Raw genomic sequence first — 72,089 nt, 5'->3', positions numbered from 1 at the left:
ACTTCTTAAGGGGCCCCACATTTTTGCATAGCATTGCAACGATATGAAAAATACATCTATTTTTTTAAAAAAATACAAAATTATGACTTATTAATTGGAAAAAAAAACTTCTTTAAAGGGGAATTTTTAATCACTCTGCCAGTAACGAATTTACTTAGTCACGATTATGAGGGGGCCCAAAGAGGATTCATAAATGCACATAAGTGATTTATACATAGTTGTGTGATTAGACAAAGAGGCCTCCAAAAGTGCATTCGTACTTTAAAAATGTAAATCAAACATTGCATAGTCTTCAGGGGGTCTCCAAATTAATGTGGGCCTAGGGCCACACTTTTAGTTAGTCGGGCCCAGGGGCTGCCAATATGTTTTTAGTGGTGTGATAAAAAATAAATGAATAAATTTAAAAAAAAAAAAAAAACAGGGAAACCTTAGCTGTCGTAAAAGGTTAAAATACTTTTGGTCTCTTTGACGCTTTTATTTATAAATGACAATCACAATTGCTATAAAATGCAACTTACAACAAGGGCCGACGTGAGGTCATGTCAGCTTAGTTGGAGAATAGGGGCCCGGCTCGGAATTGAACACGCGCAGAGGGTAAAATATCCTAATTGTGAAAGGTGTAGAAGGGGGCCTGTGAAAAAATTGACCTACGTCATTTTTTTCCTGGATCCGCTTTTGCTCTCGGCGACCCTGTTTATAACAATTAGAATAAAAGTGACAAAATATTTTTCCCGTAAAACTATTTTAAAAAATGCAATCTTAAAATACCATTGAGGAGCTTGAAAGACTTACATTATTAAGATTATCAAATCAAAGGTCAAAGACCGCCGAAATGCGAGTTTCAAACATTTTTGAGGAAACATAAAGTATTCTGTACTTTGTACAAACTCACGGTTTCAGTCCCCTCAGCTTAAAAAGAAAATAAGTTGATAAAAACCAATGTCGGAAGAATTCTGGTGGTCCCCAGAACCTCTCCCCCTCCTAATGTCATCGAAGATAGTGTAAAATTAAAATTTTGGGGCTTCAATTTTGAATAACTTCATAAGAGAACAGCCGAATCCACTCCCGCCATAACATGAAATTCCAGCTTCGAAAATTTGCTGGAGGAAAGTACTCGAACCTCTCCCATTTTTTTAACATTCCCAAAGATGGTCTAAAACTGTGTTTTTAAATTAAATACCAAAAATTTTCTGGGAAAGTGCCCCGTCCCCTCCTCTCTTTCGGCATCATCAATGAAGAACGTTTTAAATCTCGTTTTTAGTGCTTCAATTTCGAAAATTTTCCGGGGTGAGCCTCCTGAAAGCTCTTTCTTCTAACATCACTGTAGGTCAGCAAAAATTTCGTTTTTGGAACTTAACTTTCGAGTAACTGCCGGTGCCCTAGTCTTTACCAAAAAAGGCTTTTAAGATTTCAATTTGAAAATTTTCTGGTGGATGGCCTCGAAATCTATCTTGACTTAAAATCACCAAAGATCTTCTTAAACGGCGTTTTCAGAGCTAATATATTTTTTTAAATTTCAGAGGAGAGCCGCCGGAACCGCTCTTCATGCCATATACTCGAAGATAATTTAAAATTCTGTTTTTGGATTTCCACTTCCGAAAAATTGCAGCAGGAGAAACCCTGAACCTACGCTCCCCTAACATCACCAAATATCGTCTAAAATTGAGTTTTTAAGACTATAGTTTCGAAAATTTTCCGGAGGAGAGGCCCCCCGGACCCCCCTATTTCAGACTCAATGTTAATCTTCCCATTAAGTTTGTATTGCAAATACTTTAATGATTCTCAGAAGCCATAAAGCTAATTCCTCTCTCTCTCTTTGTATTGATACATGCGTTTGAAAAAAAATTAAGGGGCTGCCGAACTCGTACCCGACACCTCCCACCAGGTTTTTGACCTCGCATCGAGTCTAGGGGTCGTCAGGCAATGGCAGTATAAAAAAGGGAATGTTTTTGACAGGGCCCAGTAATGTATGTTTGAGTCGAGGGACCCATTACGTTCTAAGACGGTCCTAGTCTTTCACTCATGAACATCGCTAGATTAGTTTCATATAACAGGGCAATTAAGTTACTTGTTATGACTGCAGAAAAGGACATACTAGCCAAGCAGTGTTATCATTACGGAAATATTCAATCAAGTTCCGGGCATTATAAAAATACTCAAATGGACAATTACAATCACAATTTCCCCCCAAAATAAGGTTTAGCTAATAGTGTATCAATCTGTTCACCATTAAAGCGCAGAAGTGTTCCTATCTGTTAAATTTTGTTAAAATAAAACATATTTAGTTGTTAAGCATAATTTCCTCATATTTAAGTGATATCCTAATCGTTAGGTAAAATTTAATATCTATAAGAACTACGAGGCCGCTACATCTCCTAATGCCAGGGCCGATTTTGTCAACCAATCCGCCACTGATTGCAGTCCCGCACCAAATCTAAACTGAAACTCGAAATCAATGCACACACATGACTATTTCTCTTTCGTACTTATTCTATTCGATTTTTTTTTCATTGTTTCATTGAAATATGCTAAATGTAGTAATATTTATCCACAATTCAATATTTCAACGCAACTGGAAAAATAGAAGTCAATTAAGCATAATTGGAAATTTTCTAAAACAGACAGGAAAGAAGCTATTGTGCTAGTGAGAGACAAACACTACAGTGCACTGTAAAAACGATTCAGAAACGTTCCTGGAAAATGATGGGTAGCTGATGTGCCAAATTTCTTTCAGTAACATATCTTATAAAAAAACAGGAACGTTTTCCGCTAAAATTCAGTAACCTTCCTGAAATATTCCCGTTTAAAACCAGTCGTGTCTTTGGAACTTTAGAGTAACCTTACGTAGGTATGATATCTTGGCACCTTCCTGCGTTTCCCGGAAAGCTCCAACCGCGGTCAAAAATAAGACAGAAGAGCAAGTGAGTATAGCGAATCTCATTCGCCGGCAGTTCTTGCACAGCTACGTTGTCCATAGACTGATTTGCGCCCTTAGGACGCCTTATCAGTTTGGACTAACTTCGATCAATTTGAAGCCGATGCACTTTATAAATACGCTCAGTTAATCTTTAAACTGGGAGCCAAAATTATTTTTTCGTCAGTGAGAAGTCTGCATTCGTGGGACTTAAAGCAATTCAGGAAACTTTTTGACAAGAAAACTTGATTTTTCCAGGAAGTGAATAAAAACCATTATAATCACGAAATGCTACACCAAAATACGCAGTAGCGTTTAGGATTTTTTTTTTTTTTTTTAGTGTTGATCAGATCGAATCACTAAATCGAAAGTGTTCCTAGTTTGGTGTCATCTTTGTAAACTTTATTTACCGGATATAGTAATTAAAAACCAAATTAGCACTTTTCGCAATTTTGGTGGTAAAGTTTACCCGTACGGCTTTTTTTTTTTTTTTGAGCAATCACGATTGCTTATTGCTTTCATTTGACTGTTTTTCGCATCCTATCATTTTATTTTCCCACCGCCACCCTCCACACCATCACCGTCGACCGGCTCCTCACGATGCTGCTCCTATAACGAAAACCGTCTCCAGGTTGCATCCATGTCCTACACACACGCGCATACATACACAACTACACACACGCACGCACGCACACATACACACACACACAAACACATACACACACATACACATACACACACGCATACATACAGACACCTACACATATACACACACAAAACTACCCACACATTTATGCCTGCACACAGACACAAACGCATATGCCTACACACACATACACATATCCCCCACACACACATTTATACACACAACTACCAGCACACAGACACACATATCAACACACATATACACATACTCCCTACACACAAAGACACATACTCCTCACACACGAACACACACGCCTACATACACACACTCGTGATTGCGAAAAACATAATTTGAATTCAAGATGTCAAAATTCAATTTAATTTATCTTTCTTTTCTTTTTCTTTTTTTTTTTTGAATTTAATATTTGTTCGGAACTTCCAAGTTAAATATAGAAGGAGTTATAATCATTTAAAGCAAATTCAAAATACTATTCTAAGCCTTTATACACGCGATTGGTAACGAGACTAAATGCTCTGTTTACCGTTTGTAAAGATGTGTGATTTCGTCGGTAGGGGCGAGTCAAGAGGAATGGATCACCTTTGCCTTTATGTCGAAATAAAATGCGGAAAGTTATTCACAACCAGTTCAGCACCAGCTTTAGATTCTTGCTCCTCATCCTAAACCTAGCAAGAAAGATAGAATTTTTTTTTTTCACCTATTATTAAAGCATAAATGAAGCGCTGTCCCATTCCGTCCAAGTCTCCTTATATCTTAGCGGAGGCTTCATTTTAGGTTGAGCTTAATTATGCTTTCGCTGCAGATGAAATGTTTTAAGAAATGATGTTTTTACCCAAACGGGAATACCTTCCGTGAAAAACTTTACACTTGAATAGGAATTGAATTGGGTAAAAAATTGAAGGTCCTTATCCATATCCGTATTTGGGGATCCAGACATTAATAATCCGGTGCCGTAGATCTACATTTTTTACGATCCAGCACATCACCAATATAAATAGAAAAATAAACGACGATAGAACGTTTTGGAACATCGATATCTTACTTTTGAACATCGATGCGTTTCACTGGATAGTTATCTTCTATCCACGTTTTTCAATCATACGCTTTCATCTCGATCTTTACACCAATAGGTTTTTCAGTTTTTGTCTCTCCAGCAAACATACAAGAGATATTTAATACACTCCTGTTTGTGAAAATTGCAGCACTACGAAGGACTTACGCGTGTAAGCTGAAAATTACAGGAAATGTAAAGTAGGGCATGATATGCAAATGATTAGAATTGCAGACCGATAGCGCATGCGCATGCTGAGCAGCGCCCTCTGAACGGCGGATCGAACCGAATATAAATAGACGGCGATAGCGAGGCGTGTATGATTATCGGTAATTATATGCTAGAGTAAACGTTAACTGAATCCTTACTATACCTCTTCGACGAAAGAAAGCGAAATTTGAGCAAATTTCGGAGTTTGAACGGGGCAGAATTGTCTTATCGTGTAGCAGCTGCTCGTGTGCAGCGTAACAGCAGCACAATCATGCGTGTTTGGAAGCAGCGGACAGATGAGGGTCGGACAGCTCGGAAATCCGGGAGTGGACCCCGAAATGTGACGTCAGCTCGCAGACACCTGGCGCGTATGGTGCTGATGGATGGCACAGCTTCTTTTAGACAATTGGCAACGCAGTGGTCAACAGCTACAGGTGTATCATTGTGTGCTTCATCAATTCGAAGACATCTGCTGCAGCGTGGGCTAGGCGCAAGGATTCCTTTATACAGGATTCCTCTCACGCAAAACCATCGCCGCCTGCGGCTACAATGGACCGATATGCATAAGAGCTGGCGTGCTGATTGGTAGCAAGTCGTCTTTTCTGATGAATCCCGCGTCAGTTTGCGGCACCATGATGGCCGAATTCGTGTCAGGCGCTATGCCGTTGAACGGCACATTCCGGAGTGCATTATTGAACGCCACAGTCGACGAACACCCGGAGTTATGGTCTGGGGTGTCATAGCATATCATGAACGATCACAATTGCTACAAATTGTGGGCAATTTAAACAGTACCCGATACATAAACGAAGTTTTACAGCCCCAAACTATCTCCTTTTTTGTAAGGATTGGCAGGGGCTGTATTCCAGCAGGATAATGCCGTCCACATGTCGCAAGGACTGTCAAATTATGCCTTGATTCGCAGCAGGTACAGCTTCTTCCTTTGCCTGCATATTCCCCGGATATGTCACCGATTGAACATGTGTGGTATTTTGTTGGGCGGCGTCTCGCTCGTGATTCTCGTCCTGTTTCTTCGACAAACGAACTTTGGTTGCGCATGCAAACAATATGGAATACTCTTCCGCGGGCAGATATTCAAACTTTGTTTCACTCTATGCCGAGTCGTGTAGCAGCTCTTATTGCGGCGCGTGGTGGCAACACACAATACTAATTTCTATCTCTTTTTATTGTTTGTTTGGTTTGAAAATGTAATCATGTTTTTGCAGCATTACTACTCAACTGTGTAGTATTAAATTTTATTTAACTATGATGCTTCCTTCATGGTGTTGCACTTTTTACAGCCACGAATGTATATTACGTGAGGTTACGATGCGTTGTTCCGAGATTCATATTTATTTTATATCGTACATATTACTGGTGGAAAGTACAATACTGTTGTGGGAGGGCAAAGGGCAGCGTCTGCAGTAGTTAATTTCTGAGTTATTTAAAGAAACGCGCTTTGGACTCCATACTAACACCGGAAAAAATGTTGGAGTTTTATGTTTTTACTGGATGGTCATCTTCTTTCCGTGTTTTCCAATCATATGTACCTCATCTTGACTTTCATCCCAATAGGTGTTTCAATGTCTGTCTCTCTCGCTAACATGCAGGAGAGGCGTCATGGATTACGTTAAGAGTGTGATGAAAATGTCATTCCAGATACAGATCAGATACAGATCATAAATATATTGAGTCAGAGCGAAGCTCTTTTACTCTGTATGAAGGATAAGATGTGATGGAGTTGACATTAGTTAGGTCATGAGGGGAGGGGGGGAGGAGGAAAAATAAGAAAAAAAAAAAAAAGGAATCGTTTCAGGGCCACACTATATACATATTTACATATTTACAACATGAGATGAGACAGTGTAATAGAAGAATAATGAAAATCCGGATAAATAGGAAATACTAGGATAAATAATAACATAACATTGAGAATAAGTATGAAGTATATACAAATTTACATGAACGAAGTCATGAGTTGGAGAAAAGCAAACTGCCAGACCATACCTGGCAGTTTGCAGCAACTCCCACGAGGGGGAGCAAGTGAACAATGTCACTAGCTATACTAGGGTTGCTAGCCCTGGTATAGGAGACTAATAGAGAGTATAATGAATAAACATTGCGTCAGACGGGAGATTTTTCCCGCCAGAGTTAAAGGTATATAATACCTGTTCATGAATAAGGGGGTTGGTGTGATTTTCAAGATTAGTGAAGAAGTGAGTAGAGGTGTCAATGATGAAGTCAGTAATGTGATTGATTCCAGAGTCATTGTGTAGGGTAGCGTTGGAAACGTACCAAGGGGCTTTAAATATTTTCCTAAGAATCTTATTTTGAATTGTTTGGATTTTTGCAATGTTAGATTTGGCAGCATACCCCCATGCGGGTATACTGTAGACAAGGGCTGGTCTGATGATTTTAGTATACAGTAAGAGACGGTTTTTTGTGCTAAGGGAATTTGTTTTGTTAAGTAAACCATAGAGATAGCCAATCTTAGTGTTAGCTTTTTTTTATAACGTTATCAATGTGAGGTTTGAATGTGAGGCTTTTGTCGAGGTGGACTCCGAGGTATTTGACAGTATTGGAGTAAGGGATAATATCATCGCCAACTTGGATGGGCTTAGGATATTTTTTGATGTCGTTATTGTAAAAGCAAATAGCTTGCGTTTTACTGGCATTTATGGCGATCCTCCATTTGTTAAGGTATTCTAGAATGACATTAACATACTTTTGTAGTCGATGTCTGGCAAAGCCACGGCAATGGTCGCTGGTGAGAATGCTGGTATCATCAGCAAAGAGACAAGTTAGATGAGAGTTGTGAGTGGGGAAGTCATAAGTGTAAATGTTGTAGAGGGTCGGTCCTATCGCCGATCCCTGGGGCACTCCAGCCATGATATTATGTTTACTTGATAAGTAGTTCTGAATTTTAACTTGAAAGGTACGTTTGTGGAGATAGCTATGTATGAGGTGAATGATGTAGTTGGGGAACTTAAGTAGAATGAGCTTGTGTATTAGTCCGGCATGCCAGACTCTATCAAATGCTTTAGCAATATCGAAGAAGACACCAATAGTGTATTTTTCTTTGTTGCAGTTATCTTGAATAAAATTTATCATTCGAACAAGTTGATGGGTGGTAGAGTGATTCTCTTTAAAGCCAAATTGGAAGTCAGGAATTAGGTTATGTGTGTGAATATGTTCTTTAATTCTGGTGAGGAGGATTTTCTCGATTAGTTTGGATAGAGAAGAGAGGAGGCTAATGGGTCTGTAATTTTGTGGGAAGGAATGATCGGAGTTGGGCTTAGGGATGGGAATGACAACAGCATTCTTCCAAGAGCTGGGGAAGTAGCCAAGTGTGAAATGTCATTCCGATATTCCTTTAGTTATATATTTACGTTAGATCGTACATATTACTGGTAGAAAGCACAATTCTGTCGGGGAAGGTAAAGGGATATGTCTGCAGCAATTAATTTCTGAGTTATCTGAAGAAAAGCGCTTTAGACTCCATATTAACAATAGAGGAACTGTTGGAATTTTATGTTTTCACTGGTTGATCATCTCCTTTCCTCGTCCAATCGTATGCACCTCATCTCGATTTTGACTCCAATAGATGTTTCACTTCCGTCTCTCTCGCGAATATGCAGAAGAGACGTTATAGACTTTGCAAAGAAGGCGCCTCAATTAGATGTCATCCTGAGGTTCATTTATTTATATATTTACGTTAGATCGTACATATTACTGGTAGAAAATACAATTCTGTCGTGGGAGGGTAAAGGGCAGCGTCTGCAGCAATTAATTTCTGAGTTATTTGAAGAAACGTGTTTTAAACTCCATACTAACAATGGAGGAAATGTTGGAGTTTTATGGTTTTTTCGTACTTTTTATTTTCAACGGAAACCAAACAAGCAAACTTGTACAGTCATAGGGGGAAAAAAATCACTCTTAATGATTGGGCTGTTATACGTACTAAGAATGAGAGAAAGGTGTCACCCGAAATGGGTTAAAATCTTCTTTTAAAATACGTGAATTAAATTATGATAAGGAGCCATATACAAAGTGAAATGAACACAAACTCTGAATTTTCAAACTGCAACTCTTTTTTTTTTACTGAGACCAAAAGCAGTTGGGGTACAAATTTTCGTTACATTCTAAAGAGTAGACACGTTCTGGGTTTTTTTTCTTCTATGACTGCATAATAAAGCTAAAATAGATAGAGGAGTAGAGGAAACAGTAAGGCGCAAAAATTGTGTTTCATTTTTTATCATTTGAAACAGAGAATTAAACATCTTTCAAATGCTACACAATATTAGTAGATCTAGAAAAAAACTGCAAATTCACACACACAAATAATAATAATAATAATAATAATAATAATAATAATAAATCAATTTTCTCTCACTGTTGCTCCAGTTTGTGGAAACAGTGAAACACGTGGTGTTTTGAAAAAAGAGAAAAACTCAAATTTATCCGAAAATATATTGTTACAAATTCTGTAAATAGTAATTATTTTTGTGATTAATTTGTCGTAATCTAGCTAAATTTGGCGTTTATTAAATTATCTTTCATCTAGAATTTTTGTAGTAACGTAACTTGTAAATAGTTTCTCGTAATGAATATACAGCCCCCGTACATTCGGCTGAAGTATACGGTCCCCTCATTTCTGAATGATAAAATTTGTGAATGGAAAGAAATAAGAAAGTGTAGAACGGTGTAGGATTTTCTGGAATAGTTGAGAGGTCTCTTTCGATGTCTATAAATAGCCGTGCCGCATGATAAAAAGTCAGTCTCGAGTTAGTTTTTGCTTGTGAATCGTTGCAGCGGTACGCTGGAGAGCATTTATTGCTCTGTTTTGTGAAGCCTTTTGAGCTGTATTTTTGCTTATTTGGATGTAAATACGTGGGTAACCGTTGAGTTTACGGTGTTGATTGATATTTGCTTAATTGCTGATGATTAATTTAGCAGTTGTTAACGATCTTTCCTGTACATCGTGTAAATAAATCTCCTGTGTTTTCTCAAGAACTGTGTCGTCATTTCAAGAAAGTTGGAAGTCGCACCTTATCCGTAACAATATCAATCACTGTTGCCGTTTGGTTTTGGTATGAGTTATTGCTTTTGGTGCAGTAAATTTAATCCCAACAAAACATAAAAGTTAAAAAGGAGCCATGATTGTTCAAAATGATGTACGAGGTAGACGGTGTCTCCGACAAAAAAGTTTAAATCTAACGGGTACCAAGTTCCATATCAATTCTTCATAGATGTTGGCTTGTCCCATGTATTTTAATTCATTAAACAAAAACATTTTTTTTTTACTTTCAATAATACCAGGTTTTAAACTAGCGCAAGGTTTTGTTGTCAATGAACTATTTTCAAAATAGCTGAATACTCCAAATGTAAAGTTTTAAATCCAGTATCAAAGAAAGTAAAAAATCGTTTTTAAATGAGTTGAAGCACGTGGGACAATCGAACATCTATGAAGAAATTAGGACTCGACCGATGCATCGGCCTGGCCGATGCATCGGCGCCGATTGTTCAACAATTTATCCATCGGCATCGGCATCGGCGGCCGATGCTAAATTGCAGGAAACATCGGCCCATCGGCCTTAAAAACATCGAAAAACCGATGGAACTGGCCGATGTTTTTGAAAAAAAAAAGGACCTTTGATGTTTTACTTTTTAATACAAAGTAAAGGTTGTTTTCATATAAAATTGTTTACTAAATTTCAGTATGAATTTCTAGTTTAGTCACCCCTGAAAGAGTTTTTAATACTGCATTCAAGTACCAAACAAGTTTATTATTGCGCTGTTCCTTGCTGCTGGATGTACGTATGTACCTCTCATAAGTCATAACTCAAAAATCGTAAGCTGTAGAAGGATAATTTTCGCATGTGGGGTGTGCACTTCCAGTTGTGCACTTCCCTTTTTGTTTTCGATCGGGTGTTCTGAAAAGCCTGTTTACTCATTTTTTGTGGATATTAATTACTTATTTCAATGCAAAACTAATATAGCGTCTCAGACTGACGATCATTTGGCAATATATTGCCGAATTGGACACCTTGGAAACAAATATGAGATGGCAAAACCGGTTTTTGTGTCATTTTGTTAGATTCCGGTTGAGCCGACGGTAATTCTTAATTTTTCGATATCTATATACATAAATGGCTACTTGTGTGGGGATGTCCGGGGTAAACTTCAAAACTACTGGACAGGTTTTAACCATTTTTTCACCATTAGATAGCTACATCATCAGGGAGCATTTTAGGCTATAATTTATTCCTTAAAAACTTAGTTTTAAAAAGTTATGGTGGAAAACATTAAATTTCATGTAATTTCCCCATGTTATAATTAAATATAAAACCCATTGTTAGGAAAATTCGTTGCCTAACAACAGCAATATTAAAAGTAATCACAATGAAAATTTTGAATCAAGGCTTCTCCGGAGCAAGCATGACATTTATTGCTTTGTTAGGAGTTGTATCCTCATCTTTATACATAAACTAGCTGTACCCGACGCGCGTTGCTACGCCAACAAAAAAATACATCATTATACTGATTTTCATGACAATCGGTTGAACGGGGCAGAAGTTGCTACTCTGCAGTGCCACCTGGTGGTGAGTGGCTTCAATGAGCATATTATGCACCTTCTCCGTGGAAAAATACAAATATATAGCAATTTTCATAATAATCGGTCCAGGTATCAAGTGAAGCCGTGACTATACTCAAATTTTGTACTCACGCAGTTTGCAAGATCAATCAATCGCTAAAAATATCAAATAGAAAAAGTTTTAAATCCCCCCGTTGCATGAAAAGCCATAAAACAATAAAGAAAGAATTTATTTCTTCAAACTCAAGAAAAATGGCAACAGTTAACTTCTTATCAATGAGATCTTTCACGCGAATTAATTTCTGCAGCCGATAATTAATTTTATTCGTATTTATCCAATGGATTGTGACTTAAATTGGAATAAAAGAGGAACTATCGATCGGATTTTCTTCGAACTGGTCTATAAACATTCCCAGTTCCAAAAATAACAAACGGTGAAAGTTTCAGCCAAATCTGCCGGGTAGTTTTTGAGTTCATGGATGACATACAGACAAACATTCATTTATATATATATATATATATATATATATATATATATATATGGCTGCTTCTGTGGGGTTGTCCGGGGTAAACTTCAAAAGTACTTTACGGATTTTAATAATTTTTTCACCATATATAGCTATATTATCCGGGAGCAACTTAGGCTACAATTTATTCCTTATAAACTTAGTTTTAAAAAGTTATGGTGGAAAACAGTAAATTTCATATAATTTCCCCATTAAATGATTAAATTCGCAACTCCAATAAACTATAGGGGGCGCAGCAGCCACTGTCTAATGGTGGATGAAAAAGGTAAAACAAAAAAATACAGTAAAACTTGCTTTGACGCGTAGTGAATGACAGTAATTTTTCATCGTGTTTGTGAGAAGCTTTCTTTTCTATTCTTCTGAAATTACATTACACCACAAACTGCTAGAAGCCTGTAGTTTACCCCAAAGAAAACACGTGGAATGGAATGTTTTACCTTTTTCTTTAGCATTGGTTTTTCACCGCAAGGTAGCGTATTCGAGCTCTGGAGTCGCGAATATAAAACCCATTGTTACAAAAATTCGTTGCCTAACAACAGAAATATTAAAAGTAATCATAATGAAAATTTTGAATCAAGGCTTCTCCGGAGCAAACATGAGTTCAAAGTCATTTAAACTTTTGGAAACTCTACTTTTTTCACCCTTAAAGAAACCTAGTAGAGAGCTTTTTTTTGTGTGTGTGTACTATTTAATTAAATAAAGCGCACGGTTTTTTTTAGTGATCTTTGTTTTTGTTAGTTCGTATTTTGGAAATTCTTCAAATTTTTATATGCTTAAATTCGTGCTTTCGTTTCTAAATTAATATTCGTTCGTTCTTTATACTTATTGCTATTTTACTTTTATGGGTAAGAAAGAAGCTCGATTTTTTATCACGTCAAAGCGATATGTTTTGAGTTCTTTCAGTTAAAACAGAAAACGAAAGAAAGTAGCGATTGTTTCTCGCAATTGTGACTGACCCAGGCAACGCCGGGTATTTTTGATAATTTGTAATATAAATCACAGTAATGCAGTCTTTTCTGTATCACTTCGGCGGAGTTACAAGTTTGGGGCCCGTCGAAATACATATTGGGGCCCTATTTCCCTATCACAGAAGTTGTAAAACATTTATCACAAGCATTTTTCTAACTCCTACGGTGCCACTATGGTTATGGTGCCTCTCGCGCAATTGCAACATTTGCTATATTTTAAATCCGCCACTGCACATCAAAACAAACTCGGGTGCAAGTTTTGAAAGGGTTTTTCTGCTCAATGTTTATGATTATTTTGAACTCTATTTTTTACGACTATTTTTTGAATTTCCAAGAACACTTGCGCGTCCCTCCTCTCACTCCCTCAATTTTTGAAATTAAACTCTAGTTGTACTTTTGAGTTGTTTAAAACTAACACCATTCATAAAATTAGAGATTTTTTTCAAAAACTTTATCTATTGTTTAGAAAGAATTTAGAACATTAATGTTAGAAATTGATTAAAGACGTTTTGAATGGTGACATTATTCGGAAATCGAAGAGACTTTTGAATTTTTTTCTTCGGAAGTGCTGAAATAGATTCAGAAACTCTTCCAATGCGTTGGTTTTAGCGGTTCTGTACTGAAAAAGATTAGGCCGAGGTTGGGGCCGAAGTGTGAGTTACTGCAAAATCAGAGGGTGACCCCCCCCCCCCCATTTTGTAATGCGCCATCTTTTTTGCGATCGATTTTTTTTCTGTCGTAAGTAACTATTTTAATGTATTTATATAAAATCAATGAATAACTTTTTTCGTTTCTTATGGAAAAGTTTCAAAGATTTTCTATTATGTAATTTTTTAAATTTCAGAAAATTATTGTTATATTGAACAATTTAATTTGAACATGTTTGTAAAGCTTCATAAAAGATTAAACAATCAAATTGTTTAATATTATGTGTGCAAACAACAGATCAAGTAGTATATGTATTCAGTTATTAACTTGGTGTAAATATTGAGTTTGTTTATTGTAGCTGCGTTTTAAGAACCTCGCTCTTTTCATGGCTTTTTCTTTTTCAGCAAAATTTATGTCACTGTTTGAGTTTTCTGAAAAATGCAAAATTTTCTATTCATAAATTTTAAATAAGTATAAAAATATTCCTATTATGATTTAATATTGTAATTTATCTGTTACCTTTTTTGTTTAATTTGATGACTAAAAAATATCTACATGCAATCTTTCCACTTTAATTGCGTAATTTGTTGAAGGTTTCATTGTTTTATTATTATTTTTTTTTGGGAGGGGGGGAATGATTAAACAACATAGTTTAATGTTTTTTAACTATGTTTAGTGTTCCTAAATCCATACATCATTACAATCTTTTTCTGAAATCTTAGTTATATGTTCAATTTGTATATATATAGGTGACTACTTTGTAGATCGATGTGCTTCGGTAATGTGAACTATTCAGGGTAAGGTTTTATACAACTTGTCCTCTAACTTTTAGATCATAATACGTACATATGAGTTTTCAACTTACTATTTCATAAAGTTTTTGAGTGACGCAAGTTTACGCGCATGAAGACATCACTATAGAATTTGCGATCATTAACTGAGGAGAAGTTCAAAATGGATATTTCGGTCATCTATATGTTCTTAGGTACATATGCATGTACAGCAGATGTGCCGAAAAAACTTGTGAAGTTTAAATTGGGTGATCTAAAATAGAAATTTAGGTCAAAATCTGATTTTTTTTTTTTTTTTGTGATTACAATTCCTTATTCGTAGAACGGAAGTAAAGTGAAATGAATCAACGATATTTTAAATCCCTGACAATTTTATCAATTTATTTCTGTTTGATTTTTTTTTTTTTTGCCATCGGCCAACGGCATCGGCCATCGGCCATCGGCAATCGGCCATTTGGAGGAAAACAATCGGCCATCGGCCATCGGCCATCTTTGAACAATCGGCCAACAATCGGCATCGGCCCATCGGCCAAAAAATGCCATCGGTCGAGCCCTAGAAGAAATGCTAGGGAACTTGGTACCCGTTAGACCTGAACTCCTTCTTTCTGCCACACCGCCTACCCCAAACTTCATTACGACCGAACTAGGCTCGTTTTTCTCATTTAGGCTTTGTTAAGAATTACTAATTTTAAAAAAGTTAAATCAAAGGTTATGTTCTTATTTAGGTAAGTAAATATAGCAACAAGTACAAATTCATGACTTCCTTTTTTTTCTCGCCTTTGCGGTGTCTGGTTTCTTTTTAATAGTAATTTTGAAGAAATTTCCATAACTGAGGGCTTGGCGCGATAGCTAATTTTTTGCAATGATCGTTTGCTTCTGTTACTATCAGCAGGGCCGAAGTATCAGCTCTTGGTCTATGGCGTTCACAAATTTGGCGACAATTGAGAAAATTGCAAGTACTCCCAGATCTCCAAACCTTCGCGCGATTTCTGTATTGTGCGGGGGAGTTATTGCATCGTAGATCGTGAAATTTCCTCAGAATGCAGGCAATAGACCCAACAAGAACTGCTCTCATATCACTTGGACCCCTGATGGCAAGAGGAAGCGCGGGCTTCCAAAACTAACCTGGCATCAGATGGCCAAACAGGAAAGAAATGCCTTTGGTTGGCCAAGCTGTAGATGGAATGCCAAGCTAGTGACCTTGCGCCACTAGGCGTTAATAGAATCAAGTCAAGGTAAGTCAAGTCAAGATCGTAAAAGAAGCAGAAATGGAGAAAACATTTCACCATCGCTGAAATTACTGTTGCCATTTTTGCTTTTCAAGCTGTATTTTTGTGTTTTAATTAAACTCTAAAGTTTTTAAATGGCATGATATATTTATTGGCCTTTTATTGGCGTTACATTGTAAAAAACATCCGAAACGTGTTGGTTATTTCCGTGGAACGTTTCAGGATTTTACAGGTTTTCTTCTATTTCCCCGTAAAATCAAGTATCTCTGCAAAAAGGATTCCTGAATTACAAGTTGCACAAATGCAGCCTTTTCACTGCTGTGAAAAATACTTTTAAGTACCAATTTAAAGATTGACTTAGTATGTTTAATAAAGTGTGCTCCGTTCAGTCACGGATCGACGTGAGCCGCCGTCATACCGGTTGCGCTTCAGGATAGCTGCAGAATCACAGGTGGGAGAGAAGCGTGTAGGCCTGTCTTAGCTCTGCCTCCGGGTGCTGAAATGTTTCGGGAGCTTACTTGGTAAATCAGGAAGGTTCTAATAAAATACATTACACGTACCGCAAATTTCTTGCAGGTTACTGAGACGTAATTGCCTTTAACCGGGGGGGACTTCCCAAGCCTTCTGAAAGTTTCAAGGTACTTTCAGAAAGGTTAATGACTTTTTAGCGGAAAACGTTTCTGGTCTTTGCAAGATATGTTACTGGCAGAAACTTGGTACTTCAGCTGCCTATTATTTTCCAGGAACTTTCTGAAACTACGTTCCAGTAACTTAACTGTTTTACTGGTAAGACTGTGTCATTTCAGGGGATTGAAAAAAGGAAAAAGGGGTCAACATTGAACGCTATCTACTGCAGTTTAGGGTTAACCCACTGGAGTAAGGGTTAAAATTTCAACTATCAAAATACACTATATCGTCGTCTCACCAGGAAACATCACGATCAAGGAAATTCAAAAAAATTCCAAATTGGTGGCATTCGAAAGAGCATTGGAAAACATGTTTATGGCACTGAAACTACGTGCCCTTTTGACCACGTTATCGAAATATGATGTCTTAAAAATTGCCGAAATTTTTAGTAAAGTCGCCAAATTTAGCGAGTTTTGTTCAGAAATGGAAGGTACGGCGCGAATTCAACATCTGCATCTGACAAGACATTTCACTTCCATATTTGGTCACCACCAAAGCGCGTGAGAAATATCGCATTAATTCTTTACTCGGGGTGACTACCATATCGCGGGGTGTCGTGGCACAGACTGCGGCATTGAAATTTTTAGGGGCTTGTGTTCCGGGATATTAACGTGCAACTGTATAGGGGAAAACGCCACAGCCCGAAATATTTGTTTTATTTTATTGTAAAAACAATGGAATTTTTTGTTATTCTTAAGACTGTCTGTTAAAAAACTGATGTTTAAAACTTTTATGCTTCTGCGGGGGAAATATTTCCACTGAAGGAGTTTATTCGATGATGAAACTGTTTTGAAAAAAATATGATAACCGTAGAAAAACGGTAAACACACTTTAAAGTCTTTTTTTTTTTTTTGAAAAGTCGTAAATCTGAAGTCTTCAACAGTATCTAAATACGAAGAAAACGACATTTTTAAAGATTTCAAACCATGTTCTCAAATTAAAAAAAAAAAAAAAAACATTTCTGTCAGTTATTTCCAGTGTGTTTTTCGTTATGTGTATCGTTTTCAAGTTATGTGTAAACCCTCTAACAAGTCAAATAAAAAAAAAACTTTATTAATTTTTATTTTGCTCGTATTTGAATTCCCTTTTAACGTGAAACATAATTGGTAAAAGTGACTTCAGTATTTTTAAAAATGACTAAATAACATGCAATATGATGTGTATTTACGTTATAGCGACTTTCAGTTGCAGTGACAGACTTTTTCGAACTACAGGGGTTGTTGTAATGAACGTCGACTATAAAATTTTTGATAAGAATCTGTTATGAAGTAATTTCCGACATCGTTAGTTTTGCTGTGCAAATTTTTGACATTTACTATCCGTTGTTTTCTTTTTTTTAATTATTATTTTTTTCGATTTTAAATTAAAAATTAAACATTTTCGCTAGCAGTGGTCAGACAATAAAATTTCATGAATGAAAATAACTTTTGAAAAAATAAATAAGAGCTGGGATACTACAATCCATGATCATGTTCTTTCAACATCAAAAACTATCCATTTTATTTTCAATATATAAGCTTTAATAAGCATGTTTTTTTTTACTTATTCATATTAATTCTCGTACATAATTATTAATTACTTACAACACATTTCATTACAAAAGTACAAACTTAAATTAGTTAAGTAAAACACACTTGAAATGCACTTAAATTCTGAAATGCATTATTATCACGATTACAGAGTTAAATCCTACGTTCAATTTCGTTATAAAGTTGTAGCTCCTCTGGATAAAGCTCTCTAGTTTCCATTTCACATGCTTCATAGTTACTTTTTAATTTTACCCACACAAGTAAAGGGTTAATTCGAAACATCGTTTACGCGCTTTGCAGATGACCAGAAATGGAAATAAGAGTCTTGCTAGACGCAGGCGATGAAATCACGTGGTATTTTCCATTTCTTGTCAAGTCTTTAAATTTGGCGAATTTTCGTAAGATTTCGACAGACTTTGACCCCCCATATCTCAAAAACAAAAGGACGAGGGCACACAATATTTGGGTCAAATTTTTTTCTAAAGATACTCTTTCGAATGCGACCATTTTTAACTTTTTTCATGATTACTGAACTCGTGATGTTTCCTGGTCAGAGCAACAGTAAACTATCTAATCCCAGAAATAATACTAAGATATCTTACTGTTGCTCTGAGGCGACGATATGACCAAACGAATTGGGACATTTTCAAAAATTCACATTTTTATGGATTTCTCAAGAAATAAAAGTCATATAAAAAATATACTCCAGCTGTCATTTTCCTATAAAAAATTAAGTCTATATATATATATATATATATATATATATATATATATATATATATATATATATATATATATATATATATATATATATATATATTTATATTTATATTTATATTAGCAGTACTCGCACAGCGATGCCCGTGCTAAAAATTTAATGGAAGTCCGTTGAATAAAACGAATTTACGCCCCCTCCGCCTCTGATGTGAAATGATCGTTTTTCTTTGTATAAAATGCGTACACTCCTTTTGAAAAAAAAAAAATTAAGTTGCTTTGGAGTTTAAAACTTTTCGTCAAATCATTAAATTAGATTTACAGTTGTTTTAAAACTCTATTTAGCGAGTGAAGCGCTTTTTACTGCAATTTAAAATATTTCGCCAAATAAACAAAAAAAAAAAAAAAAAAAAAAAAAACACATCAAATAATATCGTTCAAATGTAAAAATAATTCCGCAGCTCTATTGTTTATCGTCAAACTTGCCCAGCAACCACGCTATCATAATCCATCCGTCTAACGAAAAGCAAAAAAAAACATCCCGTGGAACATTCAAAAATCATCGTCAGAAAAAAAGAAAAAAATGTCGTTCATTTCACTCGGATAAAAACAAATCAAAAGTTTATTTTCCTTCAAAACAAATCGCCAAAACAATGAATTACATTAACGGTTGCTTTAAAACAATAAGCCTAGACTGAACTGCTCAACGCCAAACGTGCCAAGCGACAATGCTACCGGAACACAGCCCTTTTGCGAGTGAAGCGGATGTTTTTTCTTTGGCAATAATAAATGTTTCGTCAAACAAACAAAAAGGCATAAAATCACATTAACAGTAGCTTTCAAACTTTCATATATTAAGAGCTGCGCTGCCCGGTTTTGCCCAGTTTACCTTGAGAACAAAAATTGTGTCAAGTGACATATATTCCACAATTAATTAAAAGAATAAATTAATAATTTAAAGAATAACTTAAATAAAAGAAAAAAAAACACCATGCAAAATTACTCTTCCAAACAATGACGACAGATGTTAAAATACTTTTAAGAAATTAAAATGCGAAAGATGGATTTTAAAAGCGTAACCATGGAAACATGAAATAAAATAATTGACAACCTGAATCAAAATGACATATTTCGAAATTGATTTAAAAACGCTTGTAGCTTTTTTTCCTTTGAAGATAGAAGCTATTTTTTTCGACCAAAGGTCGAGAGAAATCTGGAGTAAAAAATCTCGCTTTTTCCAATGCTGTCAAAAAGAAAACTGGGACAATTTCTTCACTTTTTATTGATCGATTTAATGAAGAAAGTATTGCCTAAATTTCAGCTAAGCCTAAAAAAGTTTGAGCTAAAAACGCAAATTACTCCCGCCGTAATTAAGTTAGAGCATTGAAATAAATTGTTCAGAACGCAAAAAATTCTGCCCTTTTTAACGATATATAATATTAATATGTGCAAGTAATTTTTCACCCCTTTAATAGTCAATAATAGGCAATTTACGTGAAATTTGGGCCTCAATTGGAATAAAAAAAGAACTATTAATCGGATTTTTTTCGAATTATAGCCTATGTTACTCAGTAAGAAAGCACCTTTCATATAGTGAAGGAATTTTTCAAATAGGTGCAGTAGTTCCGGAGATTAACTCGAACATATAAACACACAAAAATCCGCCCTCTCTCTTTATAATATTAGTAAAGATATATATATATATAATATACATTAATTAGGGTGGTCCTTATTTTTGAAGTTGCAGATATTTTACGCGACGCCACCTCTGTTTGTTCCACTGTACAAATAAATGATCCGAGCAAAATTTTAAGTCAATCTTTGAATATTAACACGTGCCCCTAGGGACCCCTTCTTTGAGTTTCGAAGAAAAAGATGCGTATTTTCTCATTTTTATGTAAAAATATTCTAACGTTTTATATTGAAAGTAATTTTGAACCTCAATAGGTGCTGCTACTTCCAGGCCGACCATTCTCTCACTTTCATTCTGTAAAATTTAACATGTTACAGAGAATAAAATGTACACCAATGGCCTTGGGTCAAGCGTACCGCTCTTCTGAGCGTGTTCCAACCAAGCGGCAGGGGAACGTTTCTTCCCATCAAGATGGACGCAAGGAATTCTCTAGGCCATTAATGAATGGCCTAGGCCATTAATGAACGATCTTTAACAACAACAATTGCCTCCTCCAGGTTTTGGGGGTGTTGATTTACAAATTTCCCTGTGTATGTAATAGGTGTGTCAAATAGAGTCGCAAGATTTCAATGCTATAAATATAAGTAATTGCAATCATATTTTAATTCGCTGTTCTTTAGTTATAAACATACCTAAATGCTTATGCAATTTTTAATTTTTAAAATATAAATTTCGAAAAATCCTCGATCACTCCTAACATAAAAATATACCGTATTTTCCACAGTTAAAATATAAATTTAAAAAGAATATCCAGATCAGAACAATGTAGAAGTCTATACTTTAAATTAATTTTCTTCTATTTTAGTACATAGTCTTTTATTATCATCAAATTCTTGCGATTCACAAGATTTAGAAACCGGAATGGGTATCTATCCTAACCTGTTGAACTTTTGTTTTCTACAGCTGGTGTACCACAATGCAAAAAAGCTTGACATTTATTGATATTTGCTCGCCTTTTATCACTGTTCGACAAATGCCATATTAGGAATAAAGATGTTGTTCATTTATTTACAGCCTATGTAGATGCAGTAAATTTAAATCCAAATGACTTAGTGATCACTCGTACATTCCTTAAGAGAGCAAAAGAAAATCTTTGAGAGGTAAAATTAAATTTCATGAATTTAAATTTAGATTTTGTAGTTACACACTGGGATACAAAGCTACACCCAGATGTAACTGGAAAAAGACCGCCAACAGGATTAGCGTGATAGCTTCAGGTCCTAATATTGAACAGCTACTCGGAATTCCTGAGATATTTCTCTAGTTGTATATGAAATTTTAGATGATAGCTCTTTATTGCTATCTGTTCTAGCTGTATAGTGTTTGATACAACTACTTGCAATACCAACCGTATAAATTCTGCATGCAATTTTTTAGAGCAAAAACTGAACGGTGATATATTACATTTGGATTGCCATCATCATGCACTTGAAATCGTACTTCAGAGTGTGTCCTTAAAGAAGTTCTTGCCTTTCTTAGTTCTAGATCAGATGTTCAATTATTTAAGCGCTTCAAAATTTTGTGAAAATATTTCCATCATTCAGAACTTATAACATTTCAATCAAGTACACAAACCACTTAAATTCTAAAAGACGAAGTTGATGACATATTATTGTTCGTAAAAAGCGGAATTGAGAAAGATTACAGAGAACTCTTATAACTTGTAATAATATTTCCTGATGAATTTCCTCTTACAGGGATATGTTTTCGGCAACTTGGAGCTTATCTTTGAGCCACATGGGTGGTAAAAGGAATTTTTGTTTGAAAATTTTTATATTTGGGAAACAATTTAAATTGACCTTACATGAAAAGAAATCCCTTCAATGCTGTTTTACAAAGCTGTTTTACAATTAAATGCTGTATGAAGATATGGTTTTTCGCAGCAACCCAATCGAGGCTCCTTTGAATAATATAATATGTCTGAAAAACTAGCAGCGTACAAAATGACGACAAACATGCAGCAGAAGCAGTGATTGGGAAATTCATAAATCACTTATGGTATTTAGGAGAACTATATAGTAGCTTTGTCCGTATTGGATGAAGGAATTAACTTTGAAGACTAGTCCAAAAATGCTTGTGATAAGGAAGACGAGTCTGATGACTGTTTAACAAATTCCAGATAAAAATAGATGATTTGGAATACTTTCTTAGTAAAGATCTTCCTTTTTATAGAATCAATTACGAGTTAATAAAACTGTTTGGATAAGTTACAATACAAATACTAAAAGATTTTTTCCTATTTGATCCTGATTCACGGCAAAATGAAGGAAGCTATTTAAAGGGAAGAAAGATCGTTAAAATACTGAAAATTGTGAATGATACAACTGAAAGAGGATCACAATATTAATGGAAGAATTTCACAACTAATTTAGCAAATATGAGTCACAAAGCAATTTATTTTACAGACCGTCCAAGACTATCGGAAAAAAATACACACCATCGAGATACATTGAGAAAAGCGTACGATTAAGGAAAGTTTCTAAAGCATTATTTCATTCTTATTCAACGTAAAATTTTTAGATGATATAAAGTAATTAAAAAGATTAGTTCTAGTGCTACCTCACTATATAAATATTTTCCAAATCTAGGAGAAACGATGTACTGGATCTGAAGTAGAAACTCGAAGATTTGTGAGAAAATTATCAAAAGTGTTAAAGTTCAACGGCCTAGGGGCACGTGTCATTATTGACCGATCGAGTTCAAATTTTGCACACGTTACTTTTTATTATAGTGTCACAAAACTAGGGGGCGTCACTTGGTGAATTCCGAAAAAATACTTTTCCCATATAAATAAGGACCACCAAAAATTAACAGTATCTATCTGCTTCTATAGTAAACTTTAAATAATAGGCCAATGTAACATTTATAACACCAGTCTGAAAAAGCTTTTCTAAGCCTTGAAAGTATCAACAAACAAGGCAGACATTTTAGTTTGATGAATTCGAATTATGATGACAGTGCTTTTTCGTTCACCAGATTTTAAAGCAGTTTTTCTATTATACAACTAGAAAGTCACTCATCAAGGTATAAAGGATAAAAATTGCTTCTCTTCTTCTACATTTTAACGAAGCAATTGCCTGTTTTGTGATATTTTGATAGTTTAAATTTTAACCTTGACTCCAGTGGATTAACCCTAAACTCCAGTAGATAGCGTTCATAGTTGACCGCTTTTTCATTTCTTAATTCCTTGAAATGACAGTCTTACCAGTAAAACAGTTAAGTTACCGGACCGAGTTCAGCACTGTCACAATAAAGCCTTTCCTTGCATGTTAAACGTTACCAAAATACATTATCAAATTATCATGCCGTGGCGCGAGTTTCATTGTTAAAACACGCGCGTTACTCGATCATCGGCAATTATATAAATGAGGATTCACACAACGTCAATTTGACTTTTAAAAAGTTTAGTCAGGCTTTAAATACGAAAGAGAAAATAAATTGCTCTCGTCTCACTGTTCTTCTTGTCTCACTGTCTCCACTCCTCTCGTAGAATATATTAAAAAAAAAAAAAAAGAAAGAAAGAAAAATGAAAAATTTGTAGTTTCTGCCCTTTACTTTACCGCAGCAGAATGGTTGTCGAAATTTAACTTCAAAAACACATACGGTGTCACAATGGCATGAAAGTTGGTCGACATGTACTAATCATAAGTTCGACAATGATAAATTACAAACATGTGCAAAAGTACAAAAATGTACAAGTATGTGGCACTGACTTTATTTCAAGCACGTAGGAAATAGCAATAACCTCAGTTGATACTAATGCTATTTCTGTTTGGGAATTTCTTGTCTTATTGCAGGCTGAGCAATTTAGATATCACTGGACATATTCTCTTTGAATGTAGTATTTGTTTCTGTTGAAGTTTTGCAATGAGCAATTACGACAGTATATGAAACAAAACCATCTGTGTTCTGCCTGCTGGCGGGACGGGGGCATTAATCATCTTTCGAAGATCTTCTAAACCTAGTATTTGAGGATTATGCCATTCCAAAATCTGCAATTTCTAAAAATTTGACCATTTAGGTTTAAGTAGAAACCATTGCGTAAATCCTCCCCCCCCCCCCCCCATACGCACACAGTTTGATTCTTATTGATGATAATCTGGATGTAATTATTTGACCCTACGTAAGAGGGTATCCGCCTCTTTGCGAAAGTTTGAAGATAATTGCCGGTATTCTTGGATTAATGGGACCTTTCCGAGCACGATTGAGAAACATTTTCATTTTCTTCTAGTTTCTCTTTCTTTCTTCGCTCTTCATTGATGCTATAAAACGTTTCATATACAGTCACGATGTCTTGATTTATCAGGGCAAAGCATAGTTTTTCTGATTTGGAATTGTACTTTTAAACCATGACCTAAGGCCTCATACTGATTACATGCGGTGCTCTCTTGATGAATGCACTTATTGTTGAAATTCTGCAAATTACATAGGTGATTCGGTGACCTCCTTACATTTTGTATGCAGAAATAAACTTTGTTGAAACTCATCTATGTATTTACAGCTGAGCTAGTGTGCAACTTAACGATGAGGTGAAGTCAGCGAGAATAAGCACACTCATTTAGCAATAAGTTGCAGCCCTACGCCAGGGATAAGGTTTTTAGAATTACATGCTATATACCAAACAGCCCCGTTATCACATCCAGAGACGGCACTTTCGTTTTTATTAGGAAATTTTAGTCCGTAACAGCGAGGTGGCTGGAGGATGATTGATGATTCATATCATTGAAGCCGAGAGTGGCAACAAACTGGTAGGTAAAGTAAATTTATCTCACTAACGAGTATCCGCAACATGGTGCGGTTCGAATCGTGAATTGAAGGCAAAGCTTGAGTGTTTAGCAGTAAGTTACCACCCCTAAGCCAGAGCTAAGGAAGAACTACAACTTCATTTAGATGACATCTGCTTTCAGCTCGGTTATTCACTACTCCAGACTAAGGAATTCTAAAAGTTCTAAGAAAAATAAAACTGCTGTCTCTGTTCATGATAGTCGAGCTGCCCGTGATATTGCATGAAGTTCACTCATGTCCTAAATTAAGGTCACAAACATGCTGAGAAAGAGAATATTCGACGTATGGCATTAGAGGCCTCCGGATCTCGATCCATTAAACATGTTTGATATGATCTTGGAAGAGCCAAAGAGCCACTGCAACTTAACTCCCCCCCCCCTCAATGCCCTTCAAGAATTAAAAGCCGCTCCTTTGGAAGAGAGGGTATTGTGGTTTCAAGCATTTATTGACAGCCTCATAGAGCAGTGCACGGTGGTCACACTTCATATTAGATAGAGGCTTTTCTCAAGATAAATGCTTTATCTCTAATTCATTCTTTAACACTTTTTGGTTTATCCTGTTTCTTCTTTTTTAGATCCAAATTAAAATATTTTCCTTGTTTCTCTGCTTCCATGCTCTTTTTCCCATTGTAATATACCTCTGTGCCAAATTTTGTGGCAACAAAGTGAATAGTTTTTCAGTTTTTGCAGATTTTATGTTTGTGACCTTAATTTTGGACATTAGTACTTAATTTGAAAAAGAAATGAGAGGATTGAAACAAAATTTCGTATGCAAGTAGACCTCAAATGAAACCTAGTGTTGATTTACTCCGTGGTTCAATGATTTTAATGCGGGTGGATATTTACCCAGGTCAATTACAAGTATTTATTAACAGCTACAACTCATATTAACCGCATGAATTTTACATTCATTTTATAGCGAGCTGTTCTGTTCACAAATCTTATTAAAACTGGTAAATCATCCGTCAAAGTATGACGGGTGAAAATTGCTTCCACATTTGAACGAAGGCATCGCCTGTTTGGAGATATTTTGATAGTTGAAATTTTAGCCCTCACTCCAGTGGATGAACCCTAAACTCCAGCAGACAGAAGTCATTGCAGACCACTTTTTCGTTTCTTCATTCCCCTGTAACGACAGTCTTAACAGTAAAACAGTTAAGTGACCGGATCCAGTTCAGCCACTTCAAAATAAAGCATTCCCGTGCATCAAACATTACCAAAACATATTATTATCAAATTATCATGACGTGCGCGAGTACCATTGTTGATAACGTCAGGAGCGTTACTCGATCATTCACTGTTATATTTTTGAGGATTCTGCTTTAAGTCAACAATTTTTTGTATGATCCATTTCATCACATGAATCGTTTTGCAGCAACATTAGCTTTTTTTTTTTTTTTTTAAACACTCTCTTTACCAACTTTTATATTTATAGATAAGACTTTATGTGTGGTAAATAAGGGAGGAAGATAAAACCGCCCGAACATTTTTACCAAATGGACGTCCGCAAAGATGCCATCTAAAACCCCCACGTGATATAACACCTCGTAAATCGTCGGGTTTTCTGGGAGCGTTTAAAAAAGTTCATTGTTCTCTCCTGGAATGTGGCGTGAACGTGAGCCGCGTGTCAGTTTTTTTTTTTTTTTTTTTTTTCCTTCTTGAAATTAAGTCACTCGGTTTGGCAACAAGTCGGCTAATTTGGGGAATGTAGATTATGCGGGATTTAAGAAATGGCCCTTAAATTTCTTTTATGACTGCAATTTGTGGACTTTTACGGTGGGATAATGGCTCTGTGGGTGAGATGTTTAACGTATCGCCTTAAGTGGCTACAAGAGGTGGGGAACATTTTTAGGATAGGGGATATGAAAGATGCAAATGGCATATTTTAAAAAGACATTCTTCAGAAAACAGTCTTAACTAAATGTTCTTCTTCACCTGAGAAGGGGGGGGGGGGCATGGTGCAAATTGTGCCATTGAAATTTTGAAGGGAATTTTTTTTCTCTTAACGAACAAATAAATTAGAAGAAAAAGAATTTATATTGAGGCAGTGAGAAGCAAAGGGACGTAAGTGGCAAAATTAAAAATTTGGAGATAACCATTACAAATGGTAGGTGAACCTCTCCTCTGTCTTGAGGCAAGAGATGGTACTAGTGGCCCTGATAGTTGCTGCTATACGGCATGATTTAGAAAAAAAATATTCAATGAAAGCCTACCCAGAATGTTAGCTTTGAACGCGTTTTACTCAAAACTTGTCCACTTACATCCCTTTGCTTCCCAATGCCTTCTTTGAATCCGAGTAACAGATATCTGGATAAATGAGAGCTTCAGGCGTACTATGCTACTGTTCTGGCCCTTCTTGCAACAATGCGAGGAAGGTTTGCATGAATGAAAGATTTCAAACATTTTACTTGCCGTTCGAGCTTGTTGTTCATCAGAAATTGAAGTAAATAACAAATATAACTAACTGGTAGTTAAGCATCACACATTGATAGTTTTTTTTTTTAAATTTTATTTTACGTTTTACTAAGATATTAATCATGACTCTATTTCTTTGTAATTTTATTTTTTTATAGTATGAAATGTATTTTTTTTTTCTCTTTTTGAAAACTATTGCAGTATTTTTACATTGGAAAACATATAATGGGGTTGTTTCCTTCAGTCAAAAGTACTACTTCTAGTCACAGAAATTGGTAGAATAATAATAAAAAATAACATGGACCCAGAAAGTACTTTTATTTTCCCAACAGTTATTTTTTAATCAATTTTTTTTAAATATCCAATTTTTCAAACAAAGCGTGTTCTTTATGACGTCACAAATGATGTCCTTTGGCACATCTTTCACCACGTTTCCACGTTATGATAATCAAGAAGGGAATTAAAAATTGCCTCTACGCTTGCTATCAACCATATCGTCGCCAATAAACGTGAGTTGGATGCGAATTAAATATTGTGCTGTGATGTCATCGTCAGAAGCGTAAACAATGAAAGCGCTCCGATTAAAGTATTTTTTTTTAATATTAAACTTAGTCGAATTATTTTAAAAATGGTCAGATTCTATGTTTTTAAGCATGCTCTTTCAGAAAAAAAAAATATCTTTTAAAATTTTGGAAACGACCCCATTAGTGGTCAGGGGTTAGGGATAATTATTCAGGGACATATTCCTTTCCGAAACTCAGAAGTTTTCCTTATTTCGCAGCAGACAAGGACTAAATTTGAAAGTTTCCCCAACTGAAATTTAGTTATATCCCCCCTCTAGAAAAAGAATTCTGAGTGTGCCACTGTTAGTGCTATCAATGTAGGAGGCAGTCAAAGCACCTATAGTTATACAATTATTTCATAGATGGCGCACGGTTTTCTTTTTGACAATATTGGAAAAAACTACACTTTTTACTCCAGATATACCTCGACCTACGGTCAAAAAACTAAGCTTCTATCTCGAAAGGAAAGAAAGTTGCAAGCCTTTTGAAATCAAGTTCAAAAAAGCTCATGTCCATTCAAATTGTTAACCATTTTCTTTCGAATTTCAATTTCTTTAACTTATTTTATTTTGTGTTTCCTTCGTTCGTTTTTCTTGATTTAATTTCTTAAAAGTATTTTAATATCTGTCGTCATTGTTTGGAAGGGAAATTTCGCATGATATTTTTTAAATTTTTTTACATTTTATTTATTTAACCCTGATTGTTGAATGTACACCTGTACGTCATTTGACGTAATTTTTATTTTCAAGGTGGACCGGGCAAAGCCGGCACCGCAGCTAGTATGAATACAAAATATTATAATACTATATCAAAATCAACAATAATCTTGAAACCAAGTGCTTTGGAGGTGGTTTTGACCCCTAAATCTGCGCCACTGTTTCTACGGTCTCTCGCTTATTGTAGCCTACTCGGCACAAAACCTAGAGGGCTTTTTACTGTTGTAAATTAATAACTTCTTTAGTTTTATATGAAACAGAAGCAGCTGCCTTTAATTTATCTGAATTTGGAAACGCAGGGACTGAGTTAGATTCTTTTACAGTGAATACACATTATATGAACGATATAAGTCTGACGCGATACTGGCCTTTGACCTGCAGCAACCAAAACTATTCCCCCCCTCCCCCTCTGACCCGAAACGTGTAGCATAAAAATAACTCTTGTGAAATCATGCAATATTATAAGTGATTGCATTCTTCGATGGACCCATTTTCCTCTTTATATTATAAAATAAAATTCATTATTTGAGAGCAGAAATAGGCATACAGCTCTGTACAAATAGTTTTTACTATGCCGCCTATATTTCTTCTCCTCTAATCATTTTATTGGCTGCTTTAGAATTAGCATAAGCATAAAGATATTAAAGTCACCTTCAATTTTTGAGTGCTGCAAACACGAAATCATGTGGTTATTTTATTTCATACCTTTTAGTGCGAACCAATCTTATAGAAGTAGTCTTTAGAATTTAAAAACATTTTTTTAATGTTAATGTTATTGTTTAAAAACATTTTTTTAATGTTAATGTTATGTATACACCTTTTGCCTCCCCCCCCCCCCCAGTAAAAAATCGAAATGACGGACCTGCTACGACCATTTGCTAAAACTATTATTTATTCTTACTACTTTTGCAACTATTTCGCATCTAGATTCCATTCTGGCCACAATATTTATATCTCTTATGTTACTATTGTAGGGGTTCCCCCTCCTCCCAAGGGTGTTGGTGCAACCCCTCAAAGTTACGGAGCACATCTCTCAGTAGCGATCCTCTTCCCTTGACAGAATTAGATTAAAAAAATCAGTGAAAGTCGTTTCCTCCCCCTTAAAAACTTCGATGGCATTCGGTGCCACGAATCCGTTTTGCAAGCTCCCCTAACTATTGTAACATTGTTATATTTAAAACTGTAATTCTACAACGTAATCCTATTGCACTGCCGTGGGCGGGTAAATGGCAGTATCTTCAGAAATGAGTTTTCGGGATATTTGAAGAAACGTCTTTCGGATTCGATACACTGTAAGAAAATTCCGAAACGTCACTGGCTATTTCCATGGGACGTTTAAGGATTTCACAGGTTTTCGCCTATTTCCCCGTAAAATCAAGTATCTAAGCAAAAAAGTTTCCTGAATGCAATAAATTGCTCGAATTTAGATTTTTCAGTGTTGTGAAAAGCATTTTTATCTACCAGTTTAAAGATTGAATGAACGTATTTATTTTACGTATCGGCTCCCCGGCACCTGTACAAAATTATTTCCAGTTCCAGTTACTACTCATTTATAATGCTCTGAATGAAAGCACTTAGGTCATTGAAAAGCTGCGGATTTGCACGTGTGTCTTCTCTCTGGCCTTGGTTGCTTAAATGCTTTACTTGATACCGCAAGAAGGTTCTCTCTTGTCATTAATGACAATAAACCTGCTTAATTTTTCTAGAAGGATCCCAAAACATGACTGGCTTTAACTGGAAAAATTTCCCGATTCTTCAGACTAACTGATTTTTAGCGGAAAACGTTCCTGGTTTTTGCACGATACGTTACTGGCGAAATTGGGCACATCAGCTGCCTAATATTTTCCAGGAATGTTTCTGAATAGTTTTTAGTGTACTAACAAATGGGAAATGTTGGAATTATTTTTTTTTTTTCGCGCTTTATTTTCAGTCGAAACAAAAAAAAAAAAAAAAAAAAAAAGCTTGTACAATAAAGCTCACGTATAAAAGATGACAAAAACGCACAAAAATGAAAAATGAAAAATTTTCAGTTACTGCCCATTACTGCACACTGCAGTACACTGCTTGCTATTTCATTTTTCGGCCAGTGTCTGAAACATTTTTTCGTTTAATTCATCCTTTAAGTTTGAACTTTTTCAAAGTTCTTTTTTTTTTTTTTGGAAGGGAGAGGAAGGGGACATTGAAGAAAAAACATCCTTGGATATTTTTTTCGTAAATTCACACAAAACACCTGTGTAAAAATGTGCATACTATTTGAATTCAAAGCTGCAGAAAAAAAAAAAAGGTTTCCATCCTGTCGATATTGCCTCAAAGTGTAAACACAAACATCTTCGATATTCGCCACCTATCCAGCCCCTCAAGATTTTCTCTATTCTGTTGTCAAAAATTTTTCCTCGAAGAAAAATTGTATCAATGTATATAGATCGCGTGAAGTTTTAGTGATTAAATATTTACTCAAGAAAAATGTTTTTACATATTTTTTCCTTTCTGTTTTATTTTTATAAACCCCTCCCCATGCCTCTCTCTCTCCAGATCTCATTTGATAGCATTATAAATAACACAGGCAACAGTTACTATTGTGAAAAGTTTTTGAAATGTAGCAGCTGCGGATACGAAGATGGTGTTTGAAGTAGGGTTACTGTATTCGTGTCCCTGTTCGTGAAAGGAATAAAAACATCGCCAACGGAAAACATGCAAAAATTTTAAGAATCTAAAGAATATATGGACTATACTCCTAAAATTGCAAAATATTTTCAAAAAACCACGTAAAAGAAAATTATTTGAATCGGTTTTCTTTTTTACTTCCTTTTACAAAAAAGGAATTATTGTATTTGCGAAAAAAATTTCACTCAAAATTCGGCCTTAATTTCTATTTTACTCACCCCCGAATTAATGGTGAGTTTTTTTTTCAACCCGACCACACGCGGATAAGTGCCTAAGAACGTATAGACACCCGAAGTATCCATTTTGACATTCCCCGAGTTAATTACAACGACTTTTCTCGTGATGTCCGTTTGTACGTATGTATGTATGTGCGTATGTGCGTATGTATGTCGCACAACTCAAGAACGGTATGTCCTAGAAAGTTGAAATTCGCACAACTCAAGAACGGTATGTCCTAGAAAGTTGAAATTTGGTACGTAGACTCCTCGTGGGGTCTAGTCGTGCACCTCCCCTTTTGGTTGCATTCGGGTGTTTCTAAAGGGGTCTCTTGCTCCTTTTGGGGGGAAATTATTGTTAATTTCGATGTATACTCAAGTGGTGTTATAGTTTGGCGGACACTTGGCGATATATTGCCAGTCTTTTGGTCGCCAAATTTTGTCGATTTTTTCTTTATTTTTTTTTTTTTTAATCTGGTTTAACTTGGCCACTGGTGGTGATATTTAGATAATAAACTATTGAATCACATTAAAATTGCCAATAGTCGGGAAATGACATTAAAATTGGCGTAAAAGGAAGTCATGTGATGCACACATTAGCTCGTTTCAAGGAACTTCAAGAATCAGTTTTAAATTTTTTTTTTTTTGGGGGGGGGGGGGGGGGGGGGTAAAGGATTTTCTTTTTTTTTTTTTTTTTTTTTTTTTTGTATAAAAATGGCATGGTTTATGTAAAGTAATATAAATCATACAGTTCTATTTGAAGATAAATATACACTAGAAAAATGTTGCAAGAACTGTAGGTAAGTGCAATGGTTCTTACTTGAAATTTTGTCTTAGCTTTGGCAAAGAATGCAATAATATGCTTCTGAAGCTTACTTGGTAAATCAGGAACGGGCCAGTCAATTATTTTAAGACTACCCAAGTTGTCTCTGAAGGTTTCAGAGACATGATTGGCATTAACCAGGGAAATTTCTGAATTTATTCAGCAATATTTCTTTGAAATGTACTTAAAACTACGAGTTTAAATATTAATTGAGCGCATTTATTATGTGCATCAACCCATTTCGATGATACCGTCACGGCTTTTGTAATTTACGCAAATGATCATTCTTAGTGACCTCGGGTAAACGAGCAACCCTTCTCTGTACGCCCGTCTCATATGTTTGTTTGTATTCGATTGCAGTTTATTCGGGTTGACCAAGAACACAAGGGGACCGAAATGAAAATCAGTGGGTTCAGTAGCTTTTCAGGAATTTCAGACCAGTAAGACGCTTGGTTGCATTTCTTTCCTACCTGTGGACTTGGTTGTAATCATTGAGAAAAGATATAATGAAGGGAGTGAAGACTTTTTCATTCGGTAAAGCCCAGACCCCACACTGTAAAAACGATTCAGAAACGTTCCGGGAAAATAATAGGCAGCTGATGTGCCTAATTTCAGCCAGTAACATATCTCGCAAAATCCGGGAACATTTTCCGACCGTTTGATAGCAGACGTATTTGTAACGAGATTCAGCTATGTCAACATAGAAAAGTAGAGAAACAAAGAAAGTTAAATGAAAATGGAAGCTCACGCATTCTTTTTGCAAAAAAAGAAAAAAAAATGAAGCTGTCCAGGTTCATCTAGTCAAACGCAAAAAATCAGTTGGCGCAAACTATGATGCAAAGCGCCTATTTGTACTCTTTGGTTGCAATATTATCGAATGACTGTACGTATTTAGGAAATCCTTCAAGCAAAAAGAGTGGAAAAAGGAAGATACACATGAAAACATTAATCAAAATACTTCCATTCTGTCACTTACACTTAGCAGGTCACGTTTTCTTCACTACAAGTGCTCGCTTATATTTTCGAAGGATATGAAAAAGTAAAGGGTTCCAAAGGATTTTTTAATGTACACTGAAAAAAAACTTCATGGATTTTGTAAATCAGTTAATTTTCGCCTAGTTTGTGAACATACTTGTGTATTGAGCAGGTTCTATTGAGACTAATGGAGAACCTGGATAATTAAGTCCGTAGTTGTAGCACTTTCAACAGTGTTCTTTGTCGGTATGCTTAATGGATTGTGTTCATCTTAAACTTTTCTGGAGAACTGGAATGAATCTAGGACATTTATCTATATATATATATAAATGGATGCTGGTAAATTTGTTCCCTAAGATCTCAGAAACTACCCGGCAGATTTGGCTGAAACTTTCACCGTTTGCTCTTTTTGGTACTGGGGAGATTTGCAGACAAGTTCGAAAAAAATCCGATTGATAGTTCCTTTTTCATTCTAATTTGTCCAAATTTTCGCATAAATCCCCAATATGACGGTTAAAAAACACGTGCACATATTAAAATTATGTGTCTATCTAAAGCGCTTATTTTTCTGCTGATGATGGCATCTGTTAGAAAGTTCTAAGTTTTATGAAAAACGAGCTATGAGTTTTTTTTCTTCCATGTTCGAAGGCTTTCCTCAACCCAATTCATTATTTAATGTGTCATCTCAACTCCCAATTCATAGTTAGAATTGTTGAATGTTTTTGTGTTTCGTCTGGCTGTTTGAGGCTTTTCCCAAGTCAAATCTAAAGTAACGTTTTTTCCCCAAGATTGGCTAATAATAACTAGATTTGGTTGATTATTTTCCATTTAAACGGAACTTTAGTGTAATTAATGGGTTTTTTTTTTATTATTTGTGCTGATTGGATTTTTTAATCATTATCGAATCTAATAGCAGAAACCTCGCCAAAATTTATGCAGAAAGATTTCAGTAGCGGATGCATTTGGCAGTCTTTTCAACTGTCGCGGTTTTTGAAGTCAAAGACTACGTAATAATGTTTGTCAGCTTTCACCATGTAAACAAAATATCCTCAATCAAAGAATCTTTAAAAACTTTTTTTACTGTAAAATAATCCAGCAACTAAATTAGGCAAATCCATAAACAGCACAAAAACTTCCATTAATGTGACTTTGTGCACAAAATCAAACCATTGCCAAATTTTACTACTAGTTTTGGAAACATTTCGGATGAAATTGTTGAGCGCCATTTTATGGTGACGAAACGTATCTTTGCATATGGCGACAATATCTCTTTAACAAAAATTAGTAACATACTGTTTTACAAAGTAAGGAGGGGGAGCATTGTCCAAGGTATCCCAAAACGATTCCCGCAAATTCGGTAACATTTTAAATCGCACCAAGAACTCACAATAATTGAAATTTTCCAAAATAACTAAAGCAAGTTTAAGGGGATTACGGGCGCGCGGCTACATTTTTTTGAACAGTTCGTTCTTCAATAGACATACAGAGAAGGTAAGACTCCATGTAAAAAGAAAAAAGTATTAACTGATAAATCTTTTTAAACATGTGAAGTTGAATTTCATATTTCGGAAATTCTACAAATTTGTATACACGCTTAAATTTTGTGTTTTCGTTTCTAAATGAATACTATTTTGCTCTTTTTACTTACTGCTACTTTAGTTTTATGAGTAAGGAAGAAGCTAGATTTTAAATCACGTCAAAAAGGTGTATTTTAAGTTCTTTCACTTAAAACAGAAATAAAATGCAAGTAACGATTGTTTCTCATAATTATTGCTAACCCAGGCAACGCCGGGTATTTTTGCTAGTACTCTATATGGATACACCAGAACAACTTCCCGCTAGAGAAATTTTGTCGTATTTGACTCCTGAACGTCAGAGTGCCCCCAGAAGAAACTGTTATCCAAAGCGTGGGATAAACAACACCTCACTAACGAGTTTTGCTCCACATTTGGACTGGACGAAATTGGGAGAGAAAAAAACGACAAAAGATTGAAACACTATCCGAACCGCCATCGACAAAAGTGCATCTCAACAGATCGTTCTCGTTGATAGAAAGGATTTGGACCTACTTGTTCGTTTTTCATGCTTTTGACTCAAACATTTGAAACATCTCCTTCCAGAAAAGCGCCTCGGTGCTGTTTATTTGTATTTAGCTTTCTGCAACTTATTTCAACGGAAGTCAAATGGAATAGCTCTTGGTTTTAAACTCTTTCTTCATGCAGTTAGTGGAAGTAAAACCACACCTTTTTATGTCTGGCTAAGAAAGCAAAACTGTGCAGAGTTTTCCAAATGAACCGGTGTTGGAATGACCTACAGCTTTCCTTCCAGAGGTGTCTTAGCTGAAGCTGGAAAGATGAGACTGATTGCTTTGTATGGAAAGGGGAGATCCATCGATACCTTGTAAGTCTTCAGTTCCACCCGTTCGTCAAAGCAGCATGTAATGCTAATAGAACCCGCATTTGTTAATCTTTTACAAAAATAACTTTATTCCATTCGTATCGTAGGTACTACTAAGTAAAAAAGTGGTTGGCAGGGAGGAAGGATGTCTCAGACTGGAATTGGTCAAAGACCAACATGAATATTGAAATTGTTTCATCACCAGTCACAACAAAAAACCCAGCCACACCAGCCCTTTTCAGATTTCTCTCAAGTTAGTAAAAGGGGGAATGTATGGGATCATGCTGTTGCTGCGCAACTGGGTTTAACTGTTCAACTTTGTGTAATCTGCCGTTTGAAAAGATTACCACAACATCTTTGCAATTCTAATCGACCAAACACTACCTTCAGGCCAATTTTGGGTCAATTTGTTTTTGTTTTAAGTCAATTTTGGGGAAAAAGAATAAAACGGGGGAAAAAAACTTTAATATTCTAGCACTTTGCTTAAAACTTAGTTGAAGATGTAATTACCTATGCGCATCAGCCCAGCCCAAATATGCCTTCTGGAGGGGTTTTAAAAAGTCCTTACATGTATACAAACATTTATACTAATATCAGCCATAATGTTGAAACCAAGACCTATGGAGGAGGTTTTGATCCTAAATCTGCGCCAGTGCCGCTACGATTTGTGACTTCTTGTAACTTTTTTAGCAGGAAATCTAGAGGGATTTTTACTGTTGCATCTGAATCACTTTTTTAGTTCTTTCAAAAAAACAGAAGCAGCTGCGCTAAGCCTCTTTCATAATGCCAACTCATTCACTGTAAAAAAAAATTCCGAAATGTTATTGGGTATTTCCGTGCTACGTCTCGGGATTTTAATGGGTTTTATTCACTTCCTGGAAAAAACAAGTATCATTATCCAAAAGTTTCCTGAATTACTACAAGTTGCACGCATGCATACTTTTCGCTGTTCTTGAAAATATTTTTAGCTTCCAGCTTAAAGATTAACTGAGCGTATTTATAATGTGTATCGGCTTCAGTTCAAATGCCGCGCTAATTAAGCTCCCAACGGGAGCGAATAAGTATGGACTACGATGCGTTGCAAGAATTGCAGGTGCGTAATGTTCCCGTTACTTATTTGCAAATCTGATTTAGCTTTGGCCATGCTTGCAATAATTCTCTTGGAACGTACTTGATAAATCCGGAAGATGCCAAGCTGTTTTATTATACTTTCCGAAGTTTACTCCAATTTTCCAAACACATGACTGACTTTTAACGGGAAGATTTTTGAATTTTTCAGTAGGGTTCCTGGATAATATCAGAAAGGTTACTGAATTTTAGCGGAAAACGTTCCTGGATTTATCAAGGTATGATACTGGCAGAAACTGGGCACATAAGCTGCCCATTAGTTTCCAAGAAGGTTTCTGAATCGTTTTTACAGTGTTTTATAAGCGTTTCAAGTCGGAAGTGTTACTGGGCTTTTGAATTGAAAGTATCCCATTTTCTCCCGATCTGAATACGCCCCCCCCCCCCCCTCCTTGATCAGGAACGTGTGTCATAAAAATAACACTGCAATAGTGAAGTATTATGCGTGATTATATTCTTCCAGCAGCAAATTTTCCTCTTTCTTCACTTAGACATCAATATATCGTCGCCTCAGAGCAACCAGTAAGACATCTAATCTCAGGAATAATACTAAGATATCCTACTTGTAGGATATCATAAAAACTAATGAATAATTTGAGCTCATTTGGATACTCGCATAAAATCTCTTCTAGATAGATTTTCCATTTATGTATAATATTTTTCCAGATCACATTTTTTGTTTTCAAATATTAATTTCAGAATTCATAAAAAATTCAAAAAATTCGTTTTTGACGTATATTTGACGTTTTTGTTGCAGGTTGGTTCATACTTTAAAAAAAATATATACTATAAAAAAAAATCCGTATTCACGCTGGTTAAGGTATTATGTACAAAAGTATCGAATCTCTTTTTAATATTAAAAGATGGTTTTTTCTCAATTTTCTTGTGAAGTAACGACTGGAGCAAATTAAACAAAATATTGTATACAAACTTTAATGATGGTGCTGATCACAAATATGTGATAAAAAGGGGGGATTTTCTTCGATTTTTTTTTTTTAAAGATGGTGCTTGTTTTAACATGAAGACGACAATTATTAACAATTACGCAACTGAGTTGAAAAAGTACATTGTTTCTGGGGGGGGGGGGGAACACCCCTCACAAGTCTATTGTGTTAATAGTCGTCGAATACGAATGAAAGTTTTGCTTTTTTATTCAATAACCGTGCATGCAAAACAAAGTTGAATAAACATAATACAGTTGAGAAAAGGACAATTTTGGTAATTTAACAAACATTGTATAGGTTGAAAAAGAAATTAGAAACACTTATGGGGGTCCGGAACACATTTAAAAAAAAAACAAACTATTAAACAGTTTAGAGTTTTGAAATTTTTTGCAATTGATTTACCATCTATTAAAAAAGCAAAATCATAGCATAAAAGTTAAAAAAAAAAAAACATTTTCTAAATTTAAATTTAATTATTTTTTTTTTTCAAATTAATAGTGTCGTTTAAATCTATAAAATTCAAAATATTCTTGATCAATTTTCAATTTTTTTTTCAAAAAGCTTCTGCACAAATATCTAAGCTTTAATTTTTATTAAAATTTAATTTTAATTCGTCAATTAAAAAAATATTAGCTATTTTTACTTACTTTTCCAAAAAAGGATTTATTGTATTCACGAAAAAACTTTCACTCAAAATTCGGCCTTAATTCCCATTTTGCTCACCCTCGAATGAATGCTGAGTTTTTTTTTCAACCCGATCACACGCGGATAAGTGCCTAATAACGTATAGGCACCCGAAATATCCATTATGACATTCCCCGAGTTAATTACGACTTTTCTCGTGACGTCCGTATGTACGTATGTATGTGCGTACGGGCGTATTTGCGTATGTGCGTATGTTTATCGCATAACTCAAGAACAGTATGTCCTAGAAAGTTGAAATTTGGTACGTAGACTCCTAGTGGGGTCTAGTTGTGCACCTCTCCTTTTGGTTGCATTCGGTTGTTTCTAAAGGGGTGTTTTGTCCCTTTTTTTGGGGGGAAAATCATTGTTGGTTTCGATGTATACTCAAGTGGTGTTATAATTTGGCGGACACTTGGCGATAGATTGCCACTCTTTTGGTTGCCAAGTTTCGTCGCCAAGTTGGCGACAAATTTGGCGATTTTGTTTTTAAATCTGCTTTTAATTTGGCTACTGGTGGTGATATTTAGAGAGTAAACTATTGAATCACATTAAAATTGCCAATATTGGGAAAATGACATTAAAATTGGAGTAAAAGGAAGTCATGTGATGCACACATCAGCTCGTTTCATGAGTTGCTTTTATTTTAAAATTGTCACTGTTATAGGGGAATCCACTTACATTTTTTTTTTTGAAAAATGTTGCTTGAACTCCCTAAAAAATGTTTTTGGAAAATATATTTGACATAAGTTCTATGTCTCGGGACAAAATATATGAAGCTTTAAAACCAATCCATTTGATTAACTGTAACATGATCAATGCAAAAAAATAATAGAAGTCGTACACATATTTCAGTTTTGGGGCAAATCCCACTTACCCCCACTGATATTAAAAGAGAAAAAAGGGGAAGAAGTGAATAAATAAAAAAAGGCAAATAAATAAATGAAATATAAAATGAAGGAATGTTTATGAATGAATTAATAAATGAATACCTAAGTGATTTAATAAATGAACAAATAAATATAATGGAAAATAAGTATTTCACTATGCCCCAATCATATTGACCAGCGTGCAGTTGACAAATTGTATTAAACATTAAAACTTATCACATATCTAAATATTAAGTTAATAAGTACTGCACTGGACGGCAGCTGATCTCAATAAATACTTAATATTTTAAATACGAAAACATTGTCATATTATGACAACAAAAATAATTCTCGTAAACCATAAACAATTTCAATATGTGTTAACTTGTATTATATCTCTTCTTGATCTTTAGAGCTATTCGTATTTCGAGTGGAACCAACAATATGTTTGAGAAATTAGTTAGAATATTGTTAGATAGGTGCCGCTGCAAACTGTGAAAATTTTGCAATTTTAGCTATTAACTGAAACAAATTTATCCATTTGGGAGCCCCTAAAAATCAGGGGCCCCAAGCCGTGGTCTAGTTTTCCTATTCAATAATAAGGCGAAGGGTGCGGCCTTTGGGTTGAAAAAAGTTATGTACCACTGATCTGTAGTATTGACTTGACGCTAAAGAAAGAAAATAAATCTTTCTTTTCATTTTTTAAATAGGCAATTGTAAAAATGCAGTTGCAATGTTCTGCCGCAAAAGAATGATCTCGTTGATGTGGCGATAATTTGCCAACGCTGTCAGCCTTCTCCTCACTTCCCATTGATACAACGTTGTACTATGAGAAACCCGCTACGCGAGGATGAAAGCAATTTTCTAGGATTGAGATTATGTGACACATCGCGTCCTATTGACGCGTGGGCGACACAGGGGGTCGAGAGTTTTTGATGACATTGCCCGCTCCTCCCCCTCAAGGGAAATTGCTGTTCTAGAATTCCATTCACTTCCAAAGTGCAATGGAACACCCCCCTCTCCCCGTCCTGTAATGGAGTTTTCTTTCCTCAAGATGTTCGGGATGCGGAAAAAAAGCCTTTTTGCGGACGAGTTTGGCGACGGAGTTTGTGTCCAATGGAGGATGCTCTCATGCATTTAGATTTGTAGAAAATGTTTCAAGAAAAATGTTAGTGAAGAGAAGAAACAAACGATTGACTTCTCTGTTTTTCAAAAAAGGATGCATTAATTGTTTGAAATTCTCACACCCTTTTAGAAATCATGATAGAAATGAATCATTTAGATTATGATTATTTTGACAATAGCAGCTAAAAATAGTTATAGTCTCAGGCATGAAATAGAAAAAAAAGAAAAAAAACAACGTACTTATCTTACTCATTGTACAGAATTTTATTTAATAACGCAAAAAGTGTGTCATTCATTAGAATTTTATGCTATTTCTTACTCTTAATTACAGATTTTCTTCACGCCTTTGCTGACTTTGATAACGATGATTTTTAATGAAATGTTCAGTTAAAATTGTCGAAATAGAATTTCTTCTAAATATGATTACAGTAGCTGGAAACAACATGTTTGTTTGAATATATTTTTATTTTATCGGTCCTTAACCTTAATTGGTTTGTAAAAAAGGTAGATAAAAGTTTATTACAGAGGCAAAAAAGAGTTTTTGAGAGAGGCCAAGAAGGGTTTATAAGATCGTCTGACGAATCCATCGGACCATAACCCCAACTGCCGAAGGGTTTATAAGGTCGACTAAGGCCAAGCTCACAATGCAGGAAAATATGATTATCTTGGCGGGGGGGGGGGGGGGAATCTATTTAAATATATTTTATGCTCTGCAAAAAGGTAATTCGTAAAAGAATGTTTGTTAGTGGTCTTTTTCCGCAACCTTTTGTGCTATTACATTATTGCTATGATTATAAGTTAAACTGTTACTTAATATCTTGATGAATTTCCGGAATTTTAGCAATCAAGTTTGAACTAAGCTTTAATTTAGCTAAATTATAAATTCTATTGACCTAATGCGCTGTTCTTAATATTTGAGTTTTAGCATTCTATTGATTCCATTAAATCGAAATAAGTATTTTGAGTCAATATTCACTTTTAGAAATGCAAACATTTCAAATTCATTAGTTTTCAACACTCCATGATATTTAGTAATTCACTGCTTTGATCAACACTAAATTATTTAAGTCAATTTTCCTCTTTTAGATGTGATAACACTGCGAATTAATTAATTTTCAACCCTTCTTAGTTTTTAATAATTCACTGCTTTTATTGACACGAAATTGAACCTATTTTAAGTCAGTTTCATCTTTTATAATTGAAATTATAAATTTTACCCAAGGAGTTAATTTAATTATATACTTAAATTCGTGCATGTTTGAGACTACTTTCACTTTGTATAGCCCAAAAGAGTTGCTCGCATTCTAAACCGTAAACCACAATAATAGAACCTCTGAGCACCGTGTTTGTTCTTTAGCACGACAACAACTAGTACATAAATAGGAAAAAAAAATCTTATCAATGACAATTTTCAAATAAATTTGAAAAAAAATTTTTTTTTTCTTACTATGAACACTTTTTCCCCCCACGGTGGAATATTAGCGCAATCATTTCAAAGTCATTTTTAATGAAATTCATAACAGTTGCCTAACATCTCTATTTGTCTCATATTACATCAACCGAACAGTAAAAATAAAAAATCTTCAGCTTTCATCGCGTGCTTACATCTACTTCCAGCGGTCAACGACTCAAAATACATTCATCCTTTTAAAAGAGGAATAAAAAAAAAAAAAAAAAAAAAAAAAAAAAAAAAAAAAAAAACTACTAGTTCAGAGGAGTCAAAAAAAAAAAAGAACAAAATAAAAGCAACGATGTGCGAAGTGCGAAGTGATCGCGAATAGAAACTCTTTTGACGTGCCAAGTTTGCACCTACCAGTGGTGTTGAGTAGCACCCACTTGAAGACGATCTCATTTAGTTTCTGTAAAGTTCTTGTTAACAGGAAGCTTCTTGTTTGGGAAAAAATGGTCGCTACTGCTATTTTGTATCGCAGAAATGCCAGACCGTTCGGTGAAACGTTTCTTATATTGATGAAATATGTACCGTTTGTAATTAAAGTTAAAAAATATATAAGTACTGAGAATATAAGCAAAGAACAAAAGCAAGAAAGAGATTTTTTTTCTTCTAAACAAAAAAAAAAAAGAAGGAAAGAAAGGAAAAGAAAACTTGTTAACAAAATTAAATTATGCGAATATTACGAAATACCAGTGATGTTTAGAAAAATCCACGATGTCATTTAATTGCAAATTCTCGTTTCAAGAAAATTGCACGTTTTCAAATTAAATTTGATATAAATATATAGGCAACAGCGTGTTTGAACCAGAGTTGTTATTAGGATTTTTCGCAAAACTCAATTGGGCAACTAAAATTCCCCAAGATCAAAGCAAAAACAAAAGCACCAACCACCCGCCCCCCCGCACCAACTAGGTATCGTACATATCATACTTTACTCTGTGTCAGGTTCACACATTAAAGGATAAACTTCAAGCTGAGCTGGCGCCCAGTGTGGGACCTTCCCCGGCGCAATGCACCATGTCTGTAGACCACTGTTGGCTCCGATACGGGAGGGCCCGCTCCGCCCTCTTGTCGTACTACCTAAGGCTACACGCTAAAAGGGTGGGAGGGGGTGGTATTGCGGAGAAAAATTCTATTAAGCTATTACAAAGCAAATTGGAACAAATTCCTCACCATCGGGTCGAGAACTGCTGTCAAAAAGCGTTTTTTTTTTTTTTTTTTTTTTTTTTTTTTTTTTTTTTAAACAGGAGCAGAGCCCATGCCATTAGCTAAAACGCACGAGTAACACCTATGATATTATTGAAATAGCTGAATTAAATCACATTTCTTGATTTTACTCGTTAAAATGTGGTCTGAAAATGGTCCAATGTAAATGTATTGGAGTTTGAAAAGAAAAAAGAAAAGAAAGGCCATTAAGTTTGAACCAGTAAAATCAAAAAATTTTTATCTGTAAATAATTAATAAACTCTGCTAATGAAAAAAAAAAAAAAACAGAAATCAAGTAGTACACCTTATTCAGTCAAGAACTAAATCCTTTGGAAAGATAAAGAGGACGAAGTGAAATGTGATTTTCTCTTCTGTTAAATTTCAAAAGATGGTTTAATTTGGTTGGAACCAGTTCAAATCGATCTAAGTTCAAAGCTAACCAACGGATAAATTTCAAGTAACAAAGCAATATTCCAGTTGGTTATGCAGTTTATCATCAACCGATATTTCAAGTTGAAAAGAGGGGCAGAGGCTTCTTTTCTGCTTTCCAAAATTAAGTAGATTCGGCATTGAGGACATGAACCGAAGCTCAGTTTATTGCAAAATGATTGACTGCATATTTGTCGTTCCGTAAAATTCCCTCCTAGTTTTCCCTTTCAAGCAATTTTAATGATAAAGCGTACTTGATTGCCTCATTAATCTTATCTTTTCCCCACCCCCTGAAAGCGGTCGGGGCACTTGTCCCCTGTCGTTATCTTCCCACACGTAGAATCAATCACATCATATCTGAATATCTCTGAAAAAATGTGGAGCTGTTTTCAGACTGCATACATGTTATAGAACGAATGAGATCCCGTAGTTCCCTGAAAAAAAAAAAAAAAGAAGTAAAGTATTGACTTTTTCGTTTTTTCTTTTTCCTAATGTATTGCTTACAAAGTGATATTTTTGGAGTTTCACGGTTTTTAGATGCAAAATATTAGTACAAAAAGGGGGATTATAACAGAAAAATAGTTTAAATCCCTGGCGGCCCACGGACCACAATGGGCCCACGAAGCTCATTCATACAGCCAGTTTTTATGTTCAATGCTTTGACTCGAAAACTATGCTCTAAAAACCACTACCAAGCATCCACATCCTGTAAATAGAACTATTGTTGCAAACAGGGGCGGACTGGCCCGGATGCGCCCTCCCGCCTATGCGCCCTCAAGTCTGAATACCTTTTTTTTAAAAAATTTTTAAAAATTTGTTTATTGCAACTTTCTTTTTTTTTCTTCTCCCAAACACTTTTTGCTCCCAAACCTGTGTGACTAAACCTCGCTTTCTTGTTCTTTTCTTTAAACTCGTAAACCGGTGTATCATTGTTTTTTTTTTTCTTTTTGCACCTTTTTTTCTTTTATTGCACTTTTTTTCTTCTTTATGCACCTTTTTTTTCTTCTTTTTGCAAATTTTTTCTGTTTTTTTTTTTTCGCGCTCTTTGAAGCCAAGGTGTGCGCCCTCTTGCGAGACCTAGTTCGCCCCTGGTTGCAACTATGGAGCCAAATAGTCAAAAATTGGTTTTCAAAACACGGATGGAAAGTTTTTATTTGTAAAATAAGCATGTTGTAATACAAACCTCAAGTCTTGGTCTGTAATTTTCTTTTCATTTCAGTGTCTTTGAGAAAAAAATGTGAATAGATATAAATTTTACATGCGTTCTGGTTCGCAAAATTCATCGCAATATCATATTTGACCCTTATGTGAAATAGGTTGGGCACCACTGCCTAAATGATCGAAAATAATTAAGTTTATAATGGAAAAATTCATTAGCAGAGAAAAATATGTCTTTGATTTAAAAACGTTCAGTAAGAATAAAAGACACTTTGCGAGGGAGCGGGGGATGCAGACAATTCTTAGATCATTTGCGCCTGCTTTCTTGGTGACTCGGTTTTTCTTTTCGTGAGTAACAATTATTCCATATGTTGTTGCTAACGCACGAACTTGGGACAATTTTCGCTTTGAGCAGTTTTTTACGCATTTTCATCCAATACAGAAAACTAATAGCATGAACTTTAAAAAAATTATTGTTTTGAAATGAAAAACTCGAGCGCTTAGGAACTGTTTCTTTAACTTTAAAGACCACTATATGACAATTTATTCGCACCTTCTGAACGAGTATATTATATATTGACATACTATAGCTAGGAAAAACCTAACATGTCATTGGGAAGGCTACACAGATTCTAATTACACAACACGACACTCTCAGGGACCCTGTACCTACTATTACACGTTGTTTAACCAGCGGGGCCTGAAGATTGCTGTGTGTTTTTGATCTGTACCAGGAGCTGAGTTACCACTGAGACAACATTCTCAGAGGTATTGATATGGAATGTGGATTTGGAGAATTTTCTGATCACGAACTAATTTAACATGCCCCAATCGCCATTAGAAAACGCGGAGAATCTTCAACCTCCTGGCATCAAGCCCGGGAACTCTAATTACTAGCTCGACCCTTACCAAGGCCACCGAAACGTTACTGATTATTTTTGTGGGTCGTTGCGGAATTTCACGGGTTTTCACCTATTTCCTCCTAAAATCAAGTATCTTTGCAAAAAAAAAAGTTTCCTGAATTGCTTCAAGTTGTACGAATGCAGACTCCTTACTAGTGTAAAAAATATTTTTAACTACCAGTTAAGTGATTAACTGAGTGTATTTACTAAGTGCATCACCTCTAGATTGCTTCTGGTCCGTGCAGGTTGACTAAGCTCCCAATGAGCGCGAATAAGTCTCTGGATAGCTGCTGATTTGCAAGACGAGAGTTGCAGGCATGCGAGATGCTTGGTTCTTTACTTGCAATTCTGCCTTAGCTGTGGCTGCACTGATGCTTCTGGAGCCCTTCGTAGTAAATCTAGAAGGGACTAATCAATTGTATAAACCCTACCGAATTTTTCTTTTGAAGGCCCTAGACTGGCTTTTCCCGGTGAGATCTCCATATCATTCAGAAATATTCAAGAATAATTTCAAGAAGGTTACTGGCTTTTAGCGGAAAACGTTCCTGGTTTTTGCAAGATATGTTCCTGGCAGAAATTGGGCACATCAGCTGCCCGTTATTTTCCAGGAACGTTTCTGAATCGTTTTTACAGTGTAAACAGACTCGTGGCTAACGGTTCTAAGTTGACCCTAACTCCCCTCCTAGTTTTCTGGCCCTGCTTGTGTCTATCTTTGTAACATACGCTTTAGTGAAATTTAAAAAAAAAAAGCATTTTATTTGCCCTGTCTTTACCTTTGAAAAGAATGAAAAACAAAAGAATGAAATGCTTTAAAAGTTGAAGATAATGTTAATCTGAAAGCCGTAATACAAATTTTAATAAAAGTGTTCAACAATGACCGTGATTAACATTCCAACTCAAAACTTAATTACATTTTAGTATGAAATTAGTTAGAAACAGTTATTATTCACGTTTTCTGATTGTCTTGGAACATTGGAATCAATTATATATCTGATGCATAAAAATTTGGGGATTCTACAGATATTTAATTCTAATTTTTGCAAGCATTTTTTTTTGCCTTCGTAGTAGATAATTTAACAAAAATGTTGATTAAAATTGGAATAAACTAATAATTAATAGTTGTTTAATTAATTTGTTTATAGAATTTTGCCTTGCCATCGAGTTTGAGTCTGCATTCCAAATTTTAGAAGAATCCGATCAGAGGAAGTGGGTGAAAATTAAGTTGTAAGATTTGACTAAGATGTATATTTCAATATCCATCTGAGACTGCATTCCAAATTTTAGAAGAATCCGATCACAGGAAGTGGGTGAAAATTGAGTTGTAAGATTTGAGCAATTTGTTTAGTTCAATATCCATCTGAGACTGCATTCCAAATTTTGGAAGAATCCGATCACAGTAAATGGGTGAATATTGAGGTAAGATTTGAAAAAGATGTGTATTTCAATATACAGACTCTAAGCTGATAGTAGAAATTGAAAAAGAAAACATTCATTAAAAATTACACAAGTAAAGAAAAGTAACTAACAACCTTTATTTGCTTAACTTAAATTTCTAATTACCGCAAAAGTTCATATATCATGCCTCAGAACTACCGCCATCAAATAAAACAGAATTTACGTTCCATTAATCGCACTTTAGTCCTACACTCGACATCTCTATGCACTTGATATTGATTGCGTTAAAATCATTCAACCATATATCAAGTTTAACCAGCATTTCATTAAAACTACCCGGTCTTCAAAATCAAGTCACTTCATAAAAGTCGATCCATCAACTTTTTTCCCCTCCAACGTATCACGCGCTTTGTAAATGAGATTCCGATCTGGTCCCATATTGGGCCCCATCACTCATGCAGCGCACAGGTTGCAAAGACAGCTGGGGCCCAAAGATACAATCTCTTAAAAGACCTATCGCTCTTTTGAATATTTTAGACGCAGTCAAAGTGCTTTAACGGAAATTTGGCGCAAGAATTGGTATTTTGTTCGTTCAATATCGCTCTTTTTGGTGCAAATGATGCTTTGGTCTTCGTTTGGTTTGTGTGGAAATAAAATGTAATTTTTTACTTGGTTCTACTTGACTGCAAATTAAATTGGCGGAATAAGGTGACAATATCAAGCAATTGGGTTTTTATAGTAAACTATAGGGGTGCACCGATGGGAGGTCACGGAAGGTCCCAATGACCTCCCAAAAGTCCCTTATTCGGCAAAATGGAAGAGTGTTGTGAAATTGAAATTTTAATTTTTGAGCAATCACGATTGCTTATTGCTTTCATTTGACTGTTTTTGACGTTCTTTTGATTTTTCCCACCGCCACTCTCCGCAGCATCACCGTCGACCGTGTCCTCGCGATGCTGCACCTCTAACGAAAACCGTCTCCAGGTTTCGTCAATATCTTACACTTACACGCATACATACACGCACCTACACACATATACATATGTACACCTACACACACATACATACACCTACACACATACACACACACCCCTACACGCTCACATACACACAACTACCCACACACTCATGCCTGCACACAGACACAAACACATATGCCTACACACATACACATACCCCCCACACACACATACACACAACTACCCACACACTCATGCCTGCACACAGACACAAACACACATGCCCACACACACACATACTCCCACACACAAACACACACGCTTACATATACACACACACTCATGATTGCGAAAAACATAATTTGAATTCAAGATGACAAAATTCAAATTATTTTTTTTTTTTAATGTGGGGGCCGAAAGTGTTCTCTCATAGATGTAAGTGTTTTTACATCCTCGTATTTTTTTATTCAGTAACATTCGGAGTGGCATTCGGTTAACTGAGTCTCAATTTGCCGAATGAAACCTTAAATTTTGCCGAATGATGATAATTTTGCCGAATAAAACTCCAAATTTTGCCGAATAAGGAAAATTTTGGAAGGTCATAGTGAACTCCCGTGACCTCTCATCGGGACGCCGCTTCCCCTGAATAAAGCTCTTAATAAGTGAATTTAACCTTGTTATTTCAATCGCGTCATACGGTAACGGCACCAGTAACAGACATGCTAAAGACATCACTCTCAGGTTAACTCAATTTTCTGAGGCTTTTAATGTATTTAGACTTTTTAACTACTTTTCTCTCATGCAACTACATCTCACTTAAAGTTTGGCTGCTTCTCGATCCTCTGAATTTGTTAATTCTATTTTTATTTGCTCCATTTCGAAAAAAAGTCCAAACCCCAGTAACAGACACCGACAATTCCAATGATACCCAGTAACAGATAGGATGAAAAATGGACCGAACTCCCCTTTTCTCTTCAAAATGTGCAAAAGCTCTTTGTTTTTAGATCTAAAACCTTATTAAATTTAAATGAGCATGAAACACTGGCAGACCTCGTGGTAACTGTTCATAACCTTCCACCACTGCCTTGAAAATATCAACTGACTCATAAAATTCCTTCTGATAACACTAGAAGGTTGCACCGTATTCATGGGTCGCATCAACATTAGTTTTTACCCGCCTAAAATTCTTATTATTTAAATCCAAACTTACGACTCTCTGTTACTGGTACCGTTGTAAAAATTGTAAAAGAAAAAAAAAATCTGAAGGAGCGTCGAGACTCATTGAGTGGTTTTTGATCAGGGCTGAGGAGTCCGAGTCGAAGGGTTCAAGTCATACTTATTTTGGGGCAAATTAATCGGAGTTGGGAGTAGAAGTTTTAATGTTTTTTTCTTTTAAATCGAAGCTCCATGGAGTACTGTAAAAGCAATTATTTGCGCGAGGCTTTAATTTTTTACGAGTTTCGTGAGTCCATTCCAATAGCGAAAATTTAAGATTCAGGAATAATTTCAACTTATACATATAATCAACTGAACCAATGCTCCTGTTTACACATAGCTCGCGAAATTTCCCGTTCGTAAAATCACTGATATTTTCATTTTCACGAAAATAAGTGCTTTTACAGTAGTTCTGGCTGGGTATGTGCTTTGAGAAGCGATGAAATGGAGGGAGTTAAAACTTTCATTCGTGAAGGAAAGACCCCCAAGACACGTGATCGATTTGAAAGAAAAACATTGGAAGAAATCAGGTTTCTTTCGCTTGTTTCACGCAAAACGTGACAAACATTCGTCGTTGTTGAGTCACATGACTTGAGCTCTTTGCCCAAGCTTTTGCTTAGCCAATGATTGGCCTGGCTCCCTCCATTTTAATTTCTGTTCTAAAGTTTAAATTCTGCGGGTAAGAAATTTAACAATCTACACTAGTTTAAAAGGTGCAGCGCGCAATTCACCTTAAGCTCTAACTATTTAATAAAACTATTATTTATTTATTGTTATGATAACAGAAATAATGACAATTAACTTTTGACTTACTATTATTGTTATTATTTTAGCATTGTTTTTGCTACTGGGAATCCTATTTTTTCTTCCAAAATACATGCTATACGATACACATTTCTTGAATGTAAAAACTCCACGATTTCATTATATTTACCACAATCATTGTTATATTCTTATCACGTACATCTTTATTTTTCTGTCGTTTTACTGCAAAAATATTTTTACGAGTTAATTGCTACGTTAAAATTAGAACAACGGAGGTTTTTTTTTTTTTTTTACAGTTTCACAACACAATTCTAGAAGTTTTTTTTTTTTTTTGTTTTTTTTTACACTTTTACAACACAATTCTATTCGAAAGATGTTGTATGATTAATAGCTCTAAAATTTTTATTTTATTTTTTGCCGCCTTGCTTTGCATTCCTCTTACAAAATGAAATTCATAAGAAACTAGCTACATAGAACAAACGCAACACACAGCATATCAACTTCAGAAATTCAATTTATGTAATGTTTGACTTCACTTGAAAACAAGCGTACCGAGCGAAAGCAACAAACTTTTTTCCTTCTTTCCCCCAAAATACAGAAATTAAAATATTCACGACATGTCATGTTCCACGGAACAGACAAATGAGGATGAATCGTTATAAGACTTTTACAAGTCCCAGGGCACTGCGGGAAAGCAAAGCATCGTTGCAGTGAAAGCCCATGTAAGGCCTGATGCGAATTAATTTTTCAAGAAACGAGCGGAAACCAGCCATAAATATCTTTCTATGCCTCCATCCAGGTTTAAACTCCCCAGATCCAGTTTCATTTGTATCAATTAAGGGAATTCTAGAAAGACAATTCCAAAGTCATATTTGTGTAGAGACTTTTAATCGTTTCAAAATCATCTTGTTCCACATGTACCAATTAGAAACTAGGGGTGCACTGATAAGCAATTTGGCTGATTAACGATTAATCGACTGTTGATAATCGATAAATGAATGTGATTATTTTTAATATCACAATTTCTACCGCATTTCATTTTTTCAATATAATATTTCAAAATTTCATTCAATATTTGTGAGCAAATTTTCAAATTATTGACATAAAGATATAAAACTTCAAATATTTAGTTAGCTGCCAGTATTCATTAGACGCTTTTAACTTAGTAGTTAAAACTAGGGGAGCGCCGATAAACAATTTGACCGATTACCGATTAATCGGCTGTTGATAATCGACCGATTATGGAACGTGATTATTTTTAATATTACAATTTCTACCGCTTTTTTTTTCCAAAACAATATTTCAAAATTTCATTTAATATATGTGAGCAAAATTTTCAAATTATTGACATGAACACATGAAAATTCAAATGTTTAGTTTGTTGCCAGGATTCAGGAGACGCTTTTAATTTAGTAGCCTCTTTTTGTTATAAGTAACCACCTTGAATGACTATACCAATTCTATGCAGAAGAAAAGGAAGAATTTAACGTCAAAGCTTTTTCTTGCAAAATAAAAAGACACAGTCGTCGTGATGTAATATTTCTTTAATCACGCCCCGTATTCATCACGCACCGAAACTACCTTATTAGTTTCACATCAAGTCAAGCCCAGACGATTCATTGATACTAGACGATACCATGCTGGTTATAACGAGCTGAAATGCTGCCCACCAAGCGAGAAAAAGCTCGGATAGTGTCAGCGCCCTCTCTCTAAATGGAAAATATTCCCTAATAATAATGAAGAAACTGCACGATATCTCAAGAGGTCAAATACGTTTTTGCTGATGAGTATGATTCTTATAGCCGCATGGGGTCTTTTTTCATGGGCACACCCGATGCAAGAGGTTACGTAGTGTGGTCGGATGTGAGATAAGTTACGAGTTGTCTTTCAAGGCATTGATTTTCTAAATGTGAACAAAGTAGTCTAAGAAACTGTCTACAAAATATCACAAAAATACTGTGACTTCCATATTTGGTTTTTGCGTTCTACCGTGTAGTAAATTGTTTTATAGCATTATCAGAAATTATATGCAGGCTGAAACACGAGATTGAATTTTAACTGCTATTGTAAATATTGTTAGTATGATGTGATTCAGTTGGGATTGATATTTTAATGCTACAGACTTGGAGTCACTTAACAGTTAACCACACGAATAGTGTAAAAATATAAAAAAGTTTAAATAGATAGAAAATCGAAAAAGCATTTTGAGACATATTTTTGACGCAAAAGTTATTTTCCCTCGTCCGCTTGTTATCGAAATATCAAGTCTTAAAGTCTGCAGAAATTTTAGAAAAAGAGCCAAATTTAAGGACCTTGCGAGAAATTGATCTCTTAATAGTCTGCATCCATCTACAAATCGCGTGAAAGATATCTTCCATTACTCTCTGAAACTCGCGAATTTGGCGATTTTCTTAAAAATTTTAGCTGAGTTTTGGTACTTCATATTTCGATAACGGGGACACGAAGGAAAATAATTTATGCATCCAGAAACACGTTTTACAATGCTCTTTTGATTGCTACTTGTTTAAAAAAAATTCATTATTACACTATCATGTAGTTTCCTGGTTAGCATGAGTACTGAAATAACAGATATTCTTTAAGTAAATAAATTTGAATATTTTTTCACTAATTATTGATATTGCTGATATTTTTGATTATTTATAAAAATGTTTTCAAAGATTTCTAGGTAGTCTGCAATTTATTAAATGAATTTACTTTTCAAGCATTCCGGTCTTCTCTTCTTTAATCAGTACCAAATTAGTTTCAGAAATCCAGGCTACCAGGCTTGCCACATTCTGAAGCCATGCCCCGTTTTGCAAGGGCACTACCATCATTATACCAGAAAGGGATCTATTTCAGTCAAGGAGAAGTTAAGTCGGAAGATCAAAACACATGATAATACAAGCAATTTTTAAAAATTGGTGCTAATGTTATAATATTTTGTTGTAAGTCGATTTTCTTTTTTTCTTTTTTGGTCATTATAAAATGGTAACGTTCATGTATTTTAAATATTAATACAGACCTACTCATATTAGGTGCAGTGTTTAAATAATATTAAGCTACTTTTTATTTTTTTTTTTATGTTTTGCCAACTAGTCAAGTGCATGCGGGGAAAATTGGATGGGGCAAAGTGAAACAGTTAATTTCATTTACTTATTCAATTACTTATAAATCATTCACGTATTCATTTATAAAAAGAGAATTTTATATCCCCTCATTTAATAATATGCTTATTTATTAATTAATTTACTTATTTCTTATTCATTCAGTTTTAGTCGCTCATTTATTTTTTCGCACATATTAATTAACTCATTTATATATTTGTTAATTGTTTCACTATCTATTCATTTATTCATTCATTCTTTTATTAATTCATTCATTTAATCCAAAATATTTTTAATATCTAAATAGAATTTTTCATAAGGAAAATATTTTGCTTTTCACTTTGGCCCATACAAAAAAAAGTGACTATTTTTTTCTTTTTTTCGTTTTGAAGGCAAAAATATACTACTAAAAATGAAAAATAATATTTCAATGCAAATTTGCAAATTTTATTACAAATTCATTGTTCTTTTCTTCCCACTGTTCGTTCATGTAATTAAAAAAAAAAAAAGAAGAAGTTCCGATTTGCTCAGCTTGAAGAAGGTAAGTTATCTTAACTGTTTTACTTTGCCACACCCCAATGCACACATGTACCTACTATTTTTTCCTTCGTATGCTGTTAGGGGGAAATCGCCCTTTTTGACAGCTTTTAATGACGTTTCTGAAGCAACAATTCTCAAAATCTTGATTTGTTTTACTATCAGTTTTTTTAAATCTCCCAGAGCGTATTTATGCTGAACTCGTAAAAGTCGTGATGTCCGATACGTGCAGCCTCGCACTAGTTTGTAGAAAGTATTAAGACTTAACACGCGGCACCTGGGTGTTATTGAAGTCGCTCCCTGTGTTTGTTTCGAACTTCACACTTCCTTTTCTGAGGAAAGGAAAGCTAACAGAATTATTAGATTACATTCAGAGAGAAGGATTTCAAACTGAAGCAGAAAATGGCTACAGCAGCTCAAATGCGATTTCATTTGTAATCTTCTTGCTGCATCTATTCCCCCCAGTCATTGCTTCACAATTAAATTTGAGGAAAAAACCATTTCGTATGTTAAAAAGATTTTTAATGACTAAAGCAACTTAGCTATGACAACTAAGATTTTTTTATACAGGGTGTCCAAGCAAAGGACTCCCTGGTTTCAAAATTAAATATCTCGAAAACAAAGGACGATATCGGAATAAAATAAACGGTATGTTTATTGTGAAACCCATAAAAATCATATGCAGAAACTTGTGAATTAGTTTTAAAAAGTTGCAACAGGTGGCGCTGCACGCTGTAATTGCAATAAAAGTCTGCATAAATAGTGCTGCGAAGAGGTTGGACGATACTTTCGATGTAAGTATATCTGAGAGACTTAAACTACTGCTGAAACAACCTCTTCACAACAACTATTTATGGAGACTTCTATTGCAATTATATTGTGCAGCGCCACCTGCAGGCAGTTTTTAAACTAATTTCCGTAATCCCGTATATGATTTTTATGGGTTTCACAATAAACATACCGTTTATTTTATTCCAATATCGTCCTTTGTTTTCGATTGCTGGACACCCTGCATATCAAAGTATGAAACAACTCAGTGGAGCAGCAAAGCGAAGTTTTTGGTTTTAACATAAATGTGAATTTTAATATCGTAGTTAATGCATATGAAAGGGCTGTTTTGATTTAAAAAAAAAAAAAAAACCTTCAGAAGGTATTTTTGATAAAAAATATTCTCTTCAGAGGGTATTTTTCATCCATCCCCCAGGAGGTATTTTTAATCAAAAAACCCCTCTAGAAGGTATTTTTCTTTAAAAAAAATCCCTCTTTGTGTTCAAAAATTCATTTCAAAAGGTATTTCTGGCTGCATTAGTGAACCAACTAAACAATAAAAACGTCATTTACTATATCAAAAATGAAGTTTCGATTTTTTCATAAATTACGAAATTAATTTTTGGAAAAATTATGTTCTGGAACAAATTATATTTTGATGGAAAAATAATCTAGAAGAAATTTTGTACGGGTACGCAAAATTTGAACTCAATTCATTAGTTTTCATGATATGCAAAAATGTCAATTTTGCATCTGTTTGAGGGTCAGTATAATTTTGCAAACTGAAACAGTGGAAGTTAACTCAAATGTAAAAGAAAAAGTAAAATTGGTGTACTAAAGAAAGCAACCCCCTAAAAAATCGCGCTATTGGCACAAGAGTTATTTTTAAGAAACACGTTCCTGGTCAGGAGGGGGGGGGGAGGTCAGACCTGATAGTTTAGAAAATAGGATACATGCGATTCAAAGGCCCATTAACGCATCAGAGTTAAATTGAATATATAATGTGTTGGCATTATAAAAGAGGCCAACTCAGTTCCAACAATGTTAAAAGTTCAGGAAACTTTTATATTAAATATTTCTCTGTGATGGAGTATTTACAGTACAGGAAAAAAAATTACGGTACAGATGTGATATACCCCCCCCATTTGGCGACATCCGATTTTTTGCACAAAATTGAAATATTTTTCTCGCCAATGAGGCGATAAATTTTTAAGCATGGCATCCCTGGTGAAACTAACCTGTGGTTGGCAACGCGAAGGCAAACTTGTCCGAACTTGTTTACTTGGGTTCTTGGTTTTACGCAGGAGAGATACGTGTTGTTTTGTGCAATATACCTTACAGGAATGCTTATTTTGTGTTAGTTTAGATTCAGTAGTTGTGTTTTGAAGTAAAAACATTAGAAAATGCCAGTTTCTTCAAACTTGAAGGTTAATTAAAAGTTAACTCCAACGTGGTGTGTATCTATAACGCGCCATTGTCAGATGATGTTTTGTTTTGGACTGAGTGTGAGGATTTATACCATAAAAAGGTAAGTTCTTTATTTTAGAATTCACATAAAAATTCTCACTTCGGAAATTCTTTGTTTTTTACAAATCCTTGAGGGGTTCTTGTAGCTTTTAACTTTATTTTTACTGTATGTTAATTAATTTTACAAAAATAGTTTGGTTATTTTGTTCTAAAAGTTAATCCTTATCGATGCCACGAATTATTTAGACATTAACGTGCCTCCTTTAGGTACTGAATTTTAAGTTAACAATTGAAAGTTCTTTCGGTTGTACTCTTAAAAATGCTGAATTTTATTAATAAATCTGCACAATAATGGTGCATATTTCACACTTAAAACTGTCATTATTGTACACTGAACGGAAGGAGCCACCCTTGGGTGTACATACACATGAATATGCATAATATACATAAATATACATAATTGTGACCATACTCCGACTGTAATGTATATTAACAGTCGGAGGGATAACGGACCGAGCGACAGCGAGGTCCTGGCGAGCCCGAGGTCTCATAGTACTTTCGTAATGAGACCGAGGCAGGGCCGGCGAGCCGAGGTCTCATTACGAAAGTACTATGAGACCGAGGGCTCGTATCCCGGAGAAATGATGAAAAAAAATTAATGCATTAATTTCGACTTGTAATTAATACAATAATTTATTTCATTGTATTTTAATATGTTTACAAAAAACCCCGGCCCTGTACATTTTTGAAGCATATATTCGTGATATTTTTTGTTGTGCTTTTATGTTGTTTTTATATATATTGTGTTCTGAAGTGCTTTGATCATGTTTTTTTATCTGATTTTTTCCTGTTGGCGCTAAAAAAGCATCGCTAAGAACGATGTATGACGTATGTCGTCATACATCGTTTTCTTGGCGACGCTTTCTTGGCGCCAACAGGAAAAAGTCGCCAAGGGTGGGGTATATCACATCAGTTCCAAAATTACAGTATAATGTACCAGCAAAAATTAACGATTGCAGCGCCAATTGATACACCACGTGACTGAAAGTACGAAGTAGATTACACAGTGTTTTAACTCACCCATGTGTTCCGACTAGCATGGTGATCAGCAGAGTCGCCTGCCTATGGTCCGAGTTCGAACCTGCTGCATCGCATTTTGCGCTTTTTGACTGTCGTTTATTCTACTGTAAAATTTTACAGTTCAGTAGGATTTTACAGTAAAAGTTACTGCGAACATGGATGCGAGTAACTATTACCGTAAAATATCAGGATTTTTTTTTAAAACAGTGCAGAAATTCCTATTGCAGATAAACTTAGGACAGCTGCTTCTGTTTCTTGAAAAAACTAAACAAGTGAGCCAGATACAACAGTAAAGAGCCCTCTAGATTTCTTATGGAGAAGTTTACAAGAAGGAACAAACCGTAGTGGAAGTGTCAAAGATTTGGGGCCCACGACCTCCTCCAAAGGTCTTGGATTTAACATTATTGCCGATCCTAACACAATAATTTATATACATGCAAGGACTTTTTGAATTCCCTCTAAAAGGTACATTCTGACTGCGATGGAGGTAATTGCAATTTCAACAATAAGTTTTAAGCAAAATACTATGTCTGGTATGCAAAATGCTAAAATATTGAAGTTTTTTTTTTCTTTAAATTTATAACCGTAATGTTATGTTTTCCCAGGTTGGGTAAAGATAGATATCTCTAACTAACCCTCAAAATCATCAGTTAATAACTTTAAGCTAATATATTATAATGGAGAGCTTAAGTTATTTCCTCTAAAAAAATGGAATTTAGTAAATTTGATTGTTTTGATCGCTAACCTTTGAGCTTGAACGAACAATTTTAAATCCGGTGGTGGTTCGTAACATGATTTTTCCTAATATCTTTTGTTCTACTAGTCGGAATGCAGCGAAAATTTGTACCATAATTGCTTTTCAGTCTCAGGATCTCATTTATGCAGCAAAAATTAGGGGTTCATATCATAAAATGTACAGTTTGGGTTTATTTTACTCTGCATATGGTCCCTTATCAAAATTCAGTTTACGTTGTTTTAAAGAAGACTTTAACCCATGTCGAATGACTTTTTCCCTTCTTTCCCTATCACGTATAACAGCCGTATAGTTAAAAGTGTTTCTTCTTCTTCTTTTTTTTTGTCAATGACTGTACTAGACTCATGGATTTAATTCTAAAAGAATATTAATGCATCTGCTTTCAGCAAACAATCCATTTTAATAGGTAGACAAAATGACTACTTATCTTGCCAAAAACGCTTCTCAATATGTCTTTAAAAATAAAGATCAACTTTGTTTCAGAATTTGAAAACAAGTTTAAATGAGGAATTAGGGGTGTTTTAATTAATCCTCTAAATTCGGGTAAAATTCACCTGGTGCAGAATTTTAAGGGCTTAAACATGCAGCAAAAATTGGAAAAATATTAACTTATTCCAATGAGATACTCTCGAATTTATGATTTCCTTTAAAATTAGGCTAGAAATCTTCGAATTCTTCTTCTCTACATAAGGTATCCTTTTTTCTATTCCGCACCCATGACAACGTGTAAGTTCCAAAATTTCTTTCAATAACTCGTTAAGGTGGGAAAATGAAACAAACACACTCACTTCCACATCTCTTATCTTACTACCAAACGGCCCGAACTTGAGGGTCACAGATCTGGACGAAATTCTGGATTTAGGTTGATTCCCACTAGATATGAACCCAGGTAAAGCGGTTTGAGTGCATAGGCCCCAGTTCTGCTGCAACTAGAGTCCAAAGTTTTTATTTGAATCTAGAAAAGCAACCGTTTTTTCATTGAAATTAAACTTTTTTTACCCTTTTCTGGCATTTGCATTGCAGTATGAGCCAATTAAATGGATTCACAACACGGAGTAAATGCCCCCCCCCCCTGCCTTTTCCTTTGTACTGACTAAAGACGCCGAATACCTTGGAAGGGTAGATATTGTCCCAAAGTTTCTAATTCCAATGAAAACGCCATTGCAATTCTCTAGAGTCCTACAAATCAGTGTGGTTCAGATGGCAAAAACTTGAAGGTCACGATAAACTTCCGGATTTAGGTCAATTCGTACTAGATATGAGCTCAGGTAAAATAGTTTGAGTGCATAGGTTCTAGTTCGGCATTAAGGAGGGTCTAAATTTGCTTGTTTGGCTCCGAAACTGTAATATGAAGATTTTTTTGCGGAATTTGAAACTTTGGCACAGTATTTGCTCTCCTAACATCTGTCGCGTTTCTTGTTAGTATAACGTAGGGGCAGTGAAATTTACTCTATATTCTGAATGCATTTAGTTGGCCGATTCTGCAGTGCAATATCAAGAAAAGAGTGAAAAAAAAAGGCTTATTTCAAAGGAAAACCTTCTTGAGCCAAACCAGAAAATGTGGACCCCCATCACGACCGAACTAGGGCCTATGCAGTCAAACCGCTTTACCTAACTCATATTTAGTGGGAATTATGCTGAATCCAGAATTTCGTCCAGATCCGTGACCCTCCAGGTCGTGTCGTTTGGTAGTAAGATGTATAAGAGTCATTGTTCGAATCCGATTTTTCAACCGCAACGCTCACTGCAATTATTAAGTGTGCGAACTCTTGAAGCGAATTTGAAGAATATGAATCGATTTGCCGAGTCATACGGTTTTAGTTATTTATTTAAATCCATTTAAAAATCGTACCGGTAGTTTCAATCTCTATTTATTTATTTATTGGTGAACTGACGAATCTTTGAGTCAAAATGCAAGAAATTCCTGAAATGCTACATCTTTTCTTGATCACCAGTTTTTTGAAACGAGGCTTTTGTATAAATACTAATTTTATCGTCTGCTTATTTTGGTACCAAAATGTCGAATAAGCCATCTCCCCTTGAATAGAGGCCTTAATAAGAGCTTAAAAAAAACCTCGTTATTCGAATCTAACTCTTTTACCGCATCGCCCACTGCAATTATTAAGCGTGCGATCTCTTGAAGAGCCTTAACGCATTATATATTATACGGTGATTCATCCGGGTTTAGTTATTTATTTAAATCCAGTTAAAAATTGTACTGGTAGTTTCAGTCGCTTTATTTAAAAGTGAACTTACGAATCCAAGAGTCAAAATGCTAGAAATTCCTGAAATGTTACATCTTTTCTTCGGTGGGAGTAAAACTGGAAGAACTTTTTAAAAACAAAAAGAGAAGTTGAAACTAAACTCCTTATCGGTTGATTACAAAAGATAGGTTCTTCTTTACATGAAGATGAGCAATTAATTAAGTATAAAATTCTTGAAAAAGAACAAGAATCATTCTTGTCAAATCTAGAATGATTTGTTTCTCGCAAGCATGAGTAGAGGGAAAAGGCCGGTTCTGCGCAATATTGCGCCTCCCACTTCCTCCCCACCCCCTAACGATCTTCCTCCTAACACTTCCTCCCACCCCCTGACGATTGCGCCTCGAACTTGAAGAAGGTTACGGGGGTTTTTCCCGCGTTTTTGAATATTTTCGCGCCTTTTTTTGGACTTTGTCGTTTTTCTAGTCATAGAAGACTAGGAGGTTTTTCACTTTTTGAATGGCAACGTCAAAGTTTTTGGTTGTTATGACAACCAGAGTTTTTTAGTTTTCAGTTGGCAACACTTATTGCTATGTTTTAACCAGGGAGATTAAAGGGAAGGAGATAAATCTTTACTATGGAGAAGTGGCAACGTTTGTTCACTTTTTCCAGAGGGCGCTGTATGTGCACCGCTCCCGTCAATCGCAGCAGATCAATGTAAATGATGCTAAGTTTCTCATTTTTTTAGAGGCAGCTATTAAAGCAAAATAAAGAAAAAACTGCTGGAAAGTGGTTGTAATAAGGGGCCAATATAGTGGACGATGTACGGCTTTCGTCTACAGGAAGTTAGCGCAGTATTTTGATGGAAAAATTTATTTTATTTTTCATCACCAACTTGCCGAATTCGTCTGCTATTAATATTGCGCTGTGCGATGTTTTATTTTTTACGAGTGTGAATGTTTCTATTCCTGAAAATAATTGACGAAATGAGAATATAGTAGAATTAATTACGTAAATACTTTTTTTAATTAGTTGTAAATTTCGTGACATGCTACGAGAACTAATTAAAGGGAAACAATTTTTTGCTTTCACGACCTTTAACAGAAAAAAAATAAATGTTAATGTTCTATTCACTTGACTTCAAGCTGATATTGATTGTAATAATTTTGTTCACGTGTTTACTCACTGCTTAAACAGAACTGTTATCATTATTTTTTTATTATTATTGCATTTTTTTCTACAACCAAATCGGAAAAAAATCGGGAAACCTTTTTCATTTAAAAAATACACATGATTATTTTCAACACAAAACACCACAAACTATCTCAAAAAAGCGTTCCAAGGTATAATTTTTTTGAATGAATAAGGTTTCTCGATTTTTTTTCCATTTGGTTGTCGAAAAAAAGGCAATCTGTTTAAGCAGTGAGTAAACACGTGAATAAAATTATTATAATTAATATCAGCTTGAAGTTAAGTGAATAGAACATTAACATTTATTTTTATCTGTTGAAGGTCGTGAAAGCAAAAAATTATTTCGCTTTAATTAGTTCTCGAAACATGTCACGAAATTTACAACTAATTATAAAAAGGATTTACGTATTTAATTCTACTACATTCTCATTTCGTCAATTATTTACAGGAATAGAAACATTCCAACTCGTAAAAAATAAAACATCGCACAGCGCAATATTAATAGCAGACGAATTCGGCAAGTTGGTGATGAAAAATAAAATAAATTTTTCCATCAAAATACTGCGCTAACTTCCTGTGGACGAAAGCCGTACATCGTCCACTATATTGTCCCCTTATTACAACCAATTTCCAGTAGTTTTTTTCTTTTTTTGCTTTAATAGCTGCCTCTAAAAAAATGAGAAACTTAGCATCATTTACATTGATCTGCTGCGATTGTCGGGAGCGGTGCACATACAGCGCCCTCTGGAAATAGTGAACAAACGTTGCCACTTTTACACTAGCAATCCCGTAGGACATTTCTCTCCTTCTTCCTACTCCGTGGTTTTAACTTTTGGATGGCAACTTTTAAGAACGTTCGTGGCGCCATCTATTGAGAGGTTGATTTTTTTTATTTCCGGACTTTTGAATATTTCTGCGAATTTAATTATTTTTATTTTTACAGAATGTGGCGGCCGAGAATCGAACACCCAAACTTTGAGTTAGCAAAAACGTATGCTAACCACTATGCTATATTTTTCATTACTCTTTCAGTCTTAATGTGAATCTGTACCATGACAACGAATATTACAATTAAATTAATTTTAAAACCATCAGTTAATTTACTCTTTAGTACTAATCATGGCATATCATTAACTGAATTTCAGCTCATAATTGAAACTATCATCATTATTATTATTTTTCATAATTACAAAGTTTTCACTTAAGTAAAGATTTATTTAAATACAACCCATTCGAGATTTTAGATTTATTTCAATGCTTTGTGGACTTGAAATATATTTTAAACTTTGATTTTCTTTTTCATGCATTTCAAACTTTATCCTTTTTATTTTTTCTAACTTGTTAAATTTTCTTAACTAATTTCTTTTTTCTTTGTCAAATTTACAAATAATTTTTCTAACTTGTAAAAATTTCGAAGAAATAATTTTCTTAACTAATTTTTTTTTGACTTTCATACAACAAAATATTTTTTCTTACTTGTTAAATTTTCGAAGAAATAATTAAGTTAAATATTCTTTCACACATTTTGAACTTTAACGTTTTTTCCTGTCATTTAGCACTTTGATTTTTTTTTTCACTATTTTAGCGTTTTTCAATTATTTTCAGTCTTTAACTATTTTCTTAACTTTTTAGTCTTTAACTAATTTCAAGCATTTCAGACTTAGATTATTTTTTCGTGATTTCGATTTTTTTTTTTAGTATATTTTAGAGTTTGATCATTTTCTCGCTTGTTTTTACTTTATCGTTTTTTTTCCGATATTTTTAAACTTAGAAATTTTTCACAAGTAGTGACTGGAATTGAAACCTCAAATTTTTCAAAACGTTATCATGTCTTCAATTTTTGCAATCATGTCAAACTTGCAATCAATTTACTCTTAGTAGTAATTAACACTTATCATTAACAAATTTTTACGGATTTTAAAAAATCAACTTAATTAATTTTTTCCAGTAAGCAAATTTCGCACTCAAGTTACATTCCAACACTGCATATACGTTTCAAGAGTTTCATTGAATTTATCACATTCCATTTAATTAACTCTAATAATTACTTTTTCATTAATACTTAACTTAATCATTTTATCATACATTTATTCCAGTTACAAAATTATGCTTAAAAGTTATTTATTTTTCTTAGCACAAGAGATTTTAACATGTTCCTACTAAAATGCTTTTCACTCTAGTTTGAGTTTACTAAAATAGCAACTCATTTACGATTTAGATTCATTTAATCGTCTTTGATTCTTTTTTCATTGTTAATATTTTAAATTATCACATACGTTATTATTTTTATACATTTATCCATTTAATTTTCCAAAATCTACAATCAATTTACTCTTCGTATTAATTAACACTTATCACTATCAAATATTTTCATGAATTTTAAAAAATTATCTTCTTAAATAATTTTTTACTGTAACCAAATTTCCCACTCAAGTTATATTTTATCACTACATATGCTTTTCATGAGTTTCACTTAATTTATCGCATTTCATTTAATTAACTCTAATAATTATTTTTTTATCATCGATATTTAAGTTAATCATATTTTCCTTTCTTTATTTTTTTTCATGCAAACACTCTTGATGGAATAAAACAAAATTTTCAACTTTCATGAATTAAATCCCCTCTGACTATTTTATTTTACTTTACCATACTTTACTATTTTACTTACTGCGTTTTACTATTTATCATTCATTACAGCTTTTCCAAAATATTACTTTACAACCAACCAATTTCATTAACAGAATTTTCATTACAATTTATAAATTTCACTTTTATTTAATTATTTTTACCTACGGTAAAATAAAACACATAACACAAAAATGTTAAACATCAATGAAGAACCCAAGAAATGTTAAAATTATAAGTCGAGTATCAAAACTTCATGTCAGCAAATTTTAAAAATAGACTTACCGAAAAATAACTTCTACTGAAATTCATTTCAAAACTTGGAATCAATTTACTCTTAGCATTAATAAACACTTATCATTAAGAAATTTTCATGGATTTTAAAAATCAACTTATTTAATTTTTTTCCAGTAAGCAAATTTCGCACTCAAGTTACATTTCATCACTTTATATGCTTTTCAAGAGTTTCATTTAATTTATCACATTTTATTTAATCAACTCTATTAATTATTTTTTTGATTAGTATTTAACTTAATCATTTTATCGCATAGTGTTTTACTTTATTATTATTTTTTTTTTTTTTTTTCATACAAGCACTCTTGTTAGAATAAAACAAAATTTTCAACCTTCATGAATTAGAATCACTTTGGCTATTTCATTTTCCCAATAATATTTTACTTTAACAACTAATTTCTTTAACAAAATCGATATCATTAATTTTAGTCAGTATTTAGCTATAACTTAATTTGTCAAAATTTAGATTAAGTTTCTTAATTTAACGTATAGCTGTCCATTTGAATGTATCGTTCGAAAAGGATAAAGACTAATTGTAGATTTTGGAAAATTAAATGGATAAATGTATAAAAATAATAACGTATGTGATAATTTAAAATATTAACAATGAAAAAAGAATCAAAGACGATTAAATGAATCTAAATCGTAAATGAGTTGCTATTTTAGTAAACTCAAACTAGAGTGAAAAGCATTTTAGTAGGAACATGTTAAAATCTCTTGTGCTAAGAAAAATAAATAACTTTTAAGCATAATTTTGTAACTGGAATAAATGTATGATAAAATGATTAAGTTAAGTATTAATGAAAAAGTAATTATTAGAGTTAATTAAATGGAATGTGATAAATTCAATGAAACTCTTGAAACGTATATGCAGTGTTGGAATGTAACTTGAGTGCGAAATTTGCTTACTGGAAAAAATTAATTAAGTTGATTTTTTAAAATCCGTAAAAATTTGTTAATGATAAGTGTTAATTACTACTAAGAGTAAATTGATTGCAAGTTTGACATGATTGCAAAAATTGAAGACATGATAACGTTTTGAAAAATTTGAGGTTTCAATTCCAGTCACTACTTGTGAAAAATTTCTAAGTTTAAAAATATCGGAAAAAAAACGATAAAGTAAAAACAAGCGAGAAAATGATCAAACTCTAAAATATACTAAAAAAAAAATCGAAATCACGAAAAAATAATCTAAGTCTGAAATGCTTGAAATTAGTTAAAGACTAAAAAGTTAAGAAAATAGTTAAAGACTGAAAATAATTGAAAAACGCTAAAATAGTGAAAAAAAAAATCAAAGTGCTAAATGACAGGAAAAAACGTTAAAGTTCAAAATGTGTGAAAGAATATTTAAGTTAATTATTTCTTCGAAAATTTAACAAGTAAGAAAAAATATTTTGTTGTATGAAAGTCAAAAAAAAATTAGTTAAGAAAATTATTTCTTCGAAATTTTTACAAGTTAGAAAAATTATTTGTAAATTTGACAAAGAAAAAAGAAATTAGTTAAGAAAATTTAACAAGTTAGAAAAAATAAAAAGGATAAAGTTTGAAATGCATGAAAAAGAAAATCAAAGTTTAAAATATATTTCCAGTCCACAAAGCATTGAAATAAATCTAAAATCTCGAATGGGTTGTATTTAAATAAATCTTTACTTAAGTGAAAACTTTGTAATTATGAAAAATAATAATAATGATGATAGTTTCAATTATGAGCTGAAATTCAGTTAATGATATGCCATGATTAGTACTAAAGAGTAAATTAACTGATGGTTTTAAAATTAATTTAATTGTAATATTCGTTGTCATGGTACAGATTCACATTAAGACTGAAAGAGTAATGAAAAATATAGCATAGTGGTTAGCATACGTTTTTGCTAACTCAAAGTTTGGGTGTTCGATTCTCGGCCGCCACATTCTGTAAAAATAAAAATAATTAAATTCGCAGAAATATTCAAAAGTCCGGAAATAAAAAAAATCAACCTCTCAATAGATGGCGCCACGAACGTTCTTAAAAGTTGCCATCCAAAAGTTAAAACATAGCAATAAGTGTTGCCAACTGAAAACTAAAAAACTCTGGTTGTCATAACAACCAAAAACTTTGACGTTGCCATTCAAAAAGTGAAAAACCTCCTAGTCTTCTATGACTAGAAAAACGACAAAGTCCAAAAAAAGGCGCGAAAATATTCAAAAACGCGGGAAAAAACCCCCGTAACCTTCTTCAAGTTCGAGGCGCAATCGTCAGGGGGTGGGAGGAAGTGTTAGGAGGAAGATCGTTAGGGGGTGGGGAGGAAGTGTGAGGCGCAATATTGCGCATTGCGCCTCCTGGCGCAGAACCGGCCTTTTCCCTCTACTAGCATGGATGGGAGTAGCGTCAGAGAGTGGTTGATAACAGCTTTTCTAGAAACCTCGCTTTTAAATCCTTGCAGCCTAGTACGCTAATACTTTATATACAATGACACTCAAATGTGCAATTTACGCGTGAGAACTTTCGTGAACAAAATTTCCAACAATGAAAAAAATTCTTATTGTGCTTAATATTCGCAAGCAACTGAGAGCGAGTGTTACTGTTATTCAAATTAATTGTCCGCTCTGCTTCATATTTATTATTATTCAATTTTTTATCATCTGCAATGTTTTATATTTCTTTGCATTATTTAATTTAATGGGTTGGTTTCCTTCAGTCAAAAGTACTACTTTTAGTCATTAAAATGGATGGAATGAGTAAAAAAAAATAACATGGACCCAGAAAATACTTTTAATTCCCAACGGGTTTTTTTTTAATTACTTTTTTTAAATGTCCGATTTTTCAAAAGCAAGGTGTGGTCTTGATGACGTGACAAATGATGTATTTTGCCGCGTCTTTCTACTACGTTTCCACGTTATGATTATCAAGCAGCGAATTAAAATTGCGCTTTACGCTTGCTATCAACCACATCGTTGCCAATACACGTGAGTAAAGATGCGAATTAAATATTTTGGACCGTGAATGGCAACACTGAATGGCATTTCATCATTTGTGATGTCATCCGCAGAAGCGTTAAACGATAAAAGAGCACCGATTTAAGTATTTTTTTAAAAATATTAAACTTAAAGAAATTATTTAAAAATGGTCAGATTTTATGTTTTTTAAGCACGCTCGTTCCGAAAAAAATACTTTTAAAATTTTGGAAACGACCCCATTATCGTCTTAGCTGTCTATTGTGCTTTGTAATGGCATCGATAAAAGGAATTAGAATAGTTGAAATATTTTGGCGGAATGTTAGTGTAATTTTTCTCGCCCATTATTCGCGGAGAATATTATTATGTATTTTATTTGAATATGCATTAAAAGCATTTAAAAAAAGCATTTTTTATAAAACATTTGAACTAGAGACTATAACCTTAAGAACTTCGCATAAATTCTTGCAAAATATAATATCGTCCATTTAATAATAAAATTTCTCTAACCTCCCAAATCAAGAAAAGAAACATTTTTCGTTTATTCATTTTGTTGATTGTTTTAAGGTTATTGTTTTAGCAGTGAGTTTTTGCCCCTAAGCCAAGGCTTTTTTTTTTTGTTTGTTTTTTGTTTAAAGGATTCATAAAATAATTTCTCATGCTACACCATACTGTATATCACGAGGCTTACAGATGCAAGGGGTAAACAGCACATATATATGTTTGCAGCATTGTAAAAACAAAAATAGCTAAGAAAATGACAAATGGAGAAATTTACAGTATACAAACTTAAGTAACAAACGAATTTGTGAAAATAATTTTTTACGGTTTTCAAAGCTATTTCCAAACAATGACAAACCAGGAGGTATCAGCATGCATAATATGAAAACTACATAATGAAATCACATACGTTCAAAAAAGTTACAAACTACACAAATACAGAGCTTCCAAATTTAAATGACAAATAAAATTACGAAAATTTTTCAGGTTATTTAAGCTCTCAGCAAATGTAGACAAACTAGGTGGTCGACAACTCACCTGATTCACGAACTTCTTTTAATTTTTTCTTGGACCTGAATAATTTTTACAAAACAATAAAATGTGTTCTACGGTTACAGCTTCCTGTTCATCGTAAGAACAAACCTAATCACTTGCAAAATTAATTTTAAACAGATAACTTTTAAATTCACCATGACCTGCAAGAATTTGTGTCGACTTTGGGTCACGTAATTGTAACGAAAAAATTCTTTACACTTCAATTGCCGAAATATTTGGGAAGAACCTTTTGGTTCCCAAAGCTTTTGGTGCAGCCGAAAAATCTGTATTTCAGTTTCGAACAATTCTAAACCAGGTTTCGTACTACCATTGTATTAAAGACTAGTGATACCCGCACGGCTTTGCCCATAATAGAAAATTTAAAAGGTCTTTTGGTTCGCCTGTATATTTATAAATAATGTGTGGTGAATTTTCTCGCCAATTGGCTTGTACCCTTATTACGGTTCCACGTTATGATAATTTCGTAATTTACTCGTCCATCTTATGATATTTTTGTTCTTAAAATTGGAATAGAAAAAGAATCACATCGAATTTTCGAAAAATCGCTTCGAGGTGCACACCCCCATGCTACAAACTAACTTTGTGCCAAATTTAATGAAAATCGGCCGAACGGTCTAGGCACTATGAGCGTCACAGAGATCCAGACATCCATATATCCTCCGGACAGAGCGAGACTTTCAGCTTTATTATTAGTAACTAGCTGCGTCGCCCGGCTTTGCACGGTCCACCTCGAAAATAAAAGTTATGTCAAGTGACGCGAGTTCAACACTCAGGCCTGAACCAAATCAAATAAAAAAGTCAGTGAATTTTTGAAGCAGATTGCGGAAAACCCCCCAAAAAGTAAACTTTTAAATCCCCTGATTACAGGAAAAGACTCAAAACAAAAACATGAATTGCACAGTCATAGAAAAAAAAAAAAACGAAACACTTTTAATTATTCGGCCATTATACATGCTAGAAAGAAAAGAAAGGTGTCATCCGACTTGGTTTAAAGTCTTCTTTAAAACTACGTAGGTCAAATTTTGATAAGGGACCATATACAAAGCAAAATGAGCACAAACTCTTGATTTTCAAATAGGAACCCCTATTTTTTGCTACACAATTATGTTAAGACAGCAAAATACAGCCAGGGTACGAAATTTCACTGCATTCCGTGCAGTAGAACAGGAGTTATTAACGAAAAACGTTTTAGGGGCCGTCACCACATTGAAAACGCTTCTTTCAAGGTCACGGCTTATCAACTAATGGAATGTAAACAAAGAAAAGATGGAGATTATCCAGTTCAATTCAGGATTTTTTTTTTTTTTTTTTTGAAAAAAAAAGTTAAAATATTTAATGATTTTTGTCCATCTGGATTAACCTAAGGAAGACGGATGGGGTTTGGCTGGTCCGTCGTAAAGATCGTTGTTTGATTAATCGAATGATAGCAAATTAAAAGTAATGGAACTTTTTGCCTCTTGTAATATGAACCTATTGGATTGCTTATATAATCATTCAGCAAATTAGCCTTATATAAGTGTAAATATCCAATCTTATACCTAGAATTATGATGTGAATATGTTTGATAAATGTATTGCACCTATGTTACAGTTTTATTTTGGAATGAATAGAAAGTCTTTCGATGTAAATTGGAATTGTGCATTTTTAATTTCGCAGAACATCGGCAGAAGTTTGGGCCATCGCACACAAAAATATAAAAAATTATGCCGCACAACGTGGGAAGACGCAGCATTAAATAGGTTGGTGACTTGAGCGAAGAAAGGTGCAATTATTCCGTGAAAATTTGCTCTAAATACATAAAATGATCAAAGTATCAATCTAAAAAATAAAACAGAATCAGGAGAACATAAATACCCGTTAATGAGCAAACCGTTGATATTCGAACTTTATTTGGGAAAAATTTTGATATTTGAATTAACACAGTGGACAAACACAGTAATTGTTCTAGCAGCTTTTTTGTAATCAAAAAAAGAGAATTTGTTTCAAATCCAAATTTGATGCGAAAGATCATAATGCGTGGTATTGTTAAAAAAGCATAACACAATCGGCGGTTTTAGTTAAACATGTAATGGCTCTTAAAAACAATTTAGGAAAGTAATTTACCCAATACTGTTTCTAGCAACGAGATTCGAGATTGTCCGACCCGTAAGTTTAAAAAGACAAAAGTTAAGCTAAAGCTTAAACCAAGGTGAACCAAAATCAGACTTCTTGTCATTTCTCCGATTTTGTAACTTTGCACTTGCAAACAAAGAGTAGCATTATTTGATTATGTTTCGCTCACTGTATACTTGCAAGCGGACATATTCTAAAGTAGCAGACATTAGGCTTGCTGTTAATGTAGCACCTGCAACATTACTACACGCCGCATACCCGACAGGGAAGTTAATCTATCCAGAGCTACAATTCCGTCCCTGCTGTGGATTTCGCAAACGAATCGAAAGTAATCGTTCAGAAAGCAGAAGTCACCTCAATGAAGCTGAGAGTGCGAATAAACTGGTAGGTAAAGTAATTTTATCTGCTGTATGTTTAGGGCATCTCACTGGTGAGATAAATTTTCTTCATCCACCAGTTTTTAAGCACACTCAGCTTCAATGACATGACACCTGCTTTATTGTTCGGTCAAATCTCGTTCAAGGCTGTTGTGCTTATTATTAGGACCCACAGCAGTCACCGAATGGGATAACCAAACCGAACTTACATCGTAGTAAAGCCGCGTGCCACATTCAGCCCGCGAAGTGGATCAATGTGACCCGTTGTATGCTTAACGAATTAGATCAGAAAACAGATTTATCTGCAGTGTTATAAAGTTGTAGCCGAATATTCAGATATTCTGAAAAACATGCATTTAATAAGATAGGCATCTAGTAGTTGATAACAATAATTTATTATAACTTTCTTTCTTTGTCGATATTTTTCCGTGATATTCAAAAAAGAAGAAAATAGTTTGAAATTTTATCTTTGTCTTGCGAGAATGATTTTAATATGATATGCACGGACAATAACAGAGAAAGTAAGTAGAAAAATAGCATTTAAATTATAATTAAGAATAGACAAAAACTCAGCTTAATCTAACACCCAAATTAATGTTTTGTTAAATCTTTGACGAAGTCAAAACGAAAAAAAAAATCACAATTAGCCACAACTACTACTTTCGTGCAGAATACGGGCTCAAATCACGCGGCCGACTACTGCGACTGATGTTTACTCTCCTTGATCTTAACACATGAAAATTATTTTTTACACTTTACAAAATAATAATAATAATAATTCCTAAAAACGAGCAAAGTTATTTAAGAGCAAATATTACCTATTGACCCATCTGGATACTGTTAAAGAGGAAATTTCACGCTGTCGGCTGTTTTTCCTGTGCTTTTTCCCGATTTAGACAAAGCAATAGTTTTTCCTTTTAGCAAATTATCACCGGGAAGAGCCATTAATTCTAACTGAATATTGCAACATGACTAGCAAGACAATGAGGTTTTAATGTATATTTCAATGAAAAAGTTGTGCATGTTAATTTATTTATTTATTTATTTATTTATTTATTTATTTATTTATCTAATTATTTATTTATTTTTATTTATATTTATTTATTTATTTATTTTTTTGAGTTTTTATTTTTCAAAAGGCAATGGCTAAACGCAGAAAGAAAAACAAAAAAAAAAAAAAAAAACAGATGTATTTTAAGTGTAGCTTTAAATTTTAAAAGTTCTATAAAATATTCTTTTATTAGACAATGAAGTAGTGTTTCGCATTGTTTACACATTGACGTTTGAACGATATCCCAAAAAAAAAAAAAAAAATGACGGTTGCAATATTGTGTTGTTCTTCTGCAGAGACAACGAATACATTTATACATTTAAAAAAATCATAGACGTAACTCTAATGTAAGAAAACCACCTTATAATTGGTTTGCTTATTTTGTTGAACATTTTTTTTTCTTTTTTTACGAAGAAACTAACTTTCGTAATTTCTGTTTTAAAAACGTATACGGTCCCCTAAAGTAGGAAAAAATAAATTTTTAAGCATAACGCGAAAACTACTAAATATTTTGAGCTCAAATTTTGGATTCCCTCA

The sequence above is a fragment of the Uloborus diversus genome, chromosome 8, assembly GCF_026930045.1.
Source record: "Uloborus diversus isolate 005 chromosome 8, Udiv.v.3.1, whole genome shotgun sequence".
Lineage (NCBI taxonomy): Eukaryota > Metazoa > Arthropoda > Arachnida > Araneae > Uloboridae > Uloborus > Uloborus diversus.
This window is presented reverse-complemented; position numbering follows the sequence as displayed.